This window comes from Eucyclogobius newberryi, unplaced genomic scaffold (assembly GCF_026437365.1).
Source record: "Eucyclogobius newberryi isolate DKJ021-1_F unplaced genomic scaffold, fEucNew1.0.hap1 SCAF_2, whole genome shotgun sequence".
NCBI lineage: Eukaryota > Metazoa > Chordata > Actinopteri > Gobiiformes > Gobiidae > Eucyclogobius > Eucyclogobius newberryi.
The window spans coordinates 48,139,688-48,200,635 of record NW_027315834.1 but is presented as its reverse complement, the minus strand read 5'-3'; the positions used below and the strand labels follow the sequence as shown (position 1 = coordinate 48,200,635).

The window sequence follows — 60,948 nt, the reverse complement described above, 5'->3', positions numbered from 1 at the left end:
CCAGCAGGGGCCCTCTGGCACCAGCAGGAGGCCCTCTGGCACCAGCAGGAGGCCCTCTGACACCAGCAGGAGGCCCTCTGAAACCAGCAGGAGGCCTCTGAAACCAGCAGGAGGCCCTCTGGCATCAGCAGGAGGCCCTCTGACACCAGCAGGAGGCCCTCTGGCACCAGCAGGGGCCCTCTGACACCAGCAGGGGCCCTCTGGCACCAGCAGGAGGCCCTCTGGCACCAGCAGGGAGCCTCTGACACCAGCAGGGGCCCTCTGACACCAGCAGGAGGCCATCTGGCACCGGCAGGAGGCCCTCTGAAACCAGCAGGAGGCCCTCTGAAACCAGCAGGAGGCCCTCTGGCATCAGCAGGAGGCCCTCTGACACCAGCAGGAGGCCCTCTGACACAGGCAGGAGGCCCTCTGACACCAGCAGGAGGCCCTCTGACACCAGCAGGAGGCCCTCTGACACCAGCAGGGGCCCTCTGGCACCAGCAGGAGGCCCTCTGGCACCAGCAGGAGGCCCTCTGACACCAGCAGGAGGCCCTCTGAAACCAGCAGGAGGCCTCTGAAACCAGCAGGAGGCCCTCTGACACCAGCAGGAGGCCCTTTGACACCAGCAGGAGGCCCTCTGACACCAGCAGGAGGCCCTCTGGCACCAGCAGGGGCCCTCTGACACCAGCAGGAGGCCCTCTGGCACCAGCAGGAGGCCCTCTGGCACCAGCAGGGAGCCTCTGACACCAGCAGGGGCCCTCTGACACCAGCAGGAGGCCATCTGGCACCGGCAGGAGGCCCTCTGAAACCAGCAGGAGGCCCTCTGGCATCAGCAGGAGGCCCTCTGACACCAGCAGGAGGCCCTCTGGCACCAGCAGGGGCCCTCTGACACCAGCAGGGGCCCTCTGGCACCAGCAGGAGGCCCTCTGGCACCAGCAGGAGGCCCTCTGACACCAGCAGGAGGCCCTCTGAAACCAGCAGGAGGCCTCTGAAACCAGCAGGAGGCCCTCTGGCATCAGCAGGAGGCCCTCTGACACCAGCAGGAGGCCCTCTGGCACCAGCAGGGGCCCTCTGACACCAGCAGGGGCCCTCTGGCACCAGCAGGAGGCCCTCTGGCACCAGCAGGGAGCCTCTGACACCAGCAGGGGCCCTCTGACACCAGCAGGAGGCCATCTGGCACCGGCAGGAGGCCCTCTGAAACCAGCAGGAGGCCCTCTGAAACCAGCAGGAGGCCCTCTGGCATCAGCAGGAGGCCCTCTGACACCAGCAGGAGGCCCTCTGACACCAGCAGGGGCCCTCTGACACCAGCAGGGGCCCTCTGGCACCAGCAGGAGGCCCTCTGACACCAGCAGGAGGCCCTCTGAAACCAGCAGGAGGCCTCTGAAACCAGCAGGAGGCCCTCTGACACCAGCAGGAGGCCCTCTGACACCAGCAGGAGGCCCTCTGACACCAGCAGGAGGCCCTCTGGCACCAGCAGGGGCCCTCTGACACCAGCAGGGGCCCTCTGGCACCAGCAGGAGGCCCTCTGACACCAGCAGGAGAGCCTCTGGCATCAGCAGGAGGCCCTCTGGCACCAGCAGGAGGCCCTCTGACACCAGCAGGGGCCCTCTGACACCAGCAGGGGCCCTCTGGCACCAGCAGGAGGCCCTCTGACACCAGCAGGAGAGCCTCTGGCACCAGCAGGAGGCCCTCTGGCACCAGCAGGAGGCCCTCTGACACCAGCAGGGGCCCTCTGACACCAGCAGGGGCCCTCTGGCACCAGCGGGAGGCCCTCTGGCACCAGCAGGAGGCCAGTCCACACACTGATCTGTTGGATGCAGTGATAGAGTGAATCTACTGGTCCAGATTGTACGTGGTGTAGAGTATTCGCTGGTCGTACTCGCGTCGTCACATTTACTTGAGACTTTTTGAAATGAAATTGTTCAGTTCAGTCATTTTCAAACACACTTTTACACATTCTGATCATACACCATGAACACACCATGAACACACCATGAACACACCATGAACACACCATGAACACACCATGAACACACCATGAACACATCATGAACACACCATGAACACATCATGAACACACCATGAACACATCATGAACACACCATGAACACATCATGAACATACCATGAACATACCATGAACACACCATGAACACACCATGAACACACCATGAACATACCATGAACACACCATGAACATACCATGAACACACCATGAACACACCATGAACAAATCATGAACACACCATGAACACACCATGAACACACCATGAACACACCATGAACACACCATGAACACACCATGAACACACCATGAACACACCATGAACACATCATGAACACACCATGAACACACCATGAACACACCATGAACACACACTGAACACACCATGAACACACCATGAACACACACTGAACACACCATGAACACACCATGAACACACCATGAACACACCATGAACACACCATGAACACACCATGAACACACACTGAACACATCATGAACACACCATGAACACACCATGAACACACCATGAACACACACTGAACACATCATGAACATCATGAACATCATCTAAAATCCTTGAAAAAGTTGTAGTAAAACAGCTTTGTCGCCACCTGCAGGACAATAACTTATTTGAAGTTTTCCAGTCAGGGTTCAGAGCCCACCACAGCACTGAAACTGCACTAGTTAAAGTCACAAATGATTCGTTATTAGCCGCTGACGATGGACTGGTCTCAGTCCTGGTTCTGTTGGACCTCAGCGCAGCGTTTGACACCATCGACCACAACATTCTACTGCAGAGGTTAGAATGTGATGTAGGTGTTGGAGGAACAGCCCTCAGCTGGTTTAAATCCTATCTATCTGATAGGTTCCAATTTGTTAATGTAAACCAGAGCTCCTCACCAAGCTCTAAAGTAATTTACGGTGTGCCACAGGGTTCGGTACTCGGTCCAATTCTGTTTACTCTTTATATGCTACCATTAGGCAACATTGTCAGAAAGCATGACATTAACTTCCACTGCTATGCAGACGACACTCAGCTGTATTTATCAATGAAACCTGATCAGAGCGATCAAGTAGACAGACTTAGTACTTGTGTGAAGGAGATAAAAACCTGGATGACACTAAACTACCTGCTTCTTAACCCTGAAAAAACCGAGGTCATTGTGCTTGGCCCTAAGCATCTACGAGACGCTCTATCTGAGCAGATAGTCACACTGGACAATGTCAGTGTAGCCTCCAGTTCTACTGTAAGAAACCTTGGAGTCTTATTTGACCAGGAGCTCTCATTTAAAGCTCATATAAATCAAGCTTGTAAAACAGCCTATTTCCATTTGCGCAACAAGAGCCAAAATCAGAAGAATCCTGCCTAAAAGTGATGCCGAAAAACTTATCCATGCATTTGTAACGACTAGATTAGACTACTGTAACTCCCTGCTTGCAGCGTGTCCTAAAAGCTCCATAAAAAGCTTTCAACTGGTTCAAAATGCAGCAGCAAGATTACTAACAGGAACAAAAAGAAGAGAGCACATTACGCCGGTGCTGAAGTCTCTTCACTGGCTCCCCGTCGAGTCTAGAATCAAATTCAAAATTCTACTCTTGACCTACAAAGCCATAAATGACATGGCCCCATCCCACCTCAAAGATGCTATAGAACCATATCATCCAAACAGAGCTCTTCACTCTCAGAATGCTGGCCTTCTGGTGGTGCCAAGAGTCTCTAAAAGTACTGTAGGAGGTAGAGCGTTTAGCTACCAAGCTCCTGTGTTATGGAATCAGCTCCCGACCCATGTTAAATATGCTGACACAGTCTCTTCATTTAAGTCCAGGCTTAAAACGTTCCTCTTCGAAATCGCTTATGGTCAGAGTAGTTAGGAACAGAAAGATAAACCCACAGCTTCAGCTACGCTGCCCTAGGAGTAACTGTGCTGGGGGAAGTATGACAGCTTGAGCACTATCCTCTTCTTCTGACTACTTATGCTATCAAACAATATTTATTTTTTGATTCCACTTGCAAACTGTTCACCGCCTTCTTTTCTTTCTCTCACTCCTGAGGACCTGTGGACCCAGATGCCCCTCCCCTGGTGAAGTGGTCCCTGCCCTGTGTGGACGGTCCCTCATCTGCCTGAAGAGTGGGTCCAGCTCCAGTCTCCTTGTGTCCGTCTGTCCGTCTGTGAGAGTCGGATCTCTCCTTCACTGGAACTCCTCCAGGTTTCTACGCTTTTTTCCCAAAGAGGTTTTTTTTGTAGTTTTTCCTGGCCGAGAAGGAGAGTCTAAGGACAGAGGACCCTGGGACATCGTCCCTCGCCACCACAGACATTGTCTGACTTCATCGCCACCACAGACATTGTTGATTCATTTCTCCCTGTGGCCCTCAGAGGCAACTGTTGTTGTGATTTTGGGCCTTACAAAAATAAATTGATTTGATTTGATTTGATTTGATGAACACACCATGAACACACCATGAACACAAAGCAGAAATGTGTTGAACATGTTGAAATATGTTGCTCTGGAAACAGTTTTGCTTATTGCGTTGACATAAAAACAAAATACTCACAACTGTGTATTCAAAAAACTGCTGTAAAATTCAAGTATCTCAGGTCCCTCAGTTCCTTCATGTCCTTCACAGCAGCGGCTGGTCCTTTGAGGGCGCTGAGGCTCCGCCCCCTGTCAATCTGCCAACTACGTATATTTTGTGTGTCTAAAAACAATATAATATATATATATATCTATATATATATCTTTATATATATATATATATATGTATATATGTATATATAGATATAGATGTATACTTTTGCCTCGTGGGTTTGAAACGCCCCAAAGTTTCATAGAAAATCAATGGGGATTTTTAGCTAATCAAATCACAATCAAAAGTGACTACGTCACTGTGGTTTTCTCCAGAGGAAAATAGCGTCTTTGGGCCGCTCCATGGATGTATTATATTATTGGATTATTGGATTATCCGCTCTAGAAAGCTCCTTTTTACGCTTTTTACACTAGACACATGTGCGCATACGCGGAAGTGCCACACGCCGTGTTTTCCATGTTTACATCTTAAAACTGAGTCTGAGACAAAAGACACGTCCAAAATGACTCAGAATGAGCTGCTCAACTGTTTTCTGCTTTATTCGTGTTGAAAGCGGCTGATTTCGTATCAATCCAAGACGTGTCAAACTCCGTGCTCCGTTACCATGACAACAAACACGCAGTTTTTTAAAGTTTATTACTTGCATAAAGCTAACACTAAGCATTAAGTATCGCTTAACTTCAATTGATAAAAATATGCTTTTGTTATTATAAAACCTATGAAAGAAAGTTATTTATATATGTCCTGGTTTTTCAGTATCAGATAGAACTTCTCTCCGTTTTTTTTCCCGGTTGCTGCATCAACTGCCACATAAACCTTCACCATTGTGATAATAGTAAAGAGTGCGACATCCTTCATGAGGTTTTGGGCCTCTTTGAGCCGTGTTTCCTCGTAAATCGAAGCAGAAAAACGAGAAGACAAGAGGCGCTGAGCCGGGGGGAAGGGGGCGGGAGGGGGGATGATGACACGGTCTTGCCACCACCGCCCGTCAGTTTGTAGATTGGAGGAAAGGAGATAGTCTGTAATATAGCTAAAAACTGCGGGAATCAATCAAAAAAAACACTCTGGACATTTATGAAGCACAAATAGCAATGTAAGAAGGTTAAAAGCTCTGAAAAGTCCATTTTGCATGTTATGGGACCTTTAAAGTGCCTCAGGTTGAACTAAAATGTAGGTCAGATGAATTTTGTAAATAAATTATAATCTTTTAACCCCGGATTAAAGCAAATGTTTTAAGTTTATAATTTTACTTTGTAATTGCTGACATGACACAAAGACATTACCCAGTAAACACTGGGCACTTATTTAGTTGAATAAGTGTTTACTTTAAAACAGAGGTGGGCATTTCTTTTCCTCCGAGGGCCATATTCAAATCCATCCAGGCCCCGGGATCAGTGTGAAAACAAATATATACAAAAAGTTAAATATAAAATCTCACTTTTCTGTCAAATATCAGCTGTAGGCCGCAGTTGTCCCACCCCTGCTCAAGAGGGTCAAAAAGTATTTTGTGTACATTTTCCTCCATAATTTATCTTTACAACAGGTTCAAGTACACGACGGGCCCAGTGAGGATTAGAAGAGTTCAGCAGCGCCCTCTGGAGGCCGACTGTGATGCTGCAGGACGCTGCCTCCTCTTTCTGAATGGTCTTGTCCCGGTCTTGCCCCGGTCTTGCCCCGGTCTTGCCCCGGTCTTGACCCGGTCTTGCCCCGGTCTTGACCCGGTCTTGACCCGGTCTTGACCCGGTCTTGACCCGGTCTTGACCCGGTCTTGACGGTCTTGACCCGGTCTTGTCCCGGTCTCAGTTTAGATGCAGTTTGTCCACAGTCTGAAGTCGGGACCTGATAATTACGACATTAAAACCACGTTTAAAAAGAGAAAAAGACCAGTAAAAAACATATTGAGACGTCTGTTTTAATGTACACAAAGTGGGTCATATTTACACATCTCAGACACCGTTAAAAGCCACGTTTCCCATCGGCGTGCGGCGCTCGTCTCGACTGTGACGGAGGCAAACGTCGCGCTCGGAACACGACGGACAGTTTTGGTTTGGCAAAAAGGCGAGAAAACGTCACGAGAATGAACCTGAATGAAAGGAGTGGGTGAAAGTCCTGCATCGTAGAGAAGATCCACGCGCATGATCCGGACAGAGACGGTCATTCTCAACCTGTGGGTCTAGTCTGAGAACTCTGGTCCTGCTCAGAGTAAGCCCCGCCCACTGTTTATCTGTTTGTTTACACCGTTTCTTCTTCTGCCGTGCCTTCTGAAGACACTGGAGTGCAGGACGGCAGAGTGTCGTGCGGCTTCATCTGAAAGCCACTCTTCTGAAGACCGTGAGCAGGTTCTGAGCAGGAGAGCTGCAGCTAACAATAGGATTTATACGGCCAATTGCAGGGTTGTTGGGATAACAAAGAAGATCAGTTCAGGTGAAACAATACTAACAAATAGATAAACAGGACAGGCCATTATCAGATGTATCAAGAGGTCTGCGACTCGATCCCCTGATTGAAAATGCCTCTTGGATGAGGGTTCAGATGATGCTCGAGCTCAACGGAGTCTATGACCGTCTAAAATAATCTGTTCTGAACATAAGTAACTCTAGTGTGTTTTATTAAATGAGAAATAATCTTAAAACTGCAAAAAAAAAGTTCTGAAATGGAGTGAATTCTTGAATTAGTTGAATAATTATGTTGTTGATCTATTCTTCATGACAAAGGTGTTGATGTTAAAATAATGAAGAAATACGAACCAATCAGAAAGCAGAATGAGCCTGATCCAGGACCTTCAGCTCTGTTGTTGTAACTATGGTAACTATGGTAACCGGCTGAACTCTTTATTCATTCCTTACATGTCGATCACAGTCGTGTTTTAGAGTGCGTTTAGTCCGGATGAAGCTGAAGAGCACAGACCAGAGCACGGACCAGAGCACGGGCCAGAGCACGGACCAGAGCACGGGCCAGAGCACGGGCCAGAGCACGGGCCAGAGCACGGACCAGAGCACGGGCCAGAGCACGGGCCAGAGCACGGGCCAGAGCACGGGCCAGAGCACGGGCCAGAGCACGGGCCAGAGCACGGACCAGAGCACGGGCCAGAGCACGGACCAGAGCACGGGCCAGAGCACGGGCCAGAGCACGGGCCAGAGCACGGGCCAGAGCACGGGCCAGAGCACGGGCCAGAGCACGGGCCAGAGCACGGGCCAGAGCACAGAGCGCTTTGTGGTCAAATGGCGCCGCCCTAGTGGAAAATGTCCTGTTTTATAGATGACAAACCTGCCACGCCCTGAACATCACTGATAATAGGGTCTGTATCTGCCCTGGTCCGGGTGGTGCGGCCCCGGCATCTGCCCCTGCGGTAGCGGGGGGCCCTGCATGCGTGGCGGTGGAGGTGGCGGGCCCCTGGGGGCCGGCCACATGCCCGGGCTGAGGCCTCCCTGCTGGGTGAAGGGCGGGCTGAGCGTCCCCTGGTCCTCCCCAAACTGCTGCATGGAGTTGGGGTTGTAGTGGTGCGGCGGCGGAGCGTTGACCGGCGGCGGGGGCCCGCTGTGCTGCGGCGGCGGGTGGTTCATGTACGGCGGCATCTGGCCCATGATGTGCCCGGGCGGCGGCGTGATGGGCGGCGGCGCGTTGCTCATGGGCGGCGGAGCCTGGTTGTACACCATGTGCGGCGTCCCGGTGCCCTGCAGGGGGCGTTAGAGTCACCGTTAGTCACAACTACAGAGTATATCTGACCTCTGACCCCGACACAGAGTTCCACAGTATTTAAACCCTCTTTATCTTTGAACGATTTAAAGGATCTTTCCCAATTCTACAGACATAATACTTTAATTTGAAATGCGCTATTGCTATGACAACGGGCCTTCCACATCCTTTAAATCAGGAAGGAGCCCTTATGGCAGACCCCGCCCCCTCAGTCCGTCAATTGGGACCCCGCCCCCTCAGCCTGTCAATAGAGACCCCGCCCCCTCAGCCTGTCAATAGAGACCCCGCCCCCTCAGTCTATCAATAGAGACCCCGCCCCCTCAGTCCGTCAATCAGGACCCCGTCCCCTCAGCCTGTCAATCAGGACCCCGTCCCCTCAGCCTATCAATCAGGACTCTCAGAACAGCCTGGGCGTGGTTACCTGCGGGTGCTGCATGGGGTGGTTTATGGGTGGAGGCGGTGGCGGAGGCGGTCCAAAGTGCTGCTGCGGCATGAGGTGGTGCGGGTGCGACACGACGGGCGGCTGCGTGGCATAGTCCCCCGGGTGGTGATGGGGCGGGGGCGGCTGGGATGGGCCCGGCGGCATGCCGTCCCTGCCCGCGCCCGAGTCGTCCTGTATCGGCACCGTGATCAGGTTGCTGTGCTTCCGCGTCGTCACCGTGGCGATGCGGAACGTCTCGGGGCCCAGGCCGGCGTTGGGCGGCGGCTGGTCATGCGCGCCCGGGGGCGGCTGGCTGTAGGGGTCGTGGGGGCCGTGCGGGAGGCCGGGCATGTGGTGGTTCTTCTGCAGGTGCGGCGGGGGCACGCGGTAACGGTCCGGGTGGTCGGAGGAGGGCGGCGGCAAGTGCAGGGCGTCCGGACCGCCGCGGGTGGACGACGAGGACGAGGACGAAGAGGAGGACTTGGCGGCGCGGAGGTGGCGGTGGTTGACGTGGGCCTGGAGGTCCCGCTCTGAGAGGTACGTCCGCTTACACCCGGGAACCACCGAACACATCCAGAGAGAACCACGGTGGCACTGCTCAATCCTCTGCACCGGGTCAGAGCAGCTGAACATGGTCAGGCTGAAGGAGGAGAAGAGGAGGAAGGGGAGAGGAGGAGGAGGAGGAGGAGGAGGAGGAGGAGGAGGAGGAGGAGGAGGAGGGGAGGAGAAGGGGAGAGGAGGAGGAGGAGGAGGAGGAAGAGGAGGAGGAGGAGGAAGAGAGGAGGAGGAGGAGGAGGAGGAAGAGAGGAGGAGAAGGGGAGAGGAGGAGGAAGAGAGGAGGAGGAGGAGGAAGAGAGGAGGAGAAGGGGAGAGGAGGAGGAGGAGGAGGAAGAGAGGAGGAGAAGGGGAGAGGAGGAGGAAGAGAGGAGGAAGAGAGGAGGAGGAGGAAGAGAGGAGGAGAAGGGGAGAGGAGGAGGAGGAGGAGGAAGAGAGGAGGAGAAGGGGAGAGGAGGAGGAAGAGAGGAGGAAGAGAGGAGGAGGAGGAAGAGAGGAGGAGAAGGGGAGAGGAGGAGGAGGAGGAGGAAGAGAGGAGGAGAAGGGGAGAGGAGGAGGAAGAGAGGAGGAAGAGAGGAGGAGAAGGGGAGAGGAGGAGGAGGAAGAGAGGAGGAGAAGGGGAGAGGAGGAGGAGGAGGAGGAGGAGGAGGAGGAGGAAGAGAGGAGGAAGGGGAGAGGAGGAAGAGGAAAAGAGGAGGAGGAAAAGGAGGAGGAGGAGGAGGAGGAAGGTAAAAAAAAGTCAGCAAAACTCAGATAAAAATGGAGTTACCGTATTTTCCGGACTATAAGTCATTACATAGTTTGGCCGGGGTGAGACTTATACTCCAGAGCGACTTATATGTGATATTCGTTATTTTCACATGACGACCACAAGAGGGCGCTCTAGGCTCTAAGTGACGCAGAAGAAGAATCTGCACTTCCTCTGGAGTTTGTGGAGTTGTTTAGAAGTGACACAGAGGAAGAAGAATTCAGTGGATTTAGTGATTTGGGGTAAAACTGATGCTTTATTAAACTTGTTAGCATGTTCTTTATGCTATAGTTATCTGAATAACTGTTCATGTTACGTCTCTGTTATTATCAGTTATTATTTTCAAGATGAAATGTCTGTTCTTCGTCTTGATTTTCAAATAAATTTCCCCATAAAATGCTTATGCTCCAGTGCGACTTGTATGTTTTTTTTCTTCTCTACTATGCATTTTTGGCTGGTGCCACTTATACTCCAGAAAATACGGTATCCGCCTGACACGATGACTAATAATCCCCACACACGTCCTGGATCTCACGTTCAACAACAAACGGACTGGACTATTCCACTTTTTGCCTCTGTCGTGATGTTAAGCTCAGGTTAGCGGCTAACGCTAGCGACTCTGTGGCTAACGGTTTATTTAACAGTGCGTTTAAACGTTTCATCTGCTTCGGTTTGTTTTGTCCAGATCTGTCGCTGTCGTTTTCCCGACTCTCGCAATGCATTGTGGTCCAGTGACCAGATTGTCACAGCAAACTACTTTTCAAGGTGCATTGTGGGAAATTTTGTGCATTAGTTTTGCTCCACTACAAAATGGCGTGAGCTCTAAATTGCGCCCTCTGTAGGAAAAGTGAGGACATTCTGACTCTTTTTTGGAGTTTTCAAAGGCCCGTCGCACATTGATGACATCACAGAGGGATTCAGCTCTATTTCCTGTCATTTTAAACACTTACTTTGCAAAATGTCTTCACAAAATGCAACAGAAGTAAAACTAATATTTACCACAGGTTCTAAACCACGACACGGAGTAAAACTTTCCAGAAGACGATTATCAGAACAACTACAAGTCCATTTCACGTGAGACCCGGGTGTGTGTGTATGTGTGTGTGAGACCCGTGTGTGAGACCCGGGTGTGTGTGTGTGTGTGTGAGACCCGGGTGTGTGTGTGTGTGTGTGTGAGACCCGTGTGTGAGACCCGGGTGTGTGTGTGTGTGTGTGAGACCCGGGTGTGTGTGTATGTGTGTGTGAGACCCGTGTGTGAGACCCGGGTGTGTGTGTGTGTGTGTGTGAGACCCGTGTGTGAGACCCGGGTGTGTGTGTGTGTGTGTGAGACCCGGGTGTGTGTGTGTGTGTGTGAGACCCGTGTGTGAGACCCGGGTGTGTGTGTGTGTGTGTGAGACCCGGGTGTGTGTGTGTGTGTGTGTGAGACCCGTGTGTGAGACCCGGGTGTGTGTGTGTGTGTGTGAGACCCGGGTGTGTGTGTATGTGTGTGTGAGACCCGTGTGTGAGACCCGGGTGTGTGTGTGTGTGTGTGTGAGACCCGTGTGTGAGACCCGGGTGTGTGTGTGTGTGTGTGAGACCCGGGTGTGTGTGTGTGTGTGTGAGACCCGTGTGTGAGACCCGGGTGTGTGTGTGTGTGTGTGTGAGACCCGGGTGTGTGTGTATGTGTGTGTGAGACCCGTGTGTGAGACCCGGGTGTGTGTGTGTGTGTGAGACCCGTGTGTGAGACCCGGGTGTGTGTGTGTGTGTGTGTGAGACCCGTGTGTGAGACCCGGGTGTGTGTGTGTGTGTGTGAGACCCGGGTGTGTGTGTGTGTGTGTGAGACCCGTGTGTGTGTGTGACCCGGGTGTGTGTGTATGTGTGTGTGAGACCCGTGTGTGAGACCCGGGTGTGTGTGTGTGTGTGAGACCCGTGTGTGTGTGTGACCCGGGTGTGTGTGTATGTGTGTGTGAGACCCGTGTGTGAGACCCGGGTGTGTGTGTGTGTGTGTGTGTGAGACCCGGGTGTGTGTGTGTGTGTGTGAGACCCGGGTGTGTGTGTGTGTGTGAGACCCGGGTGTGTGTGTGTGTGTGTGAGACCCGTGTGTGTGTGTGTGTGAGACCCGTGTGTGTGTGTGTGACCCGGGTGTGTGTGTATGTGTGTGTGAGATCCGTGTGTGAGACCCGGGTGTGTGTGTGTGTGTGTGTGAGACCCGGGTGTGTGTGTGTGTGTGTGAGACCCGTGTGTGAGACCCGGGTGTGTGTGTGTGTGTGTGAGACCCGGGTGTGTGTGTATGTGTGTGTGAGACCCGTGTGTGAGACCCGGGTGTGTGTGTGTGTGTGTGAGACCCGTGTGTGAGACCCGGGTGTGTGTGTGTGTGTGTGAGACCCGTGTGTGTGTGTGTGACCCGGGTGTGTGTGTGTGTGTGTGAGACCCGTGTGTGAGACCCGGGTGTGTGTGTGTGTGTGTGAGACCCGGGTGTGTGTGTGTGTGTGTGAGACCCGTGTGTGTGTGTGACCCGGGTGTGTGTGTATGTGTGTGTGAGACCCGTGTGTGAGACCCGGGTGTGTGTGTGTGTGTGAGACCCGTGTGTGTGTGTGACCCGGGTGTGTGTGTATGTGTGTGTGAGACCCGTGTGTGAGACCCGGGTGTGTGTGTGTGTGTGTGAGACCCGTGTGTGAGACCCGGGTGTGTGTGTGTGTGTGTGTGAGACCCGTGTGTGAGACCCGGGTGTGTGTGTATGTGTGTGTGAGACCCGTGTGTGAGACCCGGGTGTGTGTGTGTGTGTGTGAGACCCGTGTGTGTGTGTGACCCGGGTGTGTGTGTATGTGTGTGTGAGACCCGTGTGTGAGACCCGGGTGTGTGTGTGTGTGTGTGAGACCCGGGTGTGTGTGTGACCCGGGTGTGTGTGTATGTGTGTGTGAGACCCGTGTGTGAGACCCGGGTGTGTGTGTGTGTGTGTGAGACCCGGGTGTGTGTGTGTGTGTGTGAGACCCGGGTGTGTGTGTGTGTGAGACCCGTGTGTGTGTGTGTGTGTGTGACCCGGGTGTGTGTGTGTGTGAGACCCGTGTGTGTGTGTGTGTGTGACCCGGGTGTGTGTGTGTGTGTGTGACCCGGGTGTGTGTGTGTGTGTGAGACCCGTGTGTGTGTGTGTGTGACCCGGGTGTGTGTGTGTGAGACCCGTGTGTGTGTGTGTGTGTGTGTGTGTGTGTGACCCGGGTGTGTGTGTGTGTGAGAGACCCGGGTGTGTGTGTGTGTGTGACCCGGGTGTGTGTGTGAGAGACCCGTGTGTGTATGTGTGTGTGTGTGAGACCCGGGTGTGTGTGTGTGTGTGTGAGACCCGTGTGTGTGTGTGTGTGAGAGACCCGGGTGTGTGTGTGTGTGTGTGTGTGAGAGACCCGTGTGTGTGTGTGTGTGTGTGCGAGAGACCCGTGTGTGTGTGTGTGTGTGCGAGAGACCCGGGTGTGTGTGTGTGTGTGTGCGAGAGACCCGGGTGTGTGTGTGTGTGTGTGAGAGAGACCCGGGTGTGTGTGTGTGTGTGTGTGTGTGAGAGAGACCCGGGTGTGTGTGTGTGTGTGTGTGAGAGACCCGGGTGTGTGTGTGTGTGTGTGTGTGTGAGAGACCCGGGTGTGTGTGTGTGTGTGAGACCCGTGTGTGTGTGTGTGTGTGTGTGTGACCCGGGTGTGTGTGTGTGTGTGTGTGAGAGACCCGGGTGTGTGTGTGTGTGTGACCCGGGTGTGTGTGTGTGAGACCCGGGTGTGTGTGTGTGTGTGTGAGAGACCCGTGTGTGTGTGTGTGTGTGTGTGTGAGACCCGGGTGTGTGTGTGTGTGTGTGAGACCCGTGTGTGTGTGTGTGTGAGACCCGTGTGTGTGTGTGTGTGAGAGACCCGGGTGTGTGTGTGTGTGTGTGTGTGTGTGAGAGACCCGGGTGTGTGTGTGTGTGTGTGTGTGAGAGAGACCCGTGTGTGTGTGTGTGTGTGTGTGAGAGAGACCCGGGTGTGTGTGTGTGAGAGACCCGTGTGTGTGTGTGTGTGTGTGTGTGAGAGAGACCCGGGTGTGTGTGTGTGTGTGTGAGAGAGACCCGGGTGTGTGTGTGTGTGTGTGAGAGAGACCCGGGTGTGTGTGTGTGTGTGTGTGTGAGAGACCCGGGTGTGTGTGTGTGTGTGTGTGTGTGAGAGACCCGGGTGTGTGTGTGTGTGAGAGAGACCCGGGTGTGTGTGTGTGTGTGTGTGAGAGACCCGTGTGTGTGTGTGTGTGTGAGAGACCCGTGTGTGTGTGTGTGTGTGTGTGTGAGAGAGACCCGGGTGTGTGTGTGTGTGTGTGTGTGAGAGAGACCCGGGTGTGTGTGTGTGTGTGTGTGTGAGAGACCCGGGTGTGTGTGTGTGTGAGAGAGACCCGGGTGTATGTGTGTGTGTGTGTGAGAGACCCGGGTGTGTGTGTGTGTGAGAGAGACCCGGGTGGTGCAGCCTTACCCCGGGCACAGCTTGTCCCCCTTCTTCTCGTGGAGCAGGGCACACTCGTAGCAGAACACGTGTTTACAGGGGATCTGGAGGGAAACGGGTGCAAAGGTCAGCCGCGGGTCACAAACACACGGCATGAACGCGGCGCACGCACCATTCGCCCGTACAGCTGGATCGGCAGCCCACATTTGTCGCAGAAGTGGATGGGCAGCTTGTCCTTCTCTCCGATTAGGTTCAGCTACAAAACACAGGAGCGCGTCAAGTCAAATGCATCTACGCTGAAACGGACGGATGAGAGGCTAAAAGAATCCCCTCGCCACCATCTCTGAGGCGGCGAGGGTCGACACACGCCTGATGTAGCTCAGGTTCTGTCGTGATGATTTCCAGACGTACCTCAAAGTCCCAGAACAGCGGGAGTGGGAATCTCCTCTGGTTTCCATAAACGTCTTTCGCTCCACAGTCGAACCGCTCTTCCTGTTTGAATCCAAAGTTATCTGAAAAACACAAGTTAGGAACATGTTAATGTTCACTCTGGGAGGTGCTTTTGGCAGTCGAGAAGACGACACGACAAAGACTGTGTAGGACTGTGTATAAGTATTTCAAATGACAGTGTAACGATGACTGTGGCACGACACATAGCCATTATTAACATCACGACCAAAACAACGATGAAATCCTCCATTTTCTTTCTTTCTTTCTTGATTTCTTAACACGTTACTTTTTTGAGCCAAAAAGGAGTTCATTTTGCTTCATTGCTACATTTCTATAAACAAGATTATAATTAACCTCATGATCTTGACATGCCTAACTGCATATTTACCTTTCACGTGAACTTGCAAACGGACACACTGCATTTGAAAAGAACTGGTGTTTTAGGACTTTGTTTAGAAGCTTTTCTCATCTTTTCTGTCATCGTTTGAACTCGAACAGATCCGTGGACCAGTCGTCGTGTCCTTAAGCAAGACACTTGACCTCATTCATGCACTCCTGTGCATGAATGAGGTGTGAATGGTTCGGGTGAAAGCATCCAAATTATTATTACGTCTTGTACGACCTGTGGTCTTAATTTACTCATTTTAAAAATGGTATATATTCAAGTTCTAGTGTAAAGGAAGAACAGACTCACTTTCATTTACCCGAGTGTTTCTCAAACTGTGGTACATGTGCTGCTCATGTGGCTGCGTGATTGTTTTTATTATTTTTTTTCTTTTTATATTGCATTTGTTTTTAGCCAACATTTATCATTTTAGATTATTTATTTATAACAATATATATATATATATATATATATATATATATTTTTTTTTTTTTATAATTTAACTATTTGTTTTATTTATTTATCAGGATTTATCACTGGTAGAACAAGTCTATTTAATGTTTTGTGTGCAGCACTTTGGAAACGTTTGAAAAATGTGCTGCGATTATTCACTTCATCTGGAATCCATTTACCGTATTTTCCGGACTATAAGTTGCACCGGCCAAAAAATGCATAATAGAGAAGAAAAAAACACATAAGTCGCACTGGAGCATAAAATGCGGTTGCAAGTGTGAAAATAACAAATAATATCACATATAAGTCGCTCCGGAGTATAATTATAAGTATAAGTCGCACCCCGGCCAAAACTATGAAAAAAGGTGCAATTTATAGTCCGGAAAATACGGTAATCTAATTCTGTCCTTTTTTCTGGATGATATTTTTAAAGCTAAAACACCGACTGAATCCTATTTTAATAATCCTGTTGAAAAGTTCTTGGTGTGAAAAGTCGAAGATCCACTGGTTTATCGTTCAGCGTCGTGTTTTGAAGCCGCCGTAGGTCAGACATCAAACGCGCTTGCCGCGTCTCGCACCGGCGCCACACTCACCGTCCTCGCCGCCTTCGCCCTTGCCCGCTCGACCTCCGGGCCGCGTCGCTCTCGGGGGAGGTTTGCTCCTCAGCGGCGGCTTCGAGATGAGCTTGATCGGGATCCGTCTGCGGACGTCGGGTCCTCCCAGAGTCCCGGAGCCGTCGCTGCCCTGGAGATCGTTGTCTGTGAGGGAAACACCGGGGGACATTTACTGACCGCGACTGGACTGAAGTGACCAAACGAAACGCAGCGTAGAGAAGTAAACGTGGGCGACAGTAAATTCTGATTAAACTTGTGGTTTAAGCTTCATTTGACCGCTGCGTGCGATAAAAAGACCGGGTCATTGTTCTACGCATCGTCTCAGTCCAACACGATCAAACTTGACCAAATACTTCTGTTTTAGCTGTACTTTCAGGGTGTGTACTTTTTACTTCTACTTTTAAGAGCTGAACGGCATTTACACACTTCACTCTGCACGTTATAAATGATGAAAAAGTGTTCTGGCCAAACCTAAAGTTCCAGGATGTAAGACGGGTCAGTCCTCTGGGGGACGCAAGACTTTTATGGGGAAAAAGGAAACACCATTATATTATATATGTTGTATTGGAAGAAAATATCAATCTCCTAGACCAATGTTTGCGTTTTAATGTTAAATTAAATACGTCATTTATGAAATATACTAACAGGAAGTGGTGTTATACTTGTTTCGCATCAAAATAAAAGGAAGACGACATGAAAAGGTTTGGAGACATCTGCTTTAGGTAATGCTCTGTAAACAACTCAATAACCCATGTTTATTGAACTAAACAACCTACAGAGCATGTATTAAGAAACAACTCTAAAAACACCTCAGACTCTCTCAAACGTAAAAACTCCAGGACTCGTTCACAATGTGACTCTGAACTGAATCCCACTTTTAAAACCACCAGTCTTAAATACAAACCTGTCTAACTTACATTTTATTCTACACTTCTGCAGCCATAATTAACTATATTAATCAACACAAATACCCTTTGCATACGAAAAACTGCTTATGAAGAGTTCAGAATGACAGTATAATTGTACAAAACAATATAAACCGGTTTGATGTGTTTTTGTGCGAAAATAACGCGGCTCACGCACCGTCTGCGCTACAGCGGCGCGGATCAGGCTGTTTACGTCTGTGTTTACGACAAAAAAGTGACTCAAACAAGAGCACAGAAGTCACGTGACGAGGCGTAACGCGTTCTGCGGTCAGAAACCCCGAATCAACAAACGTCACATTCTTGAACCGCTCGTGTTTTTTAATCGAAAGCGCTCGTCGATGCTAACGCTGCGTGATGCTAACGAGCTAGCCCGCCGTACGCTAACGGCTTCTTCCGGCTCAGGGGACAGAAACAAACGCGTTCAGCCGCGCGTTCTGCTGCGGGAACAACGCGCGGGGCTCAGTTCGAGAGGCTGCGTGAGTTATCCCGGTGAAGTCTGAGTTTAAAACGGCCTTTTTGGGGCTGTGGCCTGCGCGTCTCTTACCGCTTTGGTCCATGATCCGTGAGCTTCTTCTTCTTCTTCGTCTGCATTTCCGGCAGACTAGACACCGGGCGGCGTGTTGCTGCCCCCTCTGGACATGACAAGAACTGCACGTGACAACAACGGTACGTTCTAATGTTTAAGAGGATGTTTAAGGTCCTCGGGGACAGAAGGGAGCGAGAACAAGATTAGATTAGAAGGTTAGAAAGATTAGAGACTCAAACTCTAAAGTGTCTTTACATTAGAGACTCTGAACAAACTCTAAAGTGTCTTTACATTAGACTCTGAACAAACTCTAAAGTGTCTTTACATTAGACTCTGAACAAACTCTAAAGTGTCTTTACATTAGACTCTGAACAAACTCTAAAGTGTCTTTACATTAGAGACTCTGAATAAACTCTAAAGTGTCTTTACATTAGAGACTCTGAATAAACTCTAAAGTGTCTTTACATTAGAGTCTCTAAACAAACTCTAAAGTGTCTTTATATTAGAGACTCTGAATAAACTCTAAAGTGTCTTTACATTAGAGTCTCTGAACAAACTCTAAAGTGTCTTTACATTAGAGTCTGATCAAACTCTAAAGTGTCTTTGCATTAGAGTCTGAACAAACTCTAAAGTGTCTTTACATTAGAGTCCCTGATCAAACTCTAAAGTGTCTTTCCATTAGAGTCTGATCAAACTCTAAAGTGTCTTTACATTATAACTCTAAAGTGTCTTTACATTATAACTCTAAAGTGTCTTTACATTAGAGTCTGATCAAACTCTAAAGTGTCTTTACATTAGAGTCTGATCAAACTCTAAAGTGTCTTCTTTACATTATAATTCTAAAGTGTCTTTACATTAGAGTCTGATCAAACTCTAAAGTCTCTTCTTTACATTATAACTCTAAAATGTCTTTACATTAGAGTCTGATCAAACTCTAAAGTGTATTCTTTACATTATAACTCTAAAGTGTCTTTACATTAGTCTGATCAAACTCTAAAGTGTCTTTACATTAGAGTCTGATCAAACTCTAAAGTGTCTTCTTTACATTATAACTCTAAAGTGTCTTTACATTAGAGTCTGATCAAACTTTAATGTAAAGACACTTTAGAGTCTGATCAAACTCTAAAGTGTCTTTACATTAGAGTCTGAACAAACTCTAGAGTGTCTTTACATTATAACTCTAACGTGTCTTTACGTTATAACTCTAAAGTGTCTTTATATTAGAGTCTGATCAAACTCTAAAGTGTCTTTACATTAGAGTCTGATCAAACTCTTTAGTGTCTTTACATTAGATTCTGATCAAACTCTAACGTGTCTTTACATTAGAGTCTGATCAAACTCTAACGTGTCTTTACATTAGAGTCTGATCAAACTCTAAAGTGTCTCTACATTAGAGACTCTGATCAAACTCTAAAGTGTCTCTACATTAGAGTCTGATCAAACTCTAAAGTTTCTCTACATTAGAGTCTGATCAAACTCTAAAGGGTCTTTACATTAGAGTCTGATCAAACTCTAAAGTGTCTTTACATTAGAGTCTGAACAAACTCTACATTAGAGTCTGATCAAACTCTAAAGTGTCTTCTTTACATTATAACTCTAAAGTGTCTTTACATTAGAGTTTGATCAAACTCTAAAGTGTCTTCTTTACATTATAACTCTAAAGTGTCTTTACATTAGAGTCTGATCAAACTCTAAAGTGTCTTTATATTAGAGTCTGATCAAACTCTAAAGTGTCTTCTTTACATTCTAACTCTAAAGTGTCTTTACATTAGAGTCTGAACAAACTCTACATTAGAGTCTGATCAAACTCTAAAGTGTCTTCTTTACATTATAACTCTAAAGTGTCTTTACATTAGAGTCTGATCAAACTCTAATGTAGACACTTTAGAGTCTGATCAAACTCTAAAGTGTCTTTACATTAGTCTGATCTTAGTCTGATCAAACTCTAAAGTGTCTCTACATTAGAGACTCTGATCAAACTCTAAAGTGTCTCTACATTAGAGTCTGATCAAACTCTAAAGTTTCTTTACATTAGAGTCTGATCAAACTCTAAAGTGTCTTCTTTACATTATAACTCTTAAGTGTCTTTACATTAGAGTCTGATCAAACTCTAAAGTCTCTTTACATTATAACTCTAAAGTGTCTTTACATTAGAGTCTGATCAAACTCTAAAGTGTATTCTTTACATTATAACTCTAAAGTGTCTTTACATTATAACTATAAAGTGTCTTTACATTAGTCTGATCAAACTCTAAAGTGTCTTTACATTAGAGTCTGATCAAACTCTAAAGTGTCTTCTTTACATTATAACTCTAAAGTGTCTTTACATTAGAGTATGATCAAACTCTATAGTGTCTTTACATTAGAGTCTGATCAAACTCTAAAGTGTCTTTACATTAGAGTCTGATCAAACTCTAAAGTGTCTTTACATTAGATTCTGATCAAACTCTAAAGTGTCTTTACATTAGAGTCTGATCAAACTCTAAAGTGTCTTCTTTACATTATAACTCTAAAGTGTCTTTACATTAGAGTCTGATCAAACTCTAAAGTGTCTTTACATTAGAGTCTGATCAAACTCTAAAGTGTCTTTACATTAGTCTGATCAAACTCTAAAGTGTCTTTACATTATAACTCTAAAGTGTCTTTACATTAGAGTCTGATCAAACTCTAAAGTGTCTTTACATTAGAGTCTGATCAAACTCTAAAGTGTCTTTACATTAGAGTCTGATCAAACTCTAAAGTGTCTTCTTTACATTATAACTCTAAAGTGTCTTTACATTAGAGTCTGATCAAACTCTAAAGTGTCTTTACATTAGAGTCTGATCAAACTCTAAAGTGTCTTTACATTAGTCTGATCAAACTCTAAAGTGTCTTTACATTATAACTCTAAAGTGTCTTTACATTAGAGTCTGATCAAACTCTAAAGTGTCTTCTTTACATTAGAACTGATCAAACTCTAAAGTGTCTTCTTTACATTATAACTCTAAAGTGTCTTTACATTAGAGTCTGATCAAACTCTAAAGTGTCTTCTTTACATTATAACTCTAAAGTGTCTTTACATTAGAGTCTGATCAAACTCTAATGTGTCTTTACATTAGAGTCTGATCAAACTCTATAGATTCTTTACATTAGAGTCTGATCAAACTCTAAAGTGTCTTCTTTACATTATAACTCTAAAGTGTCTTTACATTAGAGTCTGATCAAACTCTAAAGTGTCTTCTTTACATTATAACTCTAAAGTGTCTTTACATTAGAGTCTGATCAAACTCTAAAGTGTCTTCTTTACATTATAACTCTAAAGTGTCTTTACATTAGATTCTGATCAAACTCTAAAGTGTCTTTACATTAGAGTCTGAACAAACTCTACATTAGAGTCTGATCAAACTCTAAAGTGTCTTCTTTACATTATAACTCTAAAGTGTCTTTACATTAGAGTTTGATCAAACTCTAAAGTGTCTTCTTTACATTATAACTCTAAAGTGTCTTTACATTAGAGTCTGATCAAACTCTAAAGTGTCTTTATATTAGAGTCTGATCAAACTCTAAAGTGTCTTCTTTACATTCTAACTCTAAAGTGTCTTTACATTAGATTCTGATCAAACTCTAAAGTGTCTTTACATTAGAGTCTGAACAAACTCTACATTAGAGTCTGATCAAACTCTAAAGTGTCTTCTTTACATTATAACTCTAAAGTGTCTTTACATTAGAGTCTGATCAAACTCTAATGTAGACACTTTAGAGTCTGATCAAACTCTAAAGTGTCTTTACATTAGTCTGATCTTAGTCTGATCAAACTCTAAAGTGTCTCTACATTAGAGACTCTGATCAAACTCTAAAGTGTCTCTACATTAGAGTCTGATCAAACTCTAAAGTTTCTTTACATTAGAGTCTGATCAAACTCTAAAGTGTCTTCTTTACATTATAACTCTAAAGTGTCTTTACATTAGAGTCTGATCAAACTCTAAAGTCTCTTTACATTATAACTCTAAAGTGTCTTTACATTAGAGTCTGATCAAACTCTAAAGTGTATTCTTTACATTATAACTCTAATGTGTCTTTACATTATAACTATAAAGTGTCTTTACATTAGTCTGATCAAACTCTAAAGTGTCTTTACATTAGAGTCTGATCAAACTCTAAAGTGTCTTCTTTACATTATAACTCTAAAGTGTCTTTACATTAGAGTATGATCAAACTCTATAGTGTCTTTACATTAGAGTCTGATCAAACTCTAAAGTGTCTTTACATTAGAGTCTGATCAAACTCTAAAGTGTCTTTACATTAGATTCTGATCAAACTCTAAAGTGTCTTTACATTAGAGTCTGATCAAACTCTAAAGTGTCTTCTTTACATTATAACTCTAAAGTGTCTTTACATTAGAGTCTGATCAAACTCTAAAGTGTCTTTACATTAGAGTCTGATCAAACTCTAAAGTGTCTTTACATTAGTCTGATCAAACTCTAAAGTGTCTTTACATTATAACTCTAAAGTGTCTTTACATTAGAGTCTGATCAAACTCTAAAGTGTCTTTACATTAGAGTCTGATCAAACTCTAAAGTGTCTTTACATTAGAGTCTGATCAAACTCTAAAGTGTCTTTACATTAGAGTCTGATGAAACTCTAAAGTGTCTTTACATTAGTCTGATCAAACTCTAAAGTGTCTTTACATTATAACTCTAAAGTGTCTTTACATTAGAGTCTGATCAAACTCTAAAGTGTCTTTACATTAGAGTCTGATCAAACTCTAAAGTGTCTTCTTTACATTATAACTCTAAAGTGTCTTTACATTAGAGTCTGATCAAACTCTAAAGTGTCTTCTTTACATTATAACTCTAAAGTGTCTTTACATTAGAGTCTGATCAAACTCTTTAGTGTCTTTACATTAGATTCTGATCAAACTCTAACGTGTCTTTACATTAGAGTCTGATCAAACTCTAACGTGTCTTTACATTAGAGTCTGATCAAACTCTAAAGTGTCTCTACATTAGAGACTCTGATCAAACTCTAAAGTGTCTCTACATTAGAGTCTGATCAAACTCTAAAGTTTCTCTACATTAGAGTCTGATCAAACTCTAAAGGGTCTTTACATTATAACTCTAAATAGTCTTTACATTAGTCTGAAAAAAACTCTAAAGTGTCTTTACATTATAACTCTAAAGTGTCTTTACATTATAACTCTAAAGTGTCTTTATATTAGAGTCTGATCAAACTCTAAAGTGTCTTTACATTAGAGTCCGAACAAACTCTAAAGTGTCTTTACATTAGAGTCCCTGATCAAACTCTAAAGTGTCTTTCCATTAGAGTCTGATCAAACTCTAAAGTGTCTTTACATTATAACTCTAAAGTGTCTTTACATTAGAGTCTGATCAAACTCTAAAGTGTCTTTACATTAGAGTCTGATCAAACTCTAAAGTGTCTTTACATTAGAGTCTGATCAAACTCTAAAGTGTCTTCTTTACATTATAACTCTAAAGTGTCTTTACATTGGAGTCTGATCAAACTCTAAAGTGTCTTTACATTAGAGTCTGATCAAACTCTAAAGTGTCTTTACATTAGATTCTGATCAAACTCTAAAGTGTCTTTACATTAGAGTCTGATCAAACTCTAAAGTGTCTTCTTTACATTATAACTCTAAAGTGTCTTTACATTAGAGTCTGATCAAACTCTAAAGTGTCTTTACATTAGAGTCTGATCAAACTCTAAAGTGTCTTTACATTAGTCTGATCAAACTCTAAAGTGTCTTTACATTATAACTCTAAAGTGTCTTTACATTAGAGTCTGATCAAACTCTAAAGTGTCTTTACATTAGAGTCTGATGAAACTCTAAAGTGTCTTTACATTAGTCTGATCAAACTCTAAAGTGTCTTTACATTATAACTCTAAAGTGTCTTTACATTAGAGTCTGATCAAACTCTAAAGTGTCTTTACATTAGAGTCTGATCAAACTCTAAAGTGTCTTCTTTACATTATAACTCTAAAGTGTCTTTACATTAGAGTCTGATCAAACTCTAAAGTGTCTTCTTTACATTATAACTCTAAAGTGTCTTTACATTAGAGTCTGATCAAACTCTAAAGTGTCTTCTTTACATTATAACTCTAAAGTGTCTTTACATTAGAGTCTGATCAAACTCTTTAGTGTCTTTACATTAGAGTCTGATCAAACTCTAACGTGTCTTTACATTAGAGTCTGATCAAACTCTAACGTGTCTTTACATTAGAGTCTGATCAAACTCTAAAGTGTCTCTACATTAGAGACTCTGATCAAACTCTAAAGTGTCTCTACATTAGAGTCTGATCAAACTCTAAAGTTTCTCTACATTAGAGTCTGATCAAACTCTAAAGGGTCTTTACATTATAACTCTAAATAGTCTTTACATTAGTCTGAAAAAAACTCTAAAGTGTCTTTACATTATAACTCTAAAGTGTCTTTACATTAGAGTCTGATCAAACTCTTAAGTGTCTTTACATTATAACTCTAAAGTGTCTTTACATTATAACTCTAAAGTGTCTTTATATTAGAGTCTGATCAAACTCTAAAGTGTCTTTACATTAGAGTCCGAACAAACTCTAAAGTGTCTTTACATTAGAGTCCCTGATCAAACTCTAAAGTGTCTTTCCATTAGAGTCTGATCAAACTCTAAAGTGTCTTTACATTATAACTCTAAAGTGTCTTTACATTAGAGTCTGATCAAACTCTAAAGTGTCTTTACATTAGAGTCTGATCAAACTCTAAAGTGTCTTTACATTAGTCTGATCAAACTCTAAAGTGTCTTCTTTACATTAGAGTCTGATCAAACTCTAAAGTGTCTTTACATTAGAGTCTGATCAAACTCTAAAGTGTCTTCTTTACATTATAACTCTAAAGTGTCTTTACATTAGAGTCTGATCAAACTCTAAAGTGTCTTATTTACATTATAACTCTAAAGTGTCTTTACATTAGAGTCTGATCAAACTCTAAAGTGTCTTCTTTACATTATAACTCTAAAGTGTCTTTACATTAGAGTCTGATCAAACTCTAATGTGTCTTTACATTAGAGTCTGATCAAACTCTATAGATTCTTTACATTAGAGTCTGATCAAACTCTAAAGTGTCTTTACATTATAACTCTAAAGTGTCTTTACATTAGATTCTGATCAAACTCTAAAGTGTCTTACATTAGAGTCTGAACAAACTCTACATTAGAGTCTGATCAAACTCTAAAGTGTCTTCTTTACATTATAACTCTAAAGTGTCTTTACATCAGAGTCTGATCAAACTCTAATGTAGACACTTTAGAGTCTGATCAAACTCTAAAGTGTCTTTACATTAGTCTGATCTTAGTCTGATCAAACTCTAAAGTGTCTCTACATTAGAGACTCTGATCAAACTCTAAAGTGTCTCTACATTAGAGTCTGATCAAACTCTAAAGTTTCTTTACATTAGAGTCTGATCAAACTCTAAAGTGTCTTCTTTACATTATAACTCTAAAGTGTCTTTACATTAGAGTCTGATCAAACTCTAAAGTCTCTTTACATTATAACTCTAAAGTGTCTTTACATTAGAGTCTGATCAAACTCTAAAGTGTATTCTTTACATTATAACTCTAAAGTGTCTTTACATTATAACTATAAAGTGTCTTTACATTAGTCTGATCAAACTCTAAAGTGTCTTTACATTAGTCTGATCAAACTCTAAAGTGTCTTCTTTACATTATAACTCTAAAGTGTCTTTACATTAGAGTCTGATCAAACTCTAAATTGTCTTTACATTAGTCTGATCAAACTCTAAAGTGTCTTTACATTAGTCTGATCAAACTCTAAAGTGCCTTCTTTACATTATAACTCTAAAGTGTCTTTACATTAGAGACTCTGATCAAACTCTAAAGTGTCTTTACATTAGAGACTCTGATCAAACTCTAAAGTGTCTCTACATTAGAGTCTGATCAAACTCTAAAGTTTCTTTACATTAGAGTCTGATCAAACTCTAAAGTGTCTTCTTTACATTATAACTCTAAAGTGTCTTTACATTAGAGTCTGATCAAACGCTAAAGTGTCTTTACATTAGATTCTGATCAAACTCTAAAGTGTCTTTACATTAGAGTCTGATCAAACTCTAAAGTGTCTTCTTTACATTATAACTCTAAAGTGTCTTTACATTAGAGTCTGATCAAACGCTAAAGTGTCTTTACATTAGAGTCTGATCAAACTCTAAAGTGTCTTCTTTACATTATAACTCTAAAGTGTCTTTACATTAGAGTCTGATCAAACTCTAAAGTGTCTTTACATTAGAGTCTGATCAAACTCTAAAGTGTCTTTACATTAGTCTGATCAAACTCTAAAGTGTCTTTACATTATAACTCTAAAGTGTCTTTACATTAGAGTCTGATCAAACTCTAAAGTGTCTTTACATTAGTCTGATCAAACTCTAAAGTGTCTTTACATTATAACTCTAAAGTGTCTTTACATTAGAGTCTGATCAAACTCTAAAGTGTCTTTACATTAGAGTCTGATCAAACTCTAAAGTTTCTTCTTTACATTATAACTCTAAAGTGTCTTTACATTAGAGTCTGATCAAACTCTAAAGTGTCTTCTTTACATTATAACTCTAAAGTGTCTTTACATTAGAGTCTGATCAAACTCTAACGTGTCTTTACATTAGAGTCTGATCAAACTCTAACGTGTCTTTACATTAGAGTCTGATCAAACTCTAAAGTGTCTTCTTTACATTATAACTCTAAAGTGTCTCTACATTAGAGACTCTGATCAAACTCTAAAGTGTCTCTACATTAGAGTCTGATCAAACTCTAAAGGGTCTTTACATTATAACTCTAAATAGTCTTTACATTAGTCTGAAAAAAACTCTAAAGTGTCTTTACATTATAACTCTAAAGTGTCTTTACATTAGAGTCTGATCAAACTCTTAAGTGTCTTTACATTATAACTCTAAAGTGTCTTTACATTATAACTCTAAAGTGTCTTTATATTAGAGTCTGATCAAACTCTAAAGTGTCTTTACATTAGAGTCCGAACAAACTCTAAAGTGTCTTTACATTAGAGTCTGATCAAACTCTAAAGTGTCTTTACATTATAACTCTAAAGTGTCTTTACATTAGAGTCTGATCAAACTCTAAAGTGTCTTCTTTACATTATAACTCTAAAGTGTCTTTACATTAGAGTCTGATCAAACTCTAAAGTGTCTTCTTTACATTATAACTCTAAAGTGTCTTTACATTATAACTCTAAAGTGTCTTTACATTAGAGTCTGATCAAACTCTAAAGTGTCTTTACATTAGAGTCTGATCAAACTCTAAAGTGTCTTCTTTACATTATAACTCTAAAGTGTCTTTACATTAGAGTCTGATCAAACTCTAAAGTGTCTTCTTTACATTATAACTCTAAAGTGTCTTTACATTAGAGTCTGATCAAACTCTAAAGTGTCTTCTTTACATTATAACTCTAAAGTGTCTTTACATTAGAGTCTGATCAAACTCTTTAGTGTCTTTACATTAGAGTCTGATCAAACTCTAACGTGTCTTTACATTAGAGTCTGATCAAACTCTAACGTGTCTTTACATTAGAGTCTGATCAAACTCTAAAGTGTCTCTACATTAGAGACTCTGATCAAACTCTAAAGTGTCTCTACATTAGAGTCTGATCAAACTCTAAAGTTTCTCTACATTAGAGTCTGATCAAACTCTAAAGGGTCTTTACATTATAACTCTAAATAGTCTTTACATTAGTCTGAAAAAAACTCTAAAGTGTCTTTACATTATAACTCTAAAGTGTCTTTACATTAGAGTCTGATCAAACTCTTAAGTGTCTTTACATTATAACTCTAAAGTGTCTTTACATTATAACTCTAAAGTGTCTTTATATTAGAGTCTGATCAAACTCTAAAGTGTCTTTACATTAGAGTCCGAACAAACTCTAAAGTGTCTTTACATTAGAGTCCCTGATCAAACTCTAAAGTGTCTTTCCATTAGAGTCTGATCAAACTCTAAAGTGTCTTTACATTATAACTCTAAAGTGTCTTTACATTAGAGTCTGATCAAACTCTAAAGTGTCTTTACATTAGAGTCTGATCAAACTCTAAAGTGTCTTTACATTAGTCTGATCAAACTCTAAAGTGTCTTCTTTACATTAGAGTCTGATCAAACTCTAAAGTGTCTTTACATTAGAGTCTGATCAAACTCTAAAGTGTCTTCTTTACATTATAACTCTAAAGTGTCTTTACATTAGAGTCTGATCAAACTCTAAAGTGTCTTATTTACATTATAACTCTAAAGTGTCTTTACATTAGAGTCTGATCAAACTCTAAAGTGTCTTCTTTACATTATAACTCTAAAGTGTCTTTACATTAGAGTCTGATCAAACTCTAATGTGTCTTTACATTAGAGTCTGATCAAACTCTATAGATTCTTTACATTAGAGTCTGATCAAACTCTAAAGTGTCTTTACATTATAACTCTAAAGTGTCTTTACATTAGATTCTGATCAAACTCTAAAGTGTCTTTACATTAGAGTCTGAACAAACTCTACATTAGAGTCTGATCAAACTCTAAAGTGTCTTCTTTACATTATAACTCTAAAGTGTCTTTACATTAGAGTCTGATCAAACTCTAATGTAGACACTTTAGAGTCTGATCAAACTCTAAAGTGTCTTTACATTAGTCTGATCTTAGTCTGATCAAACTCTAAAGTGTCTCTACATTAGAGACTCTGATCAAACTCTAAAGTGTCTCTACATTAGAGTCTGATCAAACTCTAAAGTTTCTTTACATTAGAGTCTGATCAAACTCTAAAGTGTCTTCTTTACATTATAACTCTAAAGTGTCTTTACATTAGAGTCTGATCAAACTCTAAAGTCTCTTTACATTATAACTCTAAAGTGTCTTTACATTAGAGTCTGATCAAACTCTAAAGTGTATTCTTTACATTATAACTCTAAAGTGTCTTTACATTATAACTATAAAGTGTCTTTACATTAGTCTGATCAAACTCTAAAGTGTCTTTACATTAGTCTGATCAAACTCTAAAGTGTCTTCTTTACATTATAACTCTAAAGTGTCTTTACATTAGAGTCTGATCAAACTCTAAATTGTCTTTACATTAGTCTGATCAAACTCTAAAGTGTCTTTACATTAGTCTGATCAAACTCTAAAGTGCCTTCTTTACATTATAACTCTAAAGTGTCTTTACATTAGAGACTCTGATCAAACTCTAAAGTGTCTTTACATTAGAGACTCTGATCAAACTCTAAAGTGTCTCTACATTAGAGTCTGATCAAACTCTAAAGTTTCTTTACATTAGAGTCTGATCAAACTCTAAAGTGTCTTCTTTACATTATAACTCTAAAGTGTCTTTACATTAGAGTCTGATCAAACGCTAAAGTGTCTTTACATTAGATTCTGATCAAACTCTAAAGTGTCTTTACATTAGAGTCTGATCAAACTCTAAAGTGTCTTCTTTACATTATAACTCTAAAGTGTCTTTACATTAGAGTCTGATCAAACGCTAAAGTGTCTTTACATTAGATTCTGATCAAACTCTAAAGTGTCTTTACATTAGAGTCTGATCAAACTCTAAAGTGTCTTCTTTACATTATAACTCTAAAGTGTCTTTACATTAGAGTCTGATCAAACTCTAAAGTGTCTTTACATTAGAGTCTGATCAAACTCTAAAGTGTCTTTACATTAGTCTGATCAAACTCTAAAGTGTCTTTACATTATAACTCTAAAGTGTCTTTACATTAGAGTCTGATCAAACTCTAAAGTGTCTTTACATTAGTCTGATCAAACTCTAAAGTGTCTTTACATTATAACTCTAAAGTGTCTTTACATTAGAGTCTGATCAAACTCTAAAGTGTCTTTACATTAGAGTCTGATCAAACTCTAAAGTGTCTTCTTTACATTATAACTCTAAAGTGTCTTTACATTAGAGTCTGATCAAACTCTAAAGTGTCTTCTTTACATTATAACTCTAAAGTGTCTTTACATTAGAGTCTGATCAAACTCTATAGTGTCTTTACATTAGAGTCTGATCAAACTCTAACGTGTCTTTACATTAGAGTCTGATCAAACTCTAACGTGTCTTTACATTAGAGTCTGATCAAACTCTAAAGTGTCTTCTTTACATTATAACTCTAAAGTGTCTCTACATTAGAGACTCTGATCAAACTCTAAAGTGTCTCTACATTAGAGTCTGATCAAACTCTAAAGGGTCTTTACATTATAACTCTAAATAGTCTTTACATTAGTCTGAAAAAAACTCTAAAGTGTCTTTACATTATAACTCTAAAGTGTCTTTACATTAGAGTCTGATCAAACTCTTAAGTGTCTTTACATTATAACTCTAAAGTGTCTTTACATTATAACTCTAAAGTGTCTTTATATTAGAGTCTGATCAAACTCTAAAGTGTCTTTACATTAGAGTCCGAACAAACTCTAAAGTGTCTTTACATTAGAGTCTGATCAAACTCTAAAGTGTCTTTACATTATAACTCTAAAGTGTCTTTACATTAGAGTCTGATCAAACTCTAAAGTGTCTTCTTTACATTATAACTCTAAAGTGTCTTTACATTAGAGTCTGATCAAACTCTAAAGTGTCTTCTTTACATTATAACTCTAAAGTGTCTTTACATTATAACTCTAAAGTGTCTTTACATTAGATGCTGATCAAACTCTAAAGTGTCTTTACATTAGAGTCTGATCAAACTCTAAAGTGTCTTCTTTACATTATAACTCTAAAGTGTCTTTACATTAGAGTCTGAACAAACTCTAAAGTGTCTTTACATTAGAGTCTGAACACACTCTAAAGTGTCTTTACATTAGAGTCTGAACAAACTCTAAAGTGTCTTTACATTAGAGTCCCTGATCAAACTCTAAACTGTCTTTCCATTAGTCTGATCAAACTCTAAAGTGTCTTTACATTATAACTCTAAAGTGTCTTTACATTAGAGTCTGATCAAACTCTAAAGTGTCTTTACATTAGTCTGTTCAAACTCTAAAGTGTCTTCTTTACATTATAACTCTAAAGTGTCTTTACATTAGATTCTGATCAAACTCTAAAGTGTCTTTACATTAGAGTCTGAACAAACTCTACATTAGAGTCTGATCAAACTCTAAAGTGTCTTTACATTAGAGTCTGATCAAACTCTAAAGTGTCTTTACATTAGTCTGATCAAACTCTAAAGTGTCTTTACATTATAACTCTAAAGTGTCTTTACATTAGAGTCTGATCAAACTCTAAAGTGTCTTTACATTAGAGTCTGATCAAACTCTAAAGTGTCTTTACATTAGAGTCTGATGAAACTCTAAAGTGTCTTTACATTAGTCTGATCAAACTCTAAAGTGTCTTTACATTATAACTCTAAAGTGTCTTTACATTAGAGTCTGATCAAACTCTAAAGTGTCTTTACATTAGAGTCTGATCAAACTCTAAAGTGTCTTTACATTAGAGTCTGATCAAACTCTAAAGTGTCTTCTTTACATTATAACTCTAAAGTGTCTTTACATTAGAGTCTGATCAAACTCTAAAGTGTCTTTACATTAGAGTCTGATCAAACTCTATAGTGTCTTTACATTAGAGTCTGATCAAACTCTAACGTGTCTTTACATTAGAGTCATATCAAACTCTAAAGTGTCTTCTTTACATTATAACTCTAAAGTGTCTTTACATTAGAGTCTGATCAAACTCTAAAGTGTCTTCTTTACATTATAACTCTAAAGTGTCTTTACATTAGAGTCTGATCAAACTCTAAAGTGTCTTTATATTAGAGTCTGATCAAACTCTAAAGTGTCTTCTTTACATTATAACTCTAAAGTGTCTTTACATTAGATTCTGATCAAACTCTAAAGTGTCTTTACATTAGAGTCTGAACAAACTCTACATTAGAGTCTGATCAAACTCTAAAGTGTCTTCTTTACATTATAACTCTAAAGTGTCTTTACATTAGAGTCTGATCAAACTCTAATGTAGACACTTTAGAGTCTGATCAAACTCTAAAGTGTCTTTACATTAGTCTGATCTTAGTCTGATCAAACTCTAAAGTGTCTCTACATTAGAGACTCTGATCAAACTCTAAAGTGTCTCTACATTAGAGTCTGATCAAACTCTAAAGTTTCTTTACATTAGAGTCTGATCAAACTCTAAAGTGTCTTCTTTACATTATAACTCTAAAGTGTCTTTACATTAGAGTCTGATCAAACTCTAAAGTCTCTTTACATTATAACTCTAAAGTGTCTTTACATTAGAGTCTGATCAAACTCTAAAGTGTATTCTTTACATTATAACTCTAAAGTGTCTTTACATTATAACTATAAAGTGTCTTTACATTAGTCTGATCAGACTCTAAAGTGTCTTCTTTACATTATAACTCTAAAGTGTCTTTACATTAGAGTCTGATCAAACTCTAAATTGTCTTTACATTAGTCTGATCAAACTCTAAAGTGTCTTCACATTAGTCTGATCAAACTCTAAAGTGCCTTCTTTACATTATAACTCTAAAGTGTCTTTACATTAGAGTCTGATCAAACTCTAAAGTGTCTTCTTTACATTATAACTCTAAAGTGTCTTTACATTAGAGTCTGATCAAACGCTAAAGTGTCTTTACATTAGAGTCTGATCAAACTCTAAAGTGTCTTCTTTACATTATAACTCTAAAGTGTCTTTACATTAGAGTATGATCAAACTCTATAGTGTCTTTACATTAGAGTCTGATCAAACTCTAAAGTGTCTTTACATTAGAGTCTGATCAAACTCTAAAGTGTCTTTACATTAGATTCTGATCAAACTCTAAAGTGTCTTTACATTAGAGTCTGATCAAACTCTAAAGTGTCTTCTTTACATTATAACTCTAAAGTGTCTTTACATTAGAGTCTGATCAAACTCTAAAGTGTCTTTACATTAGAGTCTGATCAAACTCTAAAGTGTCTTTACATTAGTCTGATCAAACTCTAAAGTGTCTTTACATTATAACTCTAAAGTGTCTTTACATTAGAGTCTGATCAAACTCTAAAGTGTCTTTACATTAGAGTCTGATCAAACTCTAAAGTGTCTTTACATTAGAGTCTGATCAAACTCTAAAGTGTCTTTACATTAGAGTCTGATGAAACTCTAAAGTGTCTTTACATTAGTCTGATCAAACTCTAAAGTGTCTTTACATTATAACTCTAAAGTGTCTTTACATTAGAGTCTGATCAAACTCTAAAGTGTCTTTACATTAGAGTCTGATCAAACTCTAAAGTGTCTTCTTTACATTATAACTCTAAAGTGTCTTTACATTAGAGTCTGATCAAACTCTAAAGTGTCTTCTTTACATTATAACTCTAAAGTGTCTTTACATTAGAGTCTGATCAAACTCTAAAGTGTCTTCTTTACATTATAACTCTAAAGTGTCTTTACATTAGAGTCTGATCAAACTCTATAGTGTCTTTACATTAGAGTCTGATCAAACTCTAACGTGTCTTTACATTAGAGTCTGATCAAACTCTAACGTGTCTTTACATTAGAGTCTGATCAAACTCTAAAGTGTCTTCTTTACATTATAACTCTAAAGTGTCTCTACATTAGAGACTCTGATCAAACTCTAAAGTTTCTCTACATTAGAGTCTGATCAAACTCTAAAGGGTCTTTACATTATAACTCTAAATAGTCTTTACATTAGTCTGAAAAAAACTCTAAAGTGTCTTTACATTATAACTCTAAAGTGTCTTTACATTAGAGTCTGATCAAACTCTTAAGTGTCTTTACATTATAACTCTAAAGTGTCTTTACATTATAACTCTAAAGTGTCTTTATATTAGAGTCTGATCAAACTCTAAAGTGTCTTTACATTAGAGTCCGAACAAACTCTAAAGTGTCTTTACATTAGAGTCCCTGATCAAACTCTAAAGTGTCTTTCCATTAGAGTCTGATCAAACTCTAAAGTGTCTTTACATTATAACTCTAAAGTGTCTTTACATTAGAGTCTGATCAAACTCTAAAGTGTCTTCTTTACATTATAACTCTAAAGTGTCTTTACATTAGAGTCTGATCAAACTCTAAAGTGTCTTCTTTACATTATAAATCTAAAGTGTCTTTACATTATAACTCTAAAGTGTCTTTACATTAGATGCTGATCAAACTCTAAAGTGTCTTCTTTACATTATAACTCTAAAGTGTCTTTACATTAGAGTCTGAACAAACTCTAAAGTGTCTTTACATTAGAGTCTGAACACACTCTAAAGTGTCTTTACATTAGAGTCTGAACAAACTCTAAAGTGTCTTTACATTAGAGTCCCTGATCAAACTCTAAACTGTCTTTCCATTAGTCTGATCAAACTCTAAAGTGTCTTTACATTATAACTCTAAAGTGTCTTTACATTAGAGTCTGATCAAACTCTAAAGTGTCTTTACATTAGTCTGTTCAAACTCTAAAGTGTCTTCTTTACATTATAACTCTAAAGTGTCTTTACATTAGATTCTGATCAAACTCTAAAGTGTCTTTACATTAGAGTCTGAACAAACTCTACATTAGAGTCTGATCAAACTCTAAAGTGTCTTTACATTAGAGTCTGATCAAACTCTAAAGTGTCTTTACATTAGTCTGATCAAACTCTAAAGTGTCTTTACATTATAACTCTAAAGTGTCTTTACATTAGAGTCTGATCAAACTCTAAAGTGTCTTTACATTAGAGTCTGATAAAACTCTAAAGTGTCTTTACATTAGAGTCTGATGAAACTCTAAAGTGTCTTTACATTAGTCTGATCAAACTCTAAAGTGTCTTTACATTATAACTCTAAAGTGTCTTTACATTAGAGTCTGATCAAACTCTAAAGTGTCTTTACATTAGAGTCTGATCAAACTCTAAAGTGTCTTTACATTAGAGTCTGATCAAACTCTAAAGTGTCTTCTTTACATTATAACTCTAAAGTGTCTTTACATTAGAGTCTGATCAAACTCTAAAGTGTCTACTTTACATTATAACTCTAAAGTGTCTTTACATTAGAGTCTGATCAAACTCTAAAGTGTCTTTACATTAGAGTCTGATCAAACTCTATAGTGTCTTTACATTAGAGTCTGATCAAACTCTAACGTGTCTTTACATTAGAGTCATATCAAACTCTAAAGTGTCTTCTTTACATTATAACTCTAAAGTGTCTTTACATTAGATTCTGATCAAACTCTAAAGTGTCTTTACATTAGAGTCTGAACAAACTCTACATTAGAGTCTGATCAAACTCTAAAGTGTCTTCTTTACATTATAACTCTAAAGTGTCTTTACATTATAACTTTAAAGTGTCTTTACATTAGAGTCTGATCAAACTCTAAAGTGTCTTCTTTACATTATAACTCTAAAGTGTCTTTACATTAGAGTCTGATCAAACTCTAAAGTGTCTTTATATTAGAGTCTGATCAAACTCTAAAGTGTCTTCTTTACATTATAACTCTAAAGTGTCTTTACATTAGAGTCTGAACAAACTCTACATTAGAGTCTGATCAAACTCTAAAGTGTCTTCTTTACATTATAACTCTAAAGTGTCTTTACATTAGAGTCTGATCAAACTCTAATGTAGACACTTTAGAGTCTGATCAAACTCTAAAGTGTCTTTACATTAGTCTGATCTTAGTCTGATCAAACTCTAAAGTGTCTCTACATTAGAGACTCTGATCAAACTCTAAAGTGTCTCTACATTAGAGTCTGATCAAACTCTAAAGTTTCTTTACATTAGAGTCTGATCAAACTCTAAAGTGTCTTCTTTACATTATAACTCTAAAGTGTCTTTACATTAGAGTCTGATCAAACTCTAAAGTCTCTTTACATTATAACTCTAAAGTGTCTTTACATTAGAGTCTGATCAAACTCTAAAGTGTATTCTTTACATTATAACTATAAAGTGTCTTTACATTATAACTCTAAAGTGTCTTTACATTAGAGTCTGATCAAACTCTAAATTGTCTTTACATTAGTCTGATCAAACTCTAAAGTGTCTTTACATTAGTCTGATCAAACTCTAAAGTGCCTTCTTTACATTATAACTCTAAAGTGTCTTTACATTAGAGTCTGATCAAACTCTAAAGTGTCTTCTTTACATTATAACTCTAAAGTGTCTTTACATTAGAGTCTGATCAAACGCTAAAGTGTCTTTACATTAGTCTGATCAGACTCTAAAGTGTCTTCTTTACATTATAACTCTAAAGTGTCTTTACATTAGAGTCTGATCAAACTCTAAATTGTCTTTACATTAGAGTCTGATCAAACTCTAAAGTGTCTTTACATTAGTCTGATCAAACTCTAAAGTGTCTTTACATTATAACTCTAAAGTGTCTTTACATTAGAGTCTGATCAAACTCTAAAGTGTCTTTACATTAGAGTCTGATCAAACTCTAAAGTGTCTTTACATTAGAGTCTGATGAAACTCTAAAGTGTCTTTACATTAGTCTGATCAAACTCTAAAGTGTCTTTACATTATAACTCTAAAGTGTCTTTACATTAGAGTCTGATCAAACTCTAAAGTGTCTTTACATTAGAGTCTGATCAAACTCTAAAGTGTCTTCTTTACATTATAACTCTAAAGTGTCTTTACATTAGAGTCTGATCAAACTCTAAAGTGTCTTCTTTACATTATAACTCTAAAGTGTCTTTACATTAGAGTCTGATCAAACTCTAAAGTGTCTTCTTTACATTATAACTCTAAAGTGTCTTTACATTAGAGTCTGATCAAACTCTAACGTGTCTTTACATTAGAGTCTGATCAAACTCTAAAGTGTCTTCTTTACATTATAACTCTAAAGTGTCTTTACATTAGAGTCTGAACAAACTCTACATTAGAGTCTGATCAAACTCTAAAGTGTCTTCTTTACATTATAACTCTAAAGTGTCTTTACATTAGAGTCTGATCAAACTCTAATGTAGACACTTTAGAGTCTGATCAAACTCTAAAGTGTCTTTACATTAGTCTGATCTTAGTCTGATCAAACTCTAAAGTGTCTCTACATTAGAGACTCTGATCAAACTCTAAAGTGTCTCTACATTAGAGTCTGATCAAACTCTAAAGTTTCTTTACATTAGAGTCTGATCAAACTCTAAAGTGTCTTCTTTACATTATAACTCTAAAGTGTCTTTACATTAGAGTCTGATCAAACTCTAAAGTCTCTTTACATTATAACTCTAAAGTGTCTTTACATTAGAGTCTGATCAAACTCTAAAGTGTATTCTTTACATTATAACTATAAAGTGTCTTTACATTATAACTCTAAAGTGTCTTTACATTAGAGTCTGATCAAACTCTAAATTGTCTTTACATTAGTCTGATCAAACTCTAAAGTGTCTTTACATTAGTCTGATCAAACTCTAAAGTGCCTTCTTTACATTATAACTCTAAAGTGTCTTTACATTAGAGTCTGATCAAACTCTAAAGTGTCTTCTTTACATTATAACTCTAAAGTGTCTTTACATTAGAGTCTGATCAAACGCTAAAGTGTCTTTACATTAGTCTGATCAGACTCTAAAGTGTCTTCTTTACATTATAACTCTAAAGTGTCTTTACATTAGAGTCTGATCAAACTCTAAATTGTCTTTACATTAGAGTCTGATCAAACTCTAAAGTGTCTTTACATTAGTCTGATCAAACTCTAAAGTGTCTTTACATTATAACTCTAAAGTGTCTTTACATTAGAGTCTGATCAAACTCTAAAGTGTCTTTACATTAGAGTCTGATCAAACTCTAAAGTGTCTTTACATTAGAGTCTGATGAAACTCTAAAGTGTCTTTACATTAGTCTGATCAAACTCTAAAGTGTCTTTACATTATAACTCTAAAGTGTCTTTACATTAGAGTCTGATCAAACTCTAAAGTGTCTTTACATTAGAGTCTGATCAAACTCTAAAGTGTCTTCTTTACATTATAACTCTAAAGTGTCTTTACATTAGAGTCTGATCAAACTCTAAAGTGTCTTCTTTACATTATAACTCTAAAGTGTCTTTACATTAGAGTCTGATCAAACTCTAAAGTGTCTTCTTTACATTATAACTCTAAAGTGTCTTTACATTAGAGTCTGATCAAACTCTAAAGTGTCTTCTTTACATTATAACTCTAAAGTGTCTTTACATTAGAGTCTGATCAAACTCTAACGTGTCTTTACATTAGAGTCTGATCAAACTCTAAAGTGTCTTCTTTACATTATAACTCTAAAGTGTCTCTACATTAGAGACTCTGATCAAACTCTAAAGTTTCTCTACATTAGAGTCTGATCAAACTCTAAAGGGTCTTTACATTATAACTCTAAATAGTCTTTACATTAGTCTGAAAAAAACTCTAAAGTGTCTTTACATTATAACTCTAAAGTGTCTTTACATTAGAGTCTGATCAAACTCTTAAGTGTCTTTACATTATAACTCTAAAGTGTCTTTACATTATAACTCTAAAGTGTCTTTATATTAGAGTCTGATCAAACTCTAAAGTGTCTTTACATTAGAGTCCGAACAAACTCTAAAGTGTCTTTACATTAGAGTCCCTGATCAAACTCTAAAGTGTCTTTCCATTAGAGTCTGATCAAACTCTAAAGTGTCTTTACATTATAACTCTAAAGTGTCTTTACATTAGAGTCTGATCAAACTCTAAAGTGTCTTCTTTACATTATAACTCTAAAGTGTCTTTACATTAGAGTCTGATCAAACTCTAAAGTGTCTTCTTTACATTATAACTCTAAAGTGTCTTTACATTATAACTCTAAAGTGTCTTTACATTAGATGCTGATCAAACTCTAAAGTGTCTTTACATTAGAGTCTGATCAAACTCTAAAGTGTCTTCTTTACATTATAACTCTAAAGTGTCTTTACATTAGAGTCTGAACAAACTCTAAAGTGTCTTTACATTAGAGTCTGAACACACTCTAAAGTGTCTTTACATTAGAGTCTGAACAAACTCTAAAGTGTCTTTACATTAGAGTCCCTGATCAAACTCTAAACTGTCTTTCCATTAGTCTGATCAAACTCTAAAGTGTCTTTACATTATAACTCTAAAGTGTCTTTACATTAGAGTCTGATCAAACTCTAAAGTGTCTTTACATTAGTCTGTTCAAACTCTAAAGTGTCTTCTTTACATTATAACTCTAAAGTGTCTTTACATTAGATTCTGATCAAACTCTAAAGTGTCTTTACATTAGAGTCTGAACAAACTCTACATTAGAGTCTGATCAAACTCTAAAGTGTCTTTACATTAGAGTCTGATCAAACTCTAAAGTGTCTTTACATTAGTCTGATCAAACTCTAAAGTGTCTTTACATTATAACTCTAAAGTGTCTTTACATTAGAGTCTGATCAAACTCTAAAGTGTCTTTACATTAGAGTCTGATGAAACTCTAAAGTGTCTTTACATTAGTCTGATCAAACTCTAAAGTGTCTTTACATTATAACTCTAAAGTGTCTTTACATTAGAGTCTGATCAAACTCTAAAGTGTCTTTACATTAGAGTCTGATCAAACTCTAAAGTGTCTTTACATTAGAGTCTGATCAAACTCTAAAGTGTCTTCTTTACATTATAACTCTAAAGTGTCTTTACATTAGAGTCTGATCAAACTCTAAAGTGTCTACTTTACATTATAACTCTAAAGTGTCTTTACATTAGAGTCTGATCAAACTCTAAAGTGTCTTTACATTAGAGTCTGATCAAACTCTATAGTGTCTTTACATTAGAGTCTGATCAAACTCTAACGTGTCTTTACATTAGAGTCATATCAAACTCTAAAGTGTCTTCTTTACATTATAACTCTAAAGTGTCTTTACATTAGATTCTGATCAAACTCTAAAGTGTCTTTACATTAGAGTCTGAACAAACTCTACATTAGAGTCTGATCAAACTCTAAAGTGTCTTCTTTACATTATAACTCTAAAGTGTCTTTACATTAGAGTCTGATCAAACTCTAAAGTGTCTTTATATTAGAGTCTGATCAAACTCTAAAGTGTCTTCTTTACATTATAACTCTAAAGTGTCTTTACATTAGATTCTGATCAAACTCTAAAGTGTCTTTACATTAGAGTCTGAACAAACTCTACATTAGAGTCTGATCAAACTCTAAAGTGTCTTCTTTACATTATAACTCTAAAGTGTCTTTACATTAGAGTCTGATCAAACTCTAATGTAGACACTTTAGAGTCTGATCAAACTCTAAAGTGTCTTTACATTAGTCTGATCTTAGTCTGATCAAACTCTAAAGTGTCTCTACATTAGAGTCTGATCAAACTCTAAAGTGTCTTTACATTAGTCTGATCAAACTCTAAAGTGTCTTTACATTATAACTCTAAAGTGTCTTTACATTAGAGTCTGATCAAACTCTAAAGTGTCTTTACATTAGAGTCTGATCAAACTCTAAAGTGTCTTTACATTAGAGTCTGATCAAACTCTAAAGTGTCTTTACATTAGAGTCTGATGAAACTCTAAAGTGTCTTTACATTAGTCTGATCAAACTCTAAAGTGTCTTTACATTATAACTCTAAAGTGTCTTTACATTAGAGTCTGATCAAACTCTAAAGTGTCTTTACATTAGAGTCTGATCAAACTCTAAAGTGTCTTCTTTACATTATAACTCTAAAGTGTCTTTACATTAGAGTCTGATCAAACTCTAAAGTGTCTTCTTTACATTATAACTCTAAAGTGTCTTTACATTAGAGTCTGATCAAACTCTAAAGTGTCTTCTTTACATTATAACTCTAAAGTGTCTTTACATTAGAGTCTGATCAAACTCTTTAGTGTCTTTACATTAGATTCTGATCAAACTCTAACGTGTCTTTACATTAGAGTCTGATCAAACTCTAACGTGTCTTTACATTAGAGTCTGATCAAACTCTAAAGTGTCTCTACATTAGAGACTCTGATCAAACTCTAAAGTGTCTCTACATTAGAGTCTGATCAAACTCTAAAGTTTCTCTACATTAGAGTCTGATCAAACTCTAAAGGGTCTTTACATTATAACTCTAAATAGTCTTTACATTAGTCTGAAAAAAACTCTAAAGTGTCTTTACATTATAACTCTAAAGTGTCTTTACATTATAACTCTAAAGTGTCTTTATATTAGAGTCTGATCAAACTCTAAAGTGTCTTTACATTAGAGTCCGAACAAACTCTAAAGTGTCTTTACATTAGAGTCCTTGATCAAACTCTAAAGTGTCTTTCCATTAGAGTCTGATCAAACTCTAAAGTGTCTTTACATTATAACTCTAAAGTGTCTTTACATTAGAGTCTGATCAAACTCTAAAGTGTCTTTACATTAGAGTCTGATCAAACTCTAAAGTGTCTTTACATTAGAGTCTGATCAAACTCTAAAGTGTCTTCTTTACATTATAACTCTAAAGTGTCTTTACATTAGAGTATGATCAAACTCTATAGTGTCTTTACATTAGAGTCTGATCAAACTCTAAAGTGTCTTTACATTAGAGTCTGATCAAACTCTTTAGTGTCTTTACATTAGATTCTGATCAAACTCTAACGTGTCTTTACATTAGAGTCTGATCAAACTCTAACGTGTCTTTACATTAGAGTCTGATCAAACTCTAAAGTGTCTCTACATTAGAGACTCTGATCAAACTCTAAAGTGTCTCTACATTAGAGTCTGATCAAACTCTAAAGTTTCTCTACATTAGAGTCTGATCAAACTCTAAAGGGTCTTTACATTATAACTCTAAATAGTCTTTACATTAGTCTGAAAAAAACTCTAAAGTGTCTTTACATTATAACTCTAAAGTGTCTTTACATTATAACTCTAAAGTGTCTTTATATTAGAGTCTGATCAAACTCTAAAGTGTCTTTACATTAGAGTCCGAACAAACTCTAAAGTGTCTTTACATTAGAGTCCTTGATCAAACTCTAAACTGTCTTTCCATTAGTCTGATCAAACTCTAAAGTGTCTTTACATTATAACTCTAAAGTGTCTTTACATTAGAGTCTGATCAAACTCTAAAGTGTCTTTACATTAGTCTGTTCAAACTCTAAAGTGTCTTCTTTACATTATAACTCTAAAGTGTCTTTACATTAGATTCTGATCAAACTCTAAAGTGTCTTTACATTAGAGTCTGAACAAACTCTACATTAGAGTCTGATCAAACTCTAAAGTGTCTTTACATTAGAGTCTGATCAAACTCTAAAGTGTCTTTACATTAGTCTGATCAAACTCTAAAGTGTCTTTACATTATAACTCTAAAGTGTCTTTACATTAGAGTCTGATCAAACTCTAAAGTGTCTTTACATTAGAGTCTGATGAAACTCTAAAGTGTCTTTACATTAGTCTGATCAAACTCTAAAGTGTCTTTACATTATAACTCTAAAGTGTCTTTACATTAGAGTCTGATCAAACTCTAAAGTGTCTTTACATTAGAGTCTGATCAAACTCTAAAGTGTCTTTACATTAGAGTCTGATCAAACTCTAAAGTGTCTTCTTTACATTATAACTCTAAAGTGTCTTTACATTAGAGTCTGATCAAACTCTAAAGTGTCTACTTTACATTATAACTCTAAAGTGTCTTTACATTAGAGTCTGATCAAACTCTAAAGTGTCTTTACATTAGAGTCTGATCAAACTCTATAGTGTCTTTACATTAGAGTCTGATCAAACTCTAACGTGTCTTTACATTAGAGTCATATCAAACTCTAAAGTGTCTTCTTTACATTATAACTCTAAAGTGTCTTTACATTAGATTCTGATCAAACTCTAAAGTGTCTTTACATTAGAGTCTGAACAAACTCTACATTAGAGTCTGATCAAACTCTAAAGTGTCTTCTTTACATTATAACTCTAAAGTGTCTTTACATTAGAGTCTGATCAAACTCTAAAGTGTCTTTATATTAGAGTCTGATCAAACTCTAAAGTGTCTTCTTTACATTATAACTCTAAAGTGTCTTTACATTAGATTCTGATCAAACTCTAAAGTGTCTTTACATTAGAGTCTGAACAAACTCTACATTAGAGTCTGATCAAACTCTAAAGTGTCTTCTTTACATTATAACTCTAAAGTGTCTTTACATTAGAGTCTGATCAAACTCTAATGTAGACACTTTAGAGTCTGATCAAACTCTAAAGTGTCTTTACATTAGTCTGATCTTAGTCTGATCAAACTCTAAAGTGTCTCTACATTAGAGTCTGATCAAACTCTAAAGTGTCTTTACATTAGTCTGATCAAACTCTAAAGTGTCTTTACATTATAACTCTAAAGTGTCTTTACATTAGAGTCTGATCAAACTCTAAAGTGTCTTTACATTAGAGTCTGATCAAACTCTAAAGTGTCTTTACATTAGAGTCTGATCAAACTCTAAAGTGTCTTTACATTAGAGTCTGATGAAACTCTAAAGTGTCTTTACATTAGTCTGATCAAACTCTAAAGTGTCTTTACATTATAACTCTAAAGTGTCTTTACATTAGAGTCTGATCAAACTCTAAAGTGTCTTTACATTAGAGTCTGATCAAACTCTAAAGTGTCTTCTTTACATTATAACTCTAAAGTGTCTTTACATTAGAGTCTGATCAAACTCTAAAGTGTCTTCTTTACATTATAACTCTAAAGTGTCTTTACATTAGAGTCTGATCAAACTCTAAAGTGTCTTCTTTACATTATAACTCTAAAGTGTCTTTACATTAGAGTCTGATCAAACTCTTTAGTGTCTTTACATTAGATTCTGATCAAACTCTAACGTGTCTTTACATTAGAGTCTGATCAAACTCTAACGTGTCTTTACATTAGAGTCTGATCAAACTCTAAAGTGTCTCTACATTAGAGACTCTGATCAAACTCTAAAGTGTCTCTACATTAGAGTCTGATCAAACTCTAAAGTTTCTCTACATTAGAGTCTGATCAAACTCTAAAGGGTCTTTACATTATAACTCTAAATAGTCTTTACATTAGTCTGAAAAAAACTCTAAAGTGTCTTTACATTATAACTCTAAAGTGTCTTTACATTATAACTCTAAAGTGTCTTTATATTAGAGTCTGATCAAACTCTAAAGTGTCTTTACATTAGAGTCCGAACAAACTCTAAAGTGTCTTTACATTAGAGTCCTTGATCAAACTCTAAAGTGTCTTTCCATTAGAGTCTGATCAAACTCTAAAGTGTCTTTACATTATAACTCTAAAGTGTCTTTACATTAGAGTCTGATCAAACTCTAAAGTGTCTTTACATTAGAGTCTGATCAAACTCTAAAGTGTCTTTACATTAGAGTCTGATCAAACTCTAAAGTGTCTTCTTTACATTATAACTCTAAAGTGTCTTTACATTAGAGTATGATCAAACTCTATAGTGTCTTTACATTAGAGTCTGATCAAACTCTAAAGTGTCTTTACATTAGAGTCTGATCAAACTCTAAAGTGTCTTTACATTAGATTCTGATCAAACTCTAAAGTGTCTTTACATTAGAGTCTGATCAAACTCTAAAGTGTCTTCTTTACATTATAACTCTAAAGTGTCTTTACATTAGAGTCTGATCAAACTCTAAAGTGTCTTTACATTAGTCTGATCAAACTCTAAAGTGTCTTTACATTATAACTCTAAAGTGTCTTTACATTAGAGTCTGATCAAACTCTAAAGTGTCTTTACATTAGAGTCTGATGAAACTCTAAAGTGTCTTTACATTAGTCTGATCAAACTCTAAAGTGTCTTTACATTATAACTCTAAAGTGTCTTTACATTAGAGTCTGATCAAACTCTAAAGTGTCTTTACATTAGAGTCTGATCAAACTCTAAAGTGTCTTCTTTACATTATAACTCTAAAGTGTCTTTACATTAGAGTCTGATCAAACTCTAAAGTGTCTTCTTTACATTATAACTCTAAAGTGTCTTTACATTAGAGTCTGATCAAACTCTAAAGTGTCTTCTTTACATTATAACTCTAAAGTGTCTTTACATTAGAGTCTGATCAAACTCTTTAGTGTCTTTACATTAGAGTCTGATCAAACTCTAACGTGTCTTTACATTAGAGTCTGATCAAACTCTAACGTGTCTTTACATTAGAGTCTGATCAAACTCTAAAGTGTCTCTACATTAGAGACTCTGATCAAACTCTAAAGTGTCTCTACATTAGAGTCTGATCAAACTCTAAAGTTTCTCTACATTAGAGTCTGATCAAACTCTAAAGGGTCTTTACATTATAACTCTAAATAGTCTTTACATTAGTCTGAAAAAAACTCTAAAGTGTCTTTACATTATAACTCTAAAGTGTCTTTACATTAGAGTCTGATCAAACTCTTAAGTGTCTTTACATTATAACTCTAAAGTGTCTTTACATTATAACTCTAAAGTGTCTTTATATTAGAGTCTGATCAAACTCTAAAGTGTCTTTACATTAGAGTCCGAACAAACTCTAAAGTGTCTTTACATTAGAGTCCCTGATCAAACTCTAAAGTGTCTTTCCATTAGAGTCTGATCAAACTCTAAAGTGTCTTTACATTATAACTCTAAAGTGTCTTTACATTAGAGTCTGATCAAACTCTAAAGTGTCTTTACATTAGAGTCTGATCAAACTCTAAAGTGTCTTTACATTAGTCTGATCAAACTCTAAAGTGTCTTCTTTACATTAGAGTCTGATCAAACTCTAAAGTGTCTTCTTTACATTATAACTCTAAAGTGTCTTTACATTAGAGTCTGATCAAACTCTAAAGTGTCTTATTTACATTATAACTCTAAAGTGTCTTTACATTAGAGTCTGATCAAACTCTAAAGTGTCTTCTTTACATTATAACTCTAAAGTGTCTTTACATTAGAGTCTGATCAAACTCTAATGTGTCTTTACATTAGAGTCTGATCAAACTCTATAGATTCTTTACATTAGAGTCTGATCAAACTCTAAAGTGTCTTTACATTATAACTCTAAAGTGTCTTTACATTAGATTCTGATCAAACTCTAAAGTGTCTTTACATTAGAGTCTGAACAAACTCTACATTAGAGTCTGATCAAACTCTAAAGTGTCTTCTTTACATTATAACTCTAAAGTGTCTTTACATTAGAGTCTGATCAAACTCTAAAGTGTCTTTACATTAGTCTGATCTTAGTCTGATCAAACTCTAAAGTGTCTCTACATTAGAGACTCTGATCAAACTCTAAAGTTTCTTTACATTAGAGTCTGATCAAACTCTAAAGTGTCTTCTTTACATTATAACTCTAAAGTGTCTTTACATTAGAGTCTGATCAAACTCTAAAGTCTCTTTACATTATAACTCTAAAGTGTCTTTACATTAGAGTCTGATCAAACTCTAAAGTGTATTCTTTACATTATAACTCTAAAGTGTCTTTACATTATAACTATAAAGTGTCTTTACATTAGTCTGATCAAACTCTAAAGTGTCTTTACATTAGTCTGATCAAACTCTAAAGTGTCTTCTTTACATTATAACTCTAAAGTGTCTTTACATTAGAGTCTGATCAAACTCTAAATTGTCTTTACATTAGTCTGATCAAACTCTAAAGTGTCTTTACATTAGTCTGATCAAACTCTAAAGTGCCTTCTTTACATTATAACTCTAAAGTGTCTTTACATTAGAGTCTGATCAAACTCTAAAGTTTCTTTACATTAGAGTCTGATCAAACTCTAAAGTGTCTTCTTTACATTATAACTCTAAAGTGTCTTTACATTAGAGTCTGATCAAACTCTAAAGTGTCTCTACATTAGAGTCTGATCAAACTCTAAAGTTTCTTTACATTAGAGTCTGATCAAACTCTAAAGTGTCTTCTTTACATTATAACTCTAAAGTGTCTTTACATTAGAGTCTGATCAAACTCTAAAGTGTCTTTACATTAGAGTCTGATCAAACTCTAAAGTGTCTTCTTTACATTATAACTCTAAAGTGTCTTTACATTAGAGTCTGATCAAACGCTAAAGTGTCTTTACATTAGATTCTGATCAAACTCTAAAGTGTCTTTACATTAGAGTCTGATCAAACTCTAAAGTGTCTTCTTTACATTATAACTCTAAAGTGTCTTTACATTAGAGTCTGATCAAACTCTAAAGTGTCTTTACATTAGAGTCTGATCAAACTCTAAAGTGTCTTTACATTAGTCTGATCAAACTCTAAAGTGTCTTTACATTATAACTCTAAAGTGTCTTTACATTAGAGTCTGATCAAACTCTAAAGTGTCTTTACATTAGAGTCTGATCAAACTCTAAAGTGTCTTTACATTAGAGTCTGATCAAACTCTAAAGTGTCTTTACATTAGTCTGATCAAACTCTAAAGTGTCTTTACATTATAACTCTAAAGTGTCTTTACATTAGAGTCTGATCAAACTCTAAAGTGTCTTTACATTAGAGTCTGATCAAACTCTAAAGTGTCTTCTTTACATTATAACTCTAAAGTGTCTTTACATTAGAGTCTGATCAAACTCTAAAGTGTCTTCTTTACATTATAACTCTAAAGTGTCTTTACATTAGAGTCTGATCAAACTCTAAAGTGTCTTCTTTACATTATAACTCTAAAGTGTCTTTACATTAGAGTCTGATCAAACTCTATAGTGTCTTTACATTAGAGTCTGATCAAACTCTAACGTGTCTTTACATTAGAGTCTGATCAAACTCTAACGTGTCTTTACATTAGAGTCTGATCAAACTCTAAAGTGTCTTCTTTACATTATAACTCTAAAGTGTCTCTACATTAGAGACTCTGATCAAACTCTAAAGTGTCTCTACATTAGAGTCTGATCAAACTCTAAAGGGTCTTTACATTATAACTCTAAATAGTCTTTACATTAGTCTGAAAAAAACTCTAAAGTGTCTTTACATTATAACTCTAAAGTGTCTTTACATTAGAGTCTGATCAAACTCTTAAGTGTCTTTACATTATAACTCTAAAGTGTCTTTACATTATAACTCTAAAGTGTCTTTATATTAGAGTCTGATCAAACTCTAAAGTGTCTTTACATTAGAGTCCGAACAAACTCTAAAGTGTCTTTACATTAGAGTCTGATCAAACTCTAAAGTGTCTTTACATTATAACTCTAAAGTGTCTTTACATTAGAGTCTGATCAAACTCTAAAGTGTCTTCTTTACATTATAACTCTAAAGTGTCTTTACATTAGAGTCTGATCAAACTCTAAAGTGTCTTCTTTACATTATAACTCTAAAGTGTCTTTACATTATAACTCTAAAGTGTCTTTACATTAGATGCTGATCAAACTCTAAAGTGTCTTTACATTAGAGTCTGATCAAACTCTAAAGTGTCTTCTTTACATTATAACTCTAAAGTGTCTTTACATTAGAGTCTGAACAAACTCTAAAGTGTCTTTACATTAGAGTCTGAACACACTCTAAAGTGTCTTTACATTAGAGTCTGAACAAACTCTAAAGTGTCTTTACATTAGAGTCCCTGATCAAACTCTAAACTGTCTTTCCATTAGTCTGATCAAACTCTAAAGTGTCTTTACATTATAACTCTAAAGTGTCTTTACATTAGAGTCTGATCAAACTCTAAAGTGTCTTTACATTAGTCTGTTCAAACTCTAAAGTGTCTTCTTTACATTATAACTCTAAAGTGTCTTTACATTAGATTCTGATCAAACTCTAAAGTGTCTTTACATTAGAGTCTGAACAAACTCTACATTAGAGTCTGATCAAACTCTAAAGTGTCTTTACATTAGAGTCTGATCAAACTCTAAAGTGTCTTTACATTAGTCTGATCAAACTCTAAAGTGTCTTTACATTATAACTCTAAAGTGTCTTTACATTAGAGTCTGATCAAACTCTAAAGTGTCTTTACATTAGAGTCTGATCAAACTCTAAAGTGTCTTTACATTAGAGTCTGATGAAACTCTAAAGTGTCTTTACATTAGTCTGATCAAACTCTAAAGTGTCTTTACATTATAACTCTAAAGTGTCTTTACATTAGAGTCTGATCAAACTCTAAAGTGTCTTTACATTAGAGTCTGATCAAACTCTAAAGTGTCTTCTTTACATTATAACTCTAAAGTGTCTTTACATTAGAGTCTGATCAAACTCTAAAGTGTCTTTACATTAGAGTCTGATCAAACTCTATAGTGTCTTTACATTAGAGTCTGATCAAACTCTAACGTGTCTTTACATTAGAGTCTGATCAAACTCTAAAGTGTCTTCTTTACATTATAACTCTAAAGTGTCTTTACATTAGAGTCTGATCAAACTCTAAAGTGTATTTATATTAGAGTCTGATCAAACTCTAAAGTGTCTTCTTTACATTATAACTCTAAAGTGTCTTTACATTAGATTCTGATCAAACTCTAAAGTGTCTTTACATTAGAGTCTGAACAAACTCTACATTAGAGTCTGATCAAACTCTAAAGTGTCTTCTTTACATTATAACTCTAAAGTGTCTTTACATTAGAGTCTGATCAAACTCTAATGTAGACACTTTAGAGTCTGATCAAACTCTAAAGTGTCTTTACATTAGTCTGATCTTAGTCTGATCAAACTCTAAAGTCTCTTTACATTATAACTCTAAAGTGTCTTTACATTAGAGTCTGATCAAACTCTAAAGTGTATTCTTTACATTATAACTCTAAAGTGTCTTTACATTATAACTATAAAGTGTCTTTACATTAGTCTGATCAGACTCTAAAGTGTCTTCTTTACATTATAACTCTAAAGTGTCTTTACATTAGAGTCTGATCAAACTCTAAATTGTCTTTACATTAGTCTGATCAAACTCTAAAGTGTCTTCACATTAGTCTGATCAAACTCTAAAGTGCCTTCTTTACATTATAACTCTAAAGTGTCTTTACATTAGAGTCTGATCAAACTCTAAAGTGTCTTCTTTACATTATAACTCTAAAGTGTCTTTATATTAGAGTCTGATCAAACTCTAAAGTGTCTTTACATTAGAGTCCGAACAAACTCTAAAGTGTCTTTACATTAGAGTCTGATCAAACTCTAAAGTGTCTTTACATTATAACTCTAAAGTGTCTTTACATTAGAGTCTGATCAAACTCTAAAGTGTCTTCTTTACATTATAACTCTAAAGTGTCTTTACATTAGATGCTGATCAAACTCTAAAGTGTCTTTACATTAGAGTCTGATCAAACTCTAAAGTGTCTTCTTTACATTATAACTCTAAAGTGTCTTTACATTAGAGTCTGAACAAACTCTAAAGTGTCTTTACATTAGAGTCTGAACACACTCTAAAGTGTCTTTACATTAGAGTCTGAACAAACTCTAAAGTGTCTTTACATTAGAGTCCCTGATCAAACTCTAAACTGTCTTTCCATTAGTCTGATCAAACTCTAAAGTGTCTTTACATTAGTCTGTTCAAACTCTAAAGTGTCTTCTTTACATTATAACTCTAAAGTGTCTTTACATTAGATTCTGATCAAACTCTAAAGTGTCTTTACATTAGAGTCTGAACAAACTCTACATTAGAGTCTGATCAAACTCTAAAGTGTCTTTACATTAGAGTCTGATCAAACTCTAAAGTGTCTTTACATTAGTCTGATCAAACTCTAAAGTGTCTTTACATTATAACTCTAAAGTGTCTTTACATTAGAGTCTGATCAAACTCTAAAGTGTCTTTACATTAGAGTCTGATCAAACTCTAAAGTGTCTTTACATTAGAGTCTGATGAAACTCTAAAGTGTCTTTACATTAGTCTGATCAAACTCTAAAGTGTCTTTACATTATAACTCTAAAGTGTCTTTACATTAGAGTCTGATCAAACTCTAAAGTGTCTTTACATTAGAGTCTGATCAAACTCTAAAGTGTCTTCTTTACATTATAACTCTAAAGTGTCTTTACATTAGAGTCTGATCAAACTCTAAAGTGTCTACTTTACATTATAACTCTAAAGTGTCTTTACATTAGAGTCTGATCAAACTCTAAAGTGTCTTTACATTAGAGTCTGATCAAACTCTATAGTGTCTTTACATTAGAGTCTGATCAAACTCTAACGTGTCTTTACATTAGAGTCATATCAAACTCTAAAGTGTCTTCTTTACATTATAACTCTAAAGTGTCTTTACATTAGAGTCTGATCAAACTCTAAAGTGTCTTCTTTACATTATAACTCTAAAGTGTCTTTACATTAGAGTCTGATCAAACTCTAAAGTGTCTTTATATTAGAGTCTGATCAAACTCTAAAGTGTCTTCTTTACATTATAACTCTAAAGTGTCTTTACATTAGATTCTGATCAAACTCTAAAGTGTCTTTACATTAGAGTCTGAACAAACTCTACATTAGAGTCTGATCAAACTCTAAAGTGTCTTCTTTACATTATAACTCTAAAGTGTCTTTACATTAGAGTCTGATCAAACTCTAATGTAGACACTTTAGAGTCTGATCAAACTCTAAAGTGTCTTTACATTAGTCTGATCTTAGTCTGATCAAACTCTAAAGTCTCTTTACATTATAACTCTAAAGTGTCTTTACATTAGAGTCTGATCAAACTCTAAAGTGTATTCTTTACATTATAACTCTAAAGTGTCTTTACATTATAACTATAAAGTGTCTTTACATTAGTCTGATCAGACTCTAAAGTGTCTTCTTTACATTATAACTCTAAAGTGTCTTTACATTAGAGTCTGATCAAACTCTAAATTGTCTTTACATTAGTCTGATCAAACTCTAAAGTGTCTTCACATTAGTCTGATCAAACTCTAAAGTGCCTTCTTTACATTATAACTCTAAAGTGTCTTTACATTAGAGTCTGATCAAACTCTAAAGTGTCTTCTTTACATTATAACTCTAAAGTGTCTTTACATTAGAGTCTGATCAAACGCTAAAGTGTCTTTACATTAGAGTCTGATCAAACTCTAAAGTGTCTTCTTTACATTATAACTCTAAAGTGTCTTTACATTAGAGTATGATCAAACTCTATAGTGTCTTTACATTAGAGTCTGATCAAACTCTAAAGTGTCTTTACATTAGAGTCTGATCAAACTCTAAAGTGTCTTTACATTAGATTCTGATCAAACTCTAAAGTGTCTTTACATTAGAGTCTGATCAAACTCTAAAGTGTCTTCTTTACATTATAACTCTAAAGTGTCTTTACATTAGAGTCTGATCAAACTCTAAAGTGTCTTTACATTAGAGTCTGATCAAACTCTAAAGTGTCTTTACATTAGTCTGATCAAACTCTAAAGTGTCTTTACATTATAACTCTAAAGTGTCTTTACATTAGAGTCTGATCAAACTCTAAAGTGTCTTTACATTAGAGTCTGATCAAACTCTAAAGTGTCTTTACATTAGAGTCTGATCAAACTCTAAAGTGTCTTTACATTAGTCTGATCAAACTCTAAAGTGTCTTTACATTATAACTCTAAAGTGTCTTTACATTAGAGTCTGATCAAACTCTAAAGTGTCTTTACATTAGAGTCTGATCAAACTCTAAAGTGTCTTCTTTACATTATAACTCTAAAGTGTCTTTACATTAGAGTCTGATCAAACTCTAAAGTGTCTTCTTTACATTATAACTCTAAAGTGTCTTTACATTAGAGTCTGATCAAACTCTAAAGTGTCTTCTTTACATTATAACTCTAAAGTGTCTTTACATTAGAGTCTGATCAAACTCTATAGTGTCTTTACATTAGAGTCTGATCAAACTCTAACGTGTCTTTACATTAGAGTCTGATCAAACTCTAACGTGTCTTTACATTAGAGTCTGATCAAACTCTAAAGTGTCTTCTTTACATTATAACTCTAAAGTGTCTCTACATTAGAGACTCTGATCAAACTCTAAAGTTTCTCTACATTAGAGTCTGATCAAACTCTAAAGGGTCTTTACATTATAACTCTAAATAGTCTTTACATTAGTCTGAAAAAAACTCTAAAGTGTCTTTACATTATAACTCTAAAGTGTCTTTACATTAGAGTCTGATCAAACTCTTAAGTGTCTTTACATTATAACTCTAAAGTGTCTTTACATTATAACTCTAAAGTGTCTTTATATTAGAGTCTGATCAAACTCTAAAGTGTCTTTACATTAGAGTCCGAACAAACTCTAAAGTGTCTTTACATTAGAGTCCCTGATCAAACTCTAAAGTGTCTTTCCATTAGAGTCTGATCAAACTCTAAAGTGTCTTTACATTATAACTCTAAAGTGTCTTTACATTAGAGTCTGATCAAACTCTAAAGTGTCTTCTTTACATTATAACTCTAAAGTGTCTTTACATTAGAGTCTGATCAAACTCTAAAGTGTCTTCTTTACATTATAACTCTAAAGTGTCTTTACATTATAACTCTAAAGTGTCTTTACATTAGAGTCTGAACAAACTCTAAAGTGTCTTTACATTAGAGTCTGAACACACTCTAAAGTGTCTTTACATTAGAGTCTGAACAAACTCTAAAGTGTCTTTACATTAGAGTCCCTGATCAAACTCTAAACTGTCTTTCCATTAGTCTGATCAAACTCTAAAGTGTCTTTACATTATAACTCTAAAGTGTCTTTACATTAGAGTCTGATCAAACTCTAAAGTGTCTTTACATTAGTCTGTTCAAACTCTAAAGTGTCTTCTTTACATTATAACTCTAAAGTGTCTTTACATTAGATTCTGATCAAACTCTAAAGTGTCTTTACATTAGAGTCTGAACAAACTCTACATTAGAGTCTGATCAAACTCTAAAGTGTCTTTACATTAGAGTCTGATCAAACTCTAAAGTGTCTTTACATTAGTCTGATCAAACTCTAAAGTGTCTTTACATTATAACTCTAAAGTGTCTTTACATTAGAGTCTGATCAAACTCTAAAGTGTCTTTACATTAGAGTCTGATAAAACTCTAAAGTGTCTTTACATTAGAGTCTGATGAAACTCTAAAGTGTCTTTACATTAGTCTGATCAAACTCTAAAGTGTCTTTACATTATAACTCTAAAGTGTCTTTACATTAGAGTCTGATCAAACTCTAAAGTGTCTTTACATTAGAGTCTGATCAAACTCTAAAGTGTCTTTACATTAGAGTCTGATCAAACTCTAAAGTGTCTTCTTTACATTATAACTCTAAAGTGTCTTTACATTAGAGTCTGATCAAACTCTAAAGTGTCTTTACATTAGAGTCTGATCAAACTCTATAGTGTCTTTACATTAGAGTCTGATCAAACTCTAACGTGTCTTTACATTAGAGTCATATCAAACTCTAAAGTGTCTTCTTTACATTATAACTCTAAAGTGTCTTTACATTAGAGTCTGATCAAACTCTAAAGTGTCTTCTTTACATTATAACTCTAAAGTGTCTTTACATTAGATTCTGATCAAACTCTAAAGTGTCTTTACATTAGAGTCTGATCAAACTCTAAAGTGTCTTCTTTACATTATAACTCTAAAGTGTCTTTACATTAGAGTCTGATCAAACTCTAAAGTGTCTTTACATTAGAGTCTGATCAAACTCTATAGTGTCTTTACATTAGAGTCTGATCAAACTCTAACGTGTCTTTACATTAGAGTCATATCAAACTCTAAAGTGTCTTCTTTACATTATAACTCTAAAGTGTCTTTACATTAGAGTCTGATCAAACTCTAATGTAGACACTTTAGAGTCTGATCAAACTCTAAAGTGTCTTTACATTAGTCTGATCTTAGTCTGATCAAACTCTAAAGTCTCTTTACATTATAACTCTAAAGTGTCTTTACATTAGAGTCTGATCAAACTCTAAAGTGTATTCTTTACATTATAACTCTAAAGTGTCTTTACATTATAACTATAAAGTGTCTTTACATTAGTCTGATCAGACTCTAAAGTGTCTTCTTTACATTATAACTCTAAAGTGTCTTTACATTAGAGTCTGATCAAACTCTAAATTGTCTTTACATTAGTCTGATCAAACTCTAAAGTGTCTTCACATTAGTCTGATCAAACTCTAAAGTGCCTTCTTTACATTATAACTCTAAAGTGTCTTTACATTAGAGTCTGATCAAACTCTAAAGTGTCTTCTTTACATTATAACTCTAAAGTGTCTTTACATTAGAGTCTGATCAAACGCTAAAGTGTCTTTACATTAGAGTCTGATCAAACTCTAAAGTGTCTTCTTTACATTATAACTCTAAAGTGTCTTTACATTAGAGTATGATCAAACTCTATAGTGTCTTTACATTAGAGTCTGATCAAACTCTAAAGTGTCTTTACATTAGAGTCTGATCAAACTCTAAAGTGTCTTTACATTAGATTCTGATCAAACTCTAAAGTGTCTTTACATTAGAGTCTGATCAAACTCTAAAGTGTCTTCTTTACATTATAACTCTAAAGTGTCTTTACATTAGAGTCTGATCAAACTCTAAAGTGTCTTTACATTAGAGTCTGATCAAACTCTAAAGTGTCTTTACATTAGTCTGATCAAACTCTAAAGTGTCTTTACATTATAACTCTAAAGTGTCTTTACATTAGAGTCTGATCAAACTCTAAAGTGTCTTTACATTAGAGTCTGATCAAACTCTAAAGTGTCTTTACATTAGTCTGATCAAACTCTAAAGTGTCTTTACATTATAACTCTAAAGTGTCTTTACATTAGAGTCTGATCAAACTCTAAAGTGTCTTTACATTAGAGTCTGATCAAACTCTAAAGTGTCTTCTTTACATTATAACTCTAAAGTGTCTTTACATTAGAGTCTGATCAAACTCTAAAGTGTCTTCTTTACATTATAACTCTAAAGTGTCTTTACATTAGAGTCTGATCAAACTCTAAAGTGTCTTCTTTACATTATAACTCTAAAGTGTCTTTACATTAGAGTCTGATCAAACTCTATAGTGTCTTTACATTAGAGTCTGATCAAACTCTAACGTGTCTTTACATTAGAGTCTGATCAAACTCTAACGTGTCTTTACATTAGAGTCTGATCAAACTCTAAAGTGTCTTCTTTACATTATAACTCTAAAGTGTCTCTACATTAGAGACTCTGATCAAACTCTAAAGTTTCTCTACATTAGAGTCTGATCAAACTCTAAAGGGTCTTTACATTATAACTCTAAATAGTCTTTACATTAGTCTGAAAAAAACTCTAAAGTGTCTTTACATTATAACTCTAAAGTGTCTTTACATTAGAGTCTGATCAAACTCTTAAGTGTCTTTACATTATAACTCTAAAGTGTCTTTACATTATAACTCTAAAGTGTCTTTATATTAGAGTCTGATCAAACTCTAAAGTGTCTTTACATTAGAGTCCGAACAAACTCTAAAGTGTCTTTACATTAGAGTCCCTGATCAAACTCTAAAGTGTCTTTCCATTAGAGTCTGATCAAACTCTAAAGTGTCTTTACATTATAACTCTAAAGTGTCTTTACATTAGAGTCTGATCAAACTCTAAAGTGTCTTCTTTACATTATAACTCTAAAGTGTCTTTACATTAGAGTCTGATCAAACTCTAAAGTGTCTTCTTTACATTATAACTCTAAAGTGTCTTTACATTATAACTCTAAAGTGTCTTTACATTAGAGTCTGAACAAACTCTAAAGTGTCTTTACATTAGAGTCTGAACACACTCTAAAGTGTCTTTACATTAGAGTCTGAACAAACTCTAAAGTGTCTTTACATTAGAGTCCCTGATCAAACTCTAAACTGTCTTTCCATTAGTCTGATCAAACTCTAAAGTGTCTTTACATTATAACTCTAAAGTGTCTTTACATTAGAGTCTGATCAAACTCTAAAGTGTCTTTACATTAGTCTGTTCAAACTCTAAAGTGTCTTCTTTACATTATAACTCTAAAGTGTCTTTACATTAGATTCTGATCAAACTCTAAAGTGTCTTTACATTAGAGTCTGAACAAACTCTACATTAGAGTCTGATCAAACTCTAAAGTGTCTTTACATTAGAGTCTGATCAAACTCTAAAGTGTCTTTACATTAGTCTGATCAAACTCTAAAGTGTCTTTACATTATAACTCTAAAGTGTCTTTACATTAGAGTCTGATCAAACTCTAAAGTGTCTTTACATTAGAGTCTGATAAAACTCTAAAGTGTCTTTACATTAGAGTCTGATGAAACTCTAAAGTGTCTTTACATTAGTCTGATCAAACTCTAAAGTGTCTTTACATTATAACTCTAAAGTGTCTTTACATTAGAGTCTGATCAAACTCTAAAGTGTCTTTACATTAGAGTCTGATCAAACTCTAAAGTGTCTTTACATTAGAGTCTGATCAAACTCTAAAGTGTCTTCTTTACATTATAACTCTAAAGTGTCTTTACATTAGAGTCTGATCAAACTCTAAAGTGTCTTTACATTAGAGTCTGATCAAACTCTATAGTGTCTTTACATTAGAGTCTGATCAAACTCTAACGTGTCTTTACATTAGAGTCATATCAAACTCTAAAGTGTCTTCTTTACATTATAACTCTAAAGTGTCTTTACATTAGAGTCTGATCAAACTCTAAAGTGTCTTCTTTACATTATAACTCTAAAGTGTCTTTACATTAGAGTCTGATCAAACTCTAAAGTGTCTTTATATTAGAGTCTGATCAAACTCTAAAGTGTCTTCTTTACATTATAACTCTAAAGTGTCTTTACATTAGATTCTGATCAAACTCTAAAGTGTCTTTACATTAGAGTCTGAACAAACTCTACATTAGAGTCTGATCAAACTCTAAAGTGTCTTCTTTACATTATAACTCTAAAGTGTCTTTACATTAGAGTCTGATCAAACTCTAATGTAGACACTTTAGAGTCTGATCAAACTCTAAAGTGTCTTTACATTAGTCTGATCTTAGTCTGATCAAACTCTAAAGTGTCTCTACATTAGAGACTCTGATCAAACTCTAAAGTGTCTCTACATTAGAGTCTGATCAAACTCTAAAGTTTCTTTACATTAGAGTCTGATCAAACTCTAAAGTGTCTTCTTTACATTATAACTCTAAAGTGTCTTTACATTAGACTCTGATCAAACTCTAAAGTCTCTTTACATTATAACTCTAAAGTGTCTTTACATTAGAGTCTGATCAAACTCTAAAGTGTATTCTTTACATTATAACTCTAAAGTGTCTTTACATTATAACTATAAAGTGTCTTTACATTAGTCTGATCAGACTCTAAAGTGTCTTCTTTACATTATAACTCTAAAGTGTCTTTACATTAGAGTCTGATCAAACTCTAAATTGTCTTTACATTAGTCTGATCAAACTCTAAAGTGTCTTCACATTAGTCTGATCAAACTCTAAAGTGCCTTCTTTACATTATAACTCTAAAGTGTCTTTACATTAGAGTCTGATCAAACTCTAAAGTGTCTTCTTTACATTATAACTCTAAAGTGTCTTTACATTAGAGTCTGATCAAACGCTAAAGTGTCTTTACATTAGAGTCTGATCAAACTCTAAAGTGTCTTCTTTACATTATAACTCTAAAGTGTCTTTACATTAGAGTATGATCAAACTCTATAGTGTCTTTACATTAGAGTCTGATCAAACTCTAAAGTGTCTTTACATTAGAGTCTGATCAAACTCTAAAGTGTCTTTACATTAGATTCTGATCAAACTCTAAAGTGTCTTTACATTAGAGTCTGATCAAACTCTAAAGTGTCTTTACATTAGTCTGATCAAACTCTAAAGTGTCTTTACATTATAACTCTAAAGTGTCTTTACATTAGAGTCTGATCAAACTCTAAAGTGTCTTTACATTAGAGTCTGATCAAACTCTAAAGTGTCTTTACATTAGAGTCTGATCAAACTCTAAAGTGTCTTTACATTAGAGTCTGATGAAACTCTAAAGTGTCTTTACATTAGTCTGATCAAACTCTAAAGTGTCTTTACATTATAACTCTAAAGTGTCTTTACATTAGAGTCTGATCAAACTCTAAAGTGTCTTTACATTAGAGTCTGATCAAACTCTAAAGTGTCTTCTTTACATTATAACTCTAAAGTGTCTTTACATTAGAGTCTGATCAAACTCTAAAGTGTCTTCTTTACATTATAACTCTAAAGTGTCTTTACATTAGAGTCTGATCAAACTCTAAAGTGTCTTCTTTACATTATAACTCTAAAGTGTCTTTACATTAGAGTCTGATCAAACTCTATAGTGTCTTTACATTAGAGTCTGATCAAACTCTAACGTGTCTTTACATTAGAGTCTGATCAAACTCTAACGTGTCTTTACATTAGAGTCTGATCAAACTCTAAAGTGTCTTCTTTACATTATAACTCTAAAGTGTCTCTACATTAGAGACTCTGATCAAACTCTAAAGTTTCTCTACATTAGAGTCTGATCAAACTCTAAAGGGTCTTTACATTATAACTCTAAATAGTCTTTACATTAGTCTGAAAAAAACTCTAAAGTGTCTTTACATTATAACTCTAAAGTGTCTTTACATTAGAGTCTGATCAAACTCTTAAGTGTCTTTACATTATAACTCTAAAGTGTCTTTACATTATAACTCTAAAGTGTCTTTATATTAGAGTCTGATCAAACTCTAAAGTGTCTTTACATTAGAGTCCGAACAAACTCTAAAGTGTCTTTACATTAGAGTCCCTGATCAAACTCTAAAGTGTCTTTCCATTAGAGTCTGATCAAACTCTAAAGTGTCTTTACATTATAACTCTAAAGTGTCTTTACATTAGAGTCTGATCAAACTCTAAAGTGTCTTCTTTACATTATAACTCTAAAGTGTCTTTACATTAGAGTCTGATCAAACTCTAAAGTGTCTTCTTTACATTATAACTCTAAAGTGTCTTTACATTATAACTCTAAAGTGTCTTTACATTAGATGCTGATCAAACTCTAAAGTGTCTTCTTTACATTATAACTCTAAAGTGTCTTTACATTAGAGTCTGAACAAACTCTAAAGTGTCTTTACATTAGAGTCTGAACACACTCTAAAGTGTCTTTACATTAGAGTCTGAACAAACTCTAAAGTGTCTTTACATTAGAGTCCCTGATCAAACTCTAAACTGTCTTTCCATTAGTCTGATCAAACTCTAAAGTGTCTTTACATTATAACTCTAAAGTGTCTTTACATTAGAGTCTGATCAAACTCTAAAGTGTCTTTACATTAGTCTGTTCAAACTCTAAAGTGTCTTCTTTACATTATAACTCTAAAGTGTCTTTACATTAGATTCTGATCAAACTCTAAAGTGTCTTTACATTAGAGTCTGAACAAACTCTACATTAGAGTCTGATCAAACTCTAAAGTGTCTTTACATTAGAGTCTGATCAAACTCTAAAGTGTCTTTACATTAGTCTGATCAAACTCTAAAGTGTCTTTACATTATAACTCTAAAGTGTCTTTACATTAGAGTCTGATCAAACTCTAAAGTGTCTTTACATTAGAGTCTGATCAAACTCTAAAGTGTCTTTACATTAGAGTCTGATCAAACTCTAAAGTGTCTTCTTTACATTATAACTCTAAAGTGTCTTTACATTAGAGTCTGATCAAACTCTAAAGGGTCTTTACATTATAACTCTAAATAGTCTTTACATTAGTCTGAAAAAAACTCTAAAGTGTCTTTACATTATAACTCTAAAGTGTCTTTACATTAGAGTCTGATCAAACTCTTAAGTGTCTTTACATTATAACTCTAAAGTGTCTTTACATTATAACTCTAAAGTGTCTTTATATTAGAGTCTGATCAAACTCTAAAGTGTCTTTACATTAGAGTCCGAACAAACTCTAAAGTGTCTTTACATTAGAGTCCCTGATCAAACTCTAAAGTGTCTTTCCATTAGAGTCTGATCAAACTCTAAAGTGTCTTTACATTATAACTCTAAAGTGTCTTTACAATAGAGTCTGATCAAACTCTAAAGTGTCTTCTTTACATTATAACTCTAAAGTGTCTTTACATTAGAGTCTGATCAAACTCTAAAGTGTCTTCTTTACATTATAACTCTAAAGTGTCTTTACATTATAACTCTAAAGTGTCTTTACATTAGAGTCTGAACAAACTCTAAAGTGTCTTTACATTAGAGTCTGAACACACTCTAAAGTGTCTTTACATTAGAGTCTGAACAAACTCTAAAGTGTCTTTACATTAGAGTCCCTGATCAAACTCTAAACTGTCTTTCCATTAGTCTGATCAAACTCTAAAGTGTCTTTACATTATAACTCTAAAGTGTCTTTACATTAGAGTCTGATCAAACTCTAAAGTGTCTTTACATTAGTCTGTTCAAACTCTAAAGTGTCTTCTTTACATTATAACTCTAAAGTGTCTTTACATTAGATTCTGATCAAACTCTAAAGTGTCTTTACATTAGATTCTGATCAAACTCTAAAGTGTCTTTACATTAGAGTCTGATCAAACTCTAAAGTGTCTTTACATTAGTCTGATCAAACTCTAAAGTGTCTTTACATTATAACTCTAAAGTGTCTTTACATTAGAGTCTGATC

General features: G+C 36.8%; 1 protein-coding gene across 1 annotated transcript; it reads right to left on the bottom strand.

The window, feature by feature from the left end:
• Positions 1-7,696: 7,696 nt before the first annotated feature.
• cbll1 (Cbl proto-oncogene-like 1, E3 ubiquitin protein ligase) lies at positions 7,697-17,866 on the bottom strand. The gene is made up of 7 exons (XM_072453306.1): positions 17,784-17,866; positions 16,293-16,457; positions 14,823-14,923; positions 14,584-14,667; positions 14,442-14,515; positions 8,691-9,330; positions 7,697-8,247 (listed from the first exon to the last, which is right to left on the bottom strand). The coding sequence occupies exons 1-7, from the start codon at positions 17,794-17,796 to the stop codon at positions 7,858-7,860; spliced, it is 1,467 nt and encodes a 488-aa protein (XP_072309407.1). The 5' UTR covers positions 17,797-17,866; the 3' UTR covers positions 7,697-7,857.
• Positions 17,867-60,948: the final 43,082 nt, after the last annotated feature.

Coding starts and splice junctions, on each gene's coding strand:
- cbll1 (XM_072453306.1), bottom strand. Junction 14,924..16,292: donor GGGCGAAGGCGGCGAGGACG/GTGAGTGTGGCG, acceptor TGTGTTTTTCAG/ATAACTTTGGATTCAAACAG. Junction 9,331..14,441: donor GGGGACAAGCTGTGCCCGGG/GTAAGGCTGCAC, acceptor CTCCTCCTTCAG/CCTGACCATGTTCAGCTGCT.